We start from the raw sequence: 72,089 nt of genomic DNA on the forward strand, positions 1-72,089 counted from the left end.
GGGGTTTTGGCTGAGCAAACCCAAAGACCAACCAAGATATCTCGAAACCCCAGGAGATGGGGTGAATTATTGTTTATATATAAGCAAAGAGAAGAGTTCACAAGGGAAGTCCAATAAGCCTCTTGCAGAGAAAAGAGACTCCTGCTGAAGTGAAACAGAAGACTCCATATTCTTGCCTTCACTTGGACTCCCCGAGAAAGGTTAATTGTTTCTTTCCGATGGCTGATGAAATGCAGTTCTGGGTGAGAAATTATATGGTCTAGAGGAAGGTCGGGGATCAAGTTTGACAGATTTTAACTCAGTCACTGTACAGCAAGGAAGGCTTTCTGGTTTTTCTCTCCGACCCACTCTTGGGGACCTGCATCACTACTTCTCTGTGATGATGATGCTATTCACAAACTTCATTCCACCTTTTCACCATCACTTAGTATTGTCTGTTTTTATCCACTTATTATTCTTATAACTATGCACTTTTATTTTATTTATTTATTTACACAAGCACTGGGTACAGTCAGAAGCACGGGAGGGTGAGAGAATTTACCAGAGCAGGGAACAGAACAGGCAGACTGACCAAATACACTGCTGAGGGGAGCAGCGGGCGAGACAGAAGTCTCTCGCACCATGTGGGACCCTCGCTGGGGATCGAACTGGTGCTGCAGAGGCTGCGGGTAGCTTCACAGCCCAGCGCTCAACTGCTGCGCCACTGGGGGAGGCCCTAACTATGCACTTTTTAATAACTAAGATACAGAGCTCATAGCGTTTAATTTAAAAAACAACAACAACAACATTGGGACAATTTCTGGTTAAAGAGTAGAAGAGTTCCAGAAAGAAAACCCGCTAAAATTACAGAAAATATTTTTTTAATGTGTAGACCCACAAGGAAAGAGAAAATAGAAATAGTAACATTATTTTTTGAAGCCAGCAAGATGGAAAGTCAACTCTTAACAGACTCCTAAGTGGGCAGTGGGGAAAACAGAATCAACTATTTTATATGGTGAAGAATGCCCAAATGGCTCTGGAAAAGGTGGCCCCATGTACTTCTAAAAGTGGAGGTAAAGGAGACACTTCTAAGGTCAAAATGAGGACTTGTTGAAAGCTGTTGTTATAGACTAAATGTTTGTATTTCCCTTCACCTAATTCATTTGCTGAAACCCTAACCCCCTATGTGGTGGTATCACCAAGTGGGGTTTTGGGGAGATAATTAGGTCGTGAGGGTGGCGAAATCGTGAGTGGGATTAGTGGCCTTGCAAGGGACACAAGGCCGATGTTCTGACATGTGAAGGTATAGCAAGGGATTGGCCCTCTGTAAATCAGGAAAGGAGCCCACTTGAAGAAATCAGTGATACTAGCACAATGACCTTGAACTTTCAGCCAATAGAACTGGGAGCAATAAATGTTGTTTAGGCCACACAGTCTATGCTGTTATGTTATAATAGGCCAAAGACTGAGGCAGAGGTTTAAAATACACAGATCCATCAACCACATTCCTCATCCATACTGTTGGAGAGACAACTGTCCCTCCTTTCAGTCCAATAGAACACTGAAACTGGAAAAATTTAGGGAATATTCAGCACAGGACACTGGGAACCAGTCAGAAAACAGGGTAATTAAACAACTCCGTGCACAATGAGTACAAAAACAGCCCTCAACCCTGGTCTTCTCGCACATGATTCCTCAGAACATGTATAGTTCAAAATTTACCAAACATACAACAGACTGGAGACTTGTCAGGAGAATCGAAGTGGCTTGAGTAGACAGTCTAAAGATGCTGTTGTGGGGTTTACCAAATGGCACAGCCAAACTCACCTTATAACAAGCTCTACCTACACTCTAAGGTCTTCCAGTCAATTATTAAAACCAGCTGATACACTCTGGAGATGATGTTAGTTAACATGAGCTTACTGTGTTCTGAACACTTCATATGTATTAACTCATTTTAACCCTCACAACAACTCTGAGGTACATTTTATTATCAACCCCCTTTATACAGATTGAGGCAGCCTGGTTCCAGAGCACTGACACCATTTTATATACACCCTTGTATAACTCAGATAAATTAATTTTTTCTAGATGTTAATTAGCCTAAAGATATGTTAGTACTGGACCTCCCTGGTGATGCAGGGGTTAAAGGCTCAGTGCTATCAAGCTATCGGCAGCCACTACAACATGAGTTTGATCCCCGTCCAAGGAGCTGACCCACATGGCAGAGCACACCTCTCCTGTCTCTCCTGCTGCTCCCCTCAGCAGAGTATTTCAGTCAATCTGCCTGTTCTGTTCCCCACTCACTTCCCCCTGCCCCCGCACCTCTGGCCCTACAACCCTCAGTTCTTGTATGGATAAATAAGGAAAAAAGAAAAAAAAAAACCATGCTTTAAAAAAAAAAAGATATGTTAGCATTTACTAGCACCTCCTAACAATCCACATTTTGTCCCTCAGTATCAGTGTTATAAAGGTGTTCTACTCTATTATTGCATCAAACTAACAGCTCTGGGTTCAAATACTCATAAATGAGTCATGTACAAGGCAGGTTAACTGCTCAATGCAACCCTATAAACCTAGAGATGGTACATTAAAAAGCTGATTAAAAGTTTGATTAAAATTCTTTGATTAAAAGTTTGGTTAAAATTCTTCAATCTTGCAGATTTTATCTCAACACATAAAAAAGGACAAATTAGCTTGGTAACATGAGTGGATTTATTTAAGATTTGAGTGCAAACTTAAAAATAAGAACAAACAAAGCTTTTCATCAATAAACACAAAAATCTAAGTAACAATTCTGCAATCGTGCATTTCAACAGAAAGTACAAATATTAATACATTCTAATTTGCAACTACATTTGAAAATCAAAATATTTCTATCAAATAGCACACAATCTTTAACCTGTTCTCATTGTGTTATCTTAGAAACATTTATCATGTTATCTGGAAGATACAGCATTATTAATCAACCTCTATGACCAAAGAAACAGTACTTTCAATGTCTGACTTTGAGTAATCTCATATCACCTCTGAAAAGCCATTATTATACCTCCACTCTAGAAAAACAATTGCATAATTATACAATTATACCTCCACTCTAGAAAAAAATGAATGCAAAGATCAAGGAAGCAAGATACTTTCATGTAATCAAAGAAAAAAAATCACAAGTGTCTGACTTAGAAATGTGCATAAATGTAGTAAATTTTAAAAGTACATCTTTGATGGCTGACATCATAATAACAGTGAACAATTTAAACAGGTATAAAAATGTAGGATCAAAATCTTTAGGTTGAAATATTTTAAAAGTTACTATGAATATGGAAAGATCTGTTTACATAAACATGTATATTTTTAGATGAAAAATCAGGGGTAGTGGCATCTCCCTGGTCCCTTAACAATATTTGGATTTTCACGAAGAATTAGCAGCACCCAACCTTAAGTGTTAATGACATGTTTCTAAAGGACCTATACAACAGTTTAGTTGGCAGTGTTCTAGCTTTTGGGAGATGGGGTGAGGGAGGTGGGGGTGCAAATATCTGAGTATGCATGCACTCACACATTTAAAATCATTCCAAAAGGAAAAGAAGTCACATATTGAAAAATGCTAAGGAAACCATCTTTAAGAGATCAAGAGTGGGCCAGACAGTAGAAGTAGTCATAGTAGTAGTCTATTTAATAATGAATTTGCACTCTTCAAAGGCAAGTTGGGAAGAATGAGGATACTTACACACACATCTCTTCAGGGAGAACTTACTTGAATTTTACATTGCAGAACAGTGAACAGGAAACATTACAAAGACCTTCATTCTTGCTTATAATACCAGATGAATTTTTTTCCTTTTTACCACCATATACATAACATTTAAATATTCTCTTTATAAATATTTGAGAGCAAAAAGAATGAATTTTATTGCGGTGGTGGCCCACATCTGTACAAAGCAATGTAAGCAACATATATATATGTAAGCGACATATTTATATATGTATATATAAAATGATTAAGAAAAAAGTGCAAAGAATAACAGTATTAAGAATTTTTGCTTTTTTTTTTTACAGTAACTATGGTTGAAGTGTGACTATCTCTCAGGGATCTGTAATCCCAGATTTTAATTAAAATTTTAAAAAGAAACCCACACTCTCTAGTTACTGCACAGGTTTCAGTTCCTTATTGAGTAACTTCCCTTCTCCCAAATCCAGCATTTCCAGTTTCTAAACTCTTCACACACAGAAACCAAAGTGGCAACAGTGAGTTTTTCCCTGTAGCTTCCCAAAATTCATTCAAGTTAATCACTCTAGATTCAGACAAGATCAATTGTGGAAGTCTTATCATAACCCGCTTTGCTGAAATTAAAGCAAAATGAGAGGCTTTCTGAAACACAAACTACTAACCAGGAATCAAACCAGCAACCACAAACAGGTCTTTAATTGCAAGTGTAATTTGAAACAAGTACATTTTTAAAATCAGTCCCTGTGGTCAATGATAAATACAGCATTTAAATCAGTCCCTCAGGCTCAAGGGTTATGCAAGGAACGTGATTCCGCATGCCTATGATTTCACCATCTTTCCTAACAGAGATGACGCTTGCTGTGCAAATCTGAATGACTTTCCATCACTTTACTCGTGGTGTCAAGTCTTTTACTTTGAACACACGTAGAAAGGCGATTTTCAGCATTTTGAAAAATGTACTTTCCTCGTAAGTCAGATAATTACTTACTGATTTTAGACCTGCAAGTTTGAAGTAGCTCAATTTCCCTTTAAACACATTACTAGGTATTTTTTGGTGTGTATACGTTGCTTCCTTCTTACTCCAGGCACCATAATTATTCACAATAGTACAGCGATTCTCCACCTAACTTAGGCAACATAAGGAATCTTAAAATGGGTTCCAAGGTTATTATTTGAATCTATTATATTGATTGACTTTTCCCTTCAAGAAAAAGGGTTGGAAGAGAAATTTTCAGGCCCTCTAGCACTTCTGCTTTGAGTAGTGTTAATACAGATTTTTTTGTCATGCTTAATATTTAAGCTTCTTCTCAACTAGGAAGACAGTAGACATTGGAAGCTATAAATTTCCTGAAACTACATTCTACTCCAACTTTAGTTTATTTTGTTCAACATTACATATATTTTTAAGAAAACTAGTATATGCTAGACTAATTTTTAAAAACAGAATTTCCACTAAAATTAATAAGACAGCTAAAGGGCAATAAATTTTTCAATTTCAGTTTCACTAGATCTATGCAAGACTCAACAACTATTTAATCACTTTTGGTTTTATTACTGTGTCTTTAGAATGATTTGCCTTACATTCTAGCAGACAGTTCAACAAAGGCTTAAAATCCTAGAACTGAGAAACCACCCGGCCACCTCCTACACAGCTGTATATCAGCCAACTGCATTTCATTTGCCCCCATACATTCGCTCGATGTCTTTGAGGTAATGGTTCTTCAGTTCCTTCCTTTTCAGTTTGAAAGCATCAGTTACCAGACCGGTTTCTGGGGTCCATGGCTCTGGGCTGAGGCGAACCTTGATTGGGATTTCAAACCGCTCCAATTTCACTGAAATGAGGAGGAGGTGGAAGAGAGAGGGGAAAGGAGTGGGTAGAGTGGGGAGGGTTGGGAAAATGCAGGAGAATGGGAGACAAAGAAACAATCAAACATGAATTTTGCAAGATGACTCTGAATGACACAGGTGATGAGCAAACTTCTTTAATATGTTAATACCACTATCATATAATTTCATGTATTTCTCAAAGTATATGTACATTGTTTCATTTGTACAATTTTGGTCTCTGGTTTTTATGCTAATATATATATGGAGACACCCTCCTCTTCAGGGTCCTTGTACTGGTTGTGCTTCTTTCCCTCTGTAGCTGCAAGACTCACTTCCTTACTTCATCCAGGCGACTCTGCTCACGTGCACCTCCTCAGAGGGGAAGTTCCCTGAACACTCAGCAAACATCTCTGTTTCTCTAGATCCTCTTATATTATGTTTTCTTTAAAATATTTATCACCACCCAATATATTATATATTTACCTCGCCTACTAGAATGTAAGCTCAGTTTTTGAAAGAAAGCAGGGTCTTTGTTTCTTTCCTGACCATCCATGGGGCTACATTGAGAGAGCCCTCAATAAATATATATTTATTAATGCACGCTACAAAAAATTAAGCCTCCAGACGACTGCTTTTAATAAACTTTATTATATATTAAAATCAAAATCAAAACTGGGGGCCTCCCTGGTGGCGCAAGGGGTTAAGACACAGCACTATGAAGTTATCTGCAGCCATTGCAGCATGAGTTTGATCCCTGGCCAGGGACATGGCCCACATGGCACAGCAGACCTCTGCTGTCTCGCCCGCTGCTCCCCTCAGCAAGTATATTTCAGTAGATGGGCCTGTTCTGCTCCCCACTCTGTCTCTGGTGAATCCTCTCATGCCCCCGCATCTCTGGCCTACACCCCAGCTCTTGTATGCATAATAAATAAATTCTTTAAAAAAAAGATAAAAATGGGGGCAGCAGCTTCCTGTCTGCTCATGACCTGTACCATGCCGGGACTTCTCTTCACTGGCCTCCCTCAGTGGAGGCAGTTCTCCTCAAGGCAGCCCTCCTGCAACCATGCAAGTCTCTCTTAGCAAACCTGTCCCTTTTGGGGTACAGCTCTTCCTGCCTGCTTGTGTCTATGCAAGTGTCTTTTACTCGTCTGTCCCTTTCCCTAACAAAACTCCCATTTAAATATAAAAAAAATAAATAAATATGGGGATTATGGATTTCATGCTTTAAACTATATAAGGATTGATACAGTGAGTTAGACAATTCAATACATGTTGAAAAATTTAAGAAATATAAGGCAAAATAAGGCCATACAAGCAAGTAATACAGTACCTAATAGCTTTAAATTCAATAAACTACATTCCATATTTATTAGTACAAGGTCACCCTTAAAACTCTGAAGGCCCATTAACAGTTGTGTTAATCTACAGGTGAGCTTTACCTTGTGTGTGTGATTATTTGAAACAGCAGTATCAAAGGAACAAATACTTGCATGTTGTAAAACTACTGCTAAACAACCCAATTCACTTTAGAAACAACTGGGTTTCAGTGACAAACACAAATAACTCAAATTTATGGGAGTTTCTGTTCTAATACTAGTTGAAATTCTATGAATGCTTGGTTGAAAGGGTGAGCTGCTTATTAAAATGAGAGAAAAATATAAAGCTGAGTGTGAAAAGTCACCTTTCGAAACCAACTTCCTAAAAGTATAAAACCTGATGAGGTAGTAAAAAATATATACAATTTGCTCAAATTAACTGTGTCTACTTTGTTGGCAGGTTACAGTTGTAGCTCACACTCACACAGATGTTACCGAAATAATCCCATCAGCAACCAAGCTTGCATTTGGATCTCAAGGAAAACAATTAAGTTTTCAACTATAGCTTTGGCTCATAAACCATTTTTCATGTTACTTTCCCTATTTACATAGGCCTTATTCCAGAAACAATAAGAAAACTGGGACAAGGAAGGCACAACAATTCAGTTGCACACAAGCAAATCGAATATATTTATGAAATTGTCTATATTTAAACTGTATTAACTAAAGTCCTGTTCAAAGCAAAAGACTGCATTAAAGGCTTCACTTTGGGGACTCTTAAAAGTACTAAGCAACCCAAACAATAGGGTGCAATGGGAAATCATACAGTTTCTTGTAAACAGAATTATTAATAGCCAACAAGTGAGAAAAATCAGGTCAGAAAAACAAAAAAGATTTGACACAGCAGCACTTTTTCTGAATTACCTAGAACATTATGAAATGCCACCTGCAGGTGGCAGCAAATGTCAAATTTTCTAGCCATCTGTAATATCAAATCACCCCAAAATAATTACTTGGCATTTTTATGATACTACCTATATCTCACATTTACATTTAAGACAAGAAGAGGCCTGCTATGAAGGATCTATGAATTGAGACAGATTTAGCTGAATACAAGCAAAACTATTTTACACATTTCTGCACACATTTCTGTAATTTGAATCACAAAGTTGGCAAGATATATCTTTTATGGCTCAGAAAAGGTTATGATTGTATGTTTAGTTCATGATCTGTTCAAGTACATGCTTCATTCCAAGCACAGGAAAAGTTACGGGGCCTTAAAGGTCCTAGAGTTTAATTTTCTGCCTGATCCTGAACCAGTCAGACTTCCACAATTACCACTTTTACAAAACATTTTGCAATGAAAAATGACTGAAGTCACATCTTATGCCATTAGTACATTCAGAGAATGACCAAAACTAATAATCTGTTGGCTAAAATACTTTATAAAATACCACATATAAAGAAAAATAAACATGGTTTACATCGAAAAAGCAAGTGGGGGGCCTCCCCGGTGGCGCAGCGGTTGAGCGCTGGGTTGCGAAGCTGCCCGCGGCCTCTGCGGCACCGGTTCGATCCCCGGCTGCTCCCCGGCCACCAGAGGAGGGTCCCACATGGCGTGCAGACCTCTCCTGCCGCCCGCTGCTCCCCTCAGCAGTGTACTTCGGTCCTTCTGCCTGCTCTGCTCCCCGCTCTGGCTCTGGTGAATTCTCTCACCCTCCCGCGCTTCTGACTGTACCCAGTGCTTGTATAAGTAAAACAAACAAACAAACAAACAAATAAATAAACATGCCTCTATTAAAGAAAAAAAAAAGAAAAAGCAAGTGGGCTAGCAAGTGGGAGCCGAGGGTTCAAAGCTAGTTGCCAACAGACAAGGATGCTGAGAAGAAGCAAACTGACCTCCTGAATCTGTGCCTCTGAAGACAGAGATAAGGGGTACACTTAAAACAGGAAAGCTACCCACTCCCCCATAGCATGTTCAGAGGACAGTTTCTTCCTCATCCTGTTCTTGCTGACCAGATTGGAAACAGTTTTACATTTTGGAAAAATGAACTAGAGAAAAAAAGGGAGTCAAGGGCACTAGACACAATATAGGGAGGAGTAGGCTCAACTCAGACTGACTGATTCAGGGAGGGAAAAGACCTCTCCACCCACTCAATCCCCTTTCCTGTTTGGCTACTAGAACACTGGCAGCTAGGATGTTATCCCCCAGGCAATAGATCAGAGAAATCCTCTTTGAAGAAATGAAATGACCCAAGACAGTAACAATGGAATAACTTTTCAGTAAGCTTTCTAAACAGCCGCACTCTCAAATATTAACGCAGACAAGGGTCAGCAGATACATCTGGGGCCATGATCCACAACAGAACAAAGTAGAACTTGGAGGAAACAGAGACAAGAACAGAAGAAAACTTCATGTAAGGACTCCCCCTTTAACATCCTCAGGAGTAAGAGGGCACACTCATAAAAAGGCAACAGAGTGCTACTAATAGGACACTAGAGAGCATAAAAGAACTCTGGGAGGGGAGCTCGTTCCCGCATCGCCATTTTGCAGCAGGGACCTTTCTTGCTGGAGACAGTGTGAACCAGCAGAAGGCTCACCAAGGAGACAGAGGTAAGCTGGGAGGCTGGCCCATGCTGGGCGCCTTCTAGCTTGCAGTTCCAGCCCAGAGGGGAGCAGCACCCACCGCTGGGGCGTGCAGGGGAGCGCGTCGCCGGCACCGGCATTTTGCAGCAGGGACCCTTCTTGCTGGAGACTGTGTGAACCCAGCAGAAGGCTCACCGAGGAGACAAGAGGTTAAGCTGGAAGGCTTGCCCACACCGGGCACCTTCTAGCCTGCAGTTCCAGCCCAGAGGGGAGCAGCACCCACCCCTGGGGCAGACCGGGCGTGCAGGGGAGCTCGTTCCCGCATCGCCATTTTGCAGCAGGGACCTTTCTTGCTGGAGACTGTGTGAACCAGCAGAAGGCTCACCAAGGAGACAGAGGTAAGCTGGGAGGCTTGCCCATGCTGGGCGCCTTCTAGCCTGCAGTTCCAGCCCAGAGGGGAGCAGCACCCACCGCTGGGGCAGACCGGGCGTGCAGGGGAGCGTGTCCCCGGCTCTGGCATTTTGCAGCAGGGACCCTTCTTGCTGGAGACTTGTGAACCCAGCAGAAGTTCCCCAGAGGAGCCAGTGGTGAGCTGGGAAGGTCGCCCAAGATGCCGGCCAGTACCAGCAACACAGTGTCACAAGGAATACGGCAAATTAGAAAACAGGCAGTAGGGAGTAGAAAAACAACATGCAACCCAGCAACTCCTCAGCAAAATAGCACACCACAAAAAGAAAACCATCTACCAGATTGCAACGACAGTAACTTGGAAGAACTTCTGAGCCTTCCAGATAGAGAATTTAAAATTGCTGTGATTAAAAAACTGACAGAAGTCATAAAGGAAAACAATGATAAGGGGAAAATAATTAATGACCAGAAGAATGAAATTGAGTCCCTAAAGAGGGAAGTAAAAGAAATGCAGGAGATCAAAGAATTAATGGAGACACTAAAGAACTCTGGGAAAAGCAGTGAAAGCAGAATAGATGAAATGGAAGAACGAATAAGTACTCTTGAAGACACAGAAATAAAAAGAACTAAAACAGAAAAGGAAGGAGAAGTACGAAGGAAAAAGACCGAAGAAAGACTTCGGGAACTATCTGACTCCATGAGGAAAGGAAATATAAGAGTTATAGGAATCCCAGAAGGAGAGGAGAGAGATTAGGAACAGAGAAAATATTCAAAGAGATAATTGAAGAGAACTTCCCAAACGCTAAGAAGGATCTGAAAATTGATATACAAGAAGCAAGAAGAACACCAAACTTCCATGACGAAAGGAAAAATACAGCAAGACACATAATAGTAAAGCTCCCAAGAATCCAAGACAAAGAAAAAATAATGAAACTAACAAGAGGGAAGAAACAGATAACATTCAAAGGGAAACCAATCAGACTGACATCAGACTTCTCTGAAGAAACACTACGGGCAAGGAGAGAGTGGAGGGACATAGTCAACAGACTCCAAGAAAACAGATGCCAACCAAGAATACTCTATCCCGCAAAGCTCTCCTTCCTCTTTGAATAAAGAATATGGACCTTCCCAGACAAACAGAAACTCCGGAATTTCATTGCGACTAAACCCCCACTCCAAAAAATACTACAAGGAGTCCTAAAGCCAGAACCTCAGAGGGACGAATAACAACAAAAGAAGGCCAAAGAAAGTTATTAAAAGAATAAATAAATAAAATCAAAGGAAAGACAAACACAATGGCAAATACAGATGCTAACATATCAATACTAACTCTAAATGTAAATGGACTAAACTCTCCAATAAAAAGACACAGAGTTGCAGGCTGGATTAAGAAACAAAACCCAACCTTTTGCTGTCTCCAGGAAACACATTTAGCTGCAAAAGATAAAAATAGACTCAAAGTTAAAGGATGGAAAACAATTCTACAAGCAAATGGACCAAAAAAGAAGGCAGGAACAGCTATACTCATATCAGATAAAACAGATTTCAAACTCAAAAAGATAAAAAGAGACCCCAGTGGTCATTACATTATGATCAAGGGGATAATACTTCAAGAAGAAATAACACTCATTAACATATATTCACCAAACGAAGGAGCACCAAAATATATCAGATAACTATTACCATCTTTGAAAACAGACATCAGAGAAAACACATACGTAGTGGGAGACTTCAACACACCACTATCAACAATGGATAGATCAACAAGACAAAAAATAAGTAAAGACACTAAAGCTCTAAATAAGGATCTAGAGTGCTTAGGCTTAACAGACATATATAGAACACTAAACCCAAAAAAATCTGAGTATACATTTTTCTCAAGCGCACACGGATCATTCTCTAGGATCGATCATATACTGGGGCACAAGACAAACATCAACAGATACACCAAGATTAAAATCATACCAACCATCTTTTCTGACCATGAAGGCATCAAACTAGAAATAAACCATAAAGAGAAGGCAAGGTATTCTCCTACCTCGTGGAGATTGAAACCCACACTACTGGAAGTCCACTGGACTAACGAGGAGATAAAAGAAGAAATTAAAAAATTCTTTGAATTGAATGACAAGGAGGACACCAATTTCCTAAATGTATGGGATGCAGCAAAAGCAGTAATAAGAGGAAAATATATAGCAATAGATGCTCACATCAAGAAACAAGAAAGAACTCAAAGAAACAACCTAATCTCGAAACTCAAAGATCTAGAAAAAGAACAACAAAAAAGCCCCAAAACCAGTAGAAGAAAAGAAATAATAAAAACCAAAGCAGAAATAAATGAAATCGAAACTAAAAAAACAATCCAAAAGATCAACGAAACCAAGAGCTGGTTCTTCGAAAAAATAAATAAAATAGCTAAACCCCTTGCCAGGCTCACAAGGGCAAAAAGGGAGAAAGCACAAATAAATAGGATAATAAATGAAAGAGGAGAAATCACAACGGACACAGCAGAAATCAAAAGAATTATTAATAACTACTATGAACAGTTATATGGAAACAAGTTTAACAATCTAGAGGAGATGGACAAATTCCTACAACTCTACAATCACCCAAAGCTAGATAAAGAAGAAATAGAACACCTAAACAGACCAATTACAAGCAGCGAAATTGAAATGGTAATCAAAAACCTCCCCAAAAACAAAAGCCCAGGACCTGATGGATTTACAAATGAATTCTACCAAACATTCAGAGATGAATTGGTACCTATCCTTCACAAACTCTTCCAAAAAATTGAGAAGGAAGGTATAATACCTAACATGTTCTATGAAGCCAACATTACACTAATACCAAAACCGAACAAGGACAACACAAAAAAAGAAAACTATAGGCCAATCTCCCTAATGAACACTGATGCAAAAATCCTCAATAAAATTTTAGCTATCAGAATCCAACAGTGTATCCATAAGGTAATTCACCACGACCAAGTAGGATTCATTCCAGGGACACAAGGATGGTTTAACATCCGAAAATCAATCAACGTTATCCAACACATCAACAAAAAGAAATATAAAAACCATATGATAATATCAATAGATGCTGAGAAAGCTTTCGACAAAGTGCAACACCCATTCATGATAAAAGCCCTTGAAATTCTTGGGATACAAGGAACGTACCTCAACATCATAAAGGCCATATATGACAAGCCAACAGCCAGTATCATTCTCAATGGTGAAAAGCTGAAAGCAATTCCATTAAGATCTGGAACAAGACAAGGATGTCCACTTTCACCACTGCTTTTCAATATAATACTGGAAGTCCTAGCCAGAGCAATAAGACAAGAGAAAGACATCCAAGGAATACAAATAGGAAAAGAAGAAGTCAAAATATCACTCTTTGCAGATGATATGATAATATACATAGAGAACCCCAAAAACTCCACAGAAAAACTAATTCAACTCATCAATCAGTTCAGTAAAGTGGCAGGATACAAAATCAACACGCAAAAGTCAGTAGCCTTCCTATATACAAACAATAAATCTGAAGAAGAAGAAATCAAAAAAACCATCCCTTTTATTATTGAAACAAAAAAAATCAAATATTTGGGAATAAATCTAACAAAAGAGGTAAAGGACCTATACAAAGAAAACTATAAAACACTGTTAAAAGAAATAGAAGAAGACACAAAGAAATGGAAAGACATCCCCTGCTCATGGATTGGGAGAATAAACATTATTAAAATGGCCATCCTACCAAAAGCAATATACAGATTCAATGCTATTCCAATCAAAATTTCAATGTCATTCTTCAAAGAAATAGAACAATTATTGATGAAATTCATATGGAATCACAAAAAACCCCGAATAGCCAAAGCTCTCCTGAAAAAAAAAGAAGGGAATGGAGGCATCACACTCCCAGACTTCAAACTCTACTACAAAGCCATAATCATCAAAACTGCATGGTATTGGAACAAGAACAGACATACAGACCAATGGAATCGAATAGAAAATCCAGAAATAAACCCACAGATTTATGGTCAACTAATCTTTGACAAAGGAGCAAAGACTATGCATTGGAGCAAAGAAAGTTTGTTCAATAAATGGTGCTGGGAAAACTGGGTCGCTACATGCAAAAGAATGAAGCTTGACCACCACCTCACACCATACACAAAAATCAACTCAAAATGGATTAAAGAACTAGACATAAGACCTGAAACCATAAAATACATAGAAGGAAATATAGGCGAAACACTATGTGATTTGCATATCAAAGACATCTTTACAGACACATCACCCAAAGCAGTGATAGTGAAGGCAAAGATCAACAGCTGGGACTACATCAAATTAAAGAGCTTCTGCACAGCAAAAGAGACAATAACAAAAACAAAGAGAAACCCCACCAACTGGGAGAAAATTTTTCCACACAACACTAATGATAAAGGACTGATCACAAAAATCTGCAAAGAGCTGATGAGACTCAACAACAACAAAGAAAATAATCCAGTCAAAAAATGGACAGAGGAACTAAAAAGAAACTTCTCTGAAGAGGAAATGCGAATGGCCAACAGGCATATGAAAAAATGTTCAACATCACTTGCAATCAGGGAAATGCAAATCAAAACTACCATGAGATACCATCTTACACCAGTGAGAATGGCACATATTAAAAAAAATAGCAACAACAAATGTTGGCGAGGTTGTGGAGAAAAAGGAACTCTTCTGCACTGTTGGTGGGAGTGCAAACTGGTCCAACCACTATGGAGAGCTGTGTGGAGATTTCTGGACCTACTAAACATAGAGCTTCCACAGGATCCAGCAATTCCACTCCTAGGTATTTACCCAAAGAACACAGAAACATCAATTCCAAAGAACACCTGCACCCCTATGTTTATAGCAGCACTGTTTACAATAGCTAAGCTTTGGAAACAGCCCAAATGCCCAAAAATAGATGACTGGATCAAGAAGATGTGGTACATATATACCATGGAATATTACTCAGCATTCAAAAAAGATAAACACATGCAATTTGCAGCAACATGGATGACGCTGGAAGGGATCATGCTCAGTGAAATAAGCCAAAAAGAAAAAGAAAAATACCGGATGGTCTCACTCATAGCAGGGATCTAGAAAACTTAAATAAGGGACCAGGAAAATGAATAACTATAAGAAAGTGAAAATCAAAATCAACAAAAACTATGAACCAGAGACACTTTTTGGGGGGTGGGGGGCGGGAGGGGAGGGATTGGGGTCAGAATGGGGGGATTGCAATTGTATGGGGAATATAAAAATAAAATTTATTAATTAAAAAAAAGAACTCTGGGAAATTAAAATTCTGATCATAGAAATTGGAAATTCAGCAGACAGATGAGGCGATAATGTTGAGGGTCTCTGCCACAATTTAGAACAAACAGAACAAGATGGAAAGCGAGGACAAAAAGATAATAAAATTATAGCAGGAGGTCCAACAGTCACATCAAATTAGCCCCACATAGAAATACAAACAAAACTTGGAAGGGAAAAACTATGAAAGAAGAGCAAGCAGGGCCTCCCCAGTGGCGCAGCGGTTGAGCACTGGGTTGCGAAGCTGCCCGCAGCCTCTACAGTGCTGGTTCTATCCCCAGCTGCTCCCCAGCCACCGGAGGAGGGTCCCACATGGTGCGCAGACCTCTCCTTTCTCCCTGCCTCCCGCTGCTCCCCTCAGCAGTGTACTTCGGTCCTTCTGCCTGCTCTGCTCCCCACTCTGGCTCTAGTGAATTCTCTCACCCTCCCACGCTTCTGACTGTACCCAGTGCTTGTATGTATGTATGTATGTATGTATGTATATATGTATGTATGTATGCATGTATAAATAAATAAATAAATCTTTTTAAAAAAAAAAGGGCAAGCAAAGGTAAACAGGTATTTCCTAGAAGCAAAGGGCAGAAATTGTAGGTTGAAAGGGTCCACAAGTGAGTACACACTATGATAAATGATAAGGATCCACACCAGGGCACATCATTATGAGCTGCCAGGACAGCGATGGACCATTCCAAGCAGAGGCTAGATGACGACTTAGCAGACGCTGTAATCAGCAATAAAGCCTTAGATACTACAAGACATTTAATTTAAGGCTAAGGATACTTCCAGCATGGAAATTCATTGTAACTATATGCTTAAGAGCAGATTTTTAAGACCCTATATTTTATGATTAAAGCAATGATATATCTTAAAGACTAATATAAAAGATATTAGATGATTTTTAGGGACTTCAATAAAAAAGCAGCTTATTACTCACTGGTGTTTGCAGCTTCTCTAATTTCTTTCAGTATTTCTGCTTCCATGGCAGGATTATTGCAAATATCGACCCAAGTTCCTTCCACCCCTTTCTGTTGTGCCAAAAGTGTCAGCCTTTTCTGATTAGGAACCACAAAACTGATCACATAGGACTGGTCACTAAAAAATTAGAAAATAAAACAAAATAGAAATTAAAACACTGAGAACAATTATTCACAAAGTATTCAATTAAATAATCCAGATCATTCTAAATATTTACTTTCTTAGTCTCTTACTGTTAAAGTTTCATTAAGAAGTATAAGACCCATAGTACTGGCATAAACACAGTCACATAATCGATGGAAGAGAATAGAGAGCCCAAATACAAACTCTTGCATACACAATCAAATGATCTTCAGCAAAATGTGCCATGACCCCTTTATGGGAAATAAAGGGGTCTCTGCAACAAATATTGTTGAGAAAACTTGATACCCACATGCAGAAGAATGAAACTGCAACCTTTTCTTATGATACATACAAAAATTAACTCAATATGAATAGAGGCCTAAATATGAAAGAGCTGAAATCATAAAACTCATAGAAAAAAATAAAAATACAGTGCAGGATTCATGGCATTGGACCTGACACCACTTTCTTGGATATTATGCCAAAAGAATAGGGAACAAAAGCAAAAATAGATAAATGGGGGCCTCCCTGGTAGCCCAAGGGATTAAGCACCGCGCTATTAAGTGGCTCTGCAGCCTCTGCAGCACAAGTTCAATCCCCAGCCAGCCAGAGAGAAACCCACATGGCGCAGCAGACCTCTCCTGTCTCGTCTGCTGCTCCCCTCAGCAGTGTATTTCAGTCAGTCTGCCTGTTCTGTTCCCCACTCTGTCTCTGTGGAATCCTCTCAACCCCCCCACCTCTGGCCTGTACCCCAGCTCTTATATGCATAAATAAATAAATCTTAAAAAAAAAAAAAACAGATAAATCGGAAAGTGTTAAAAATAAAGAAAAATGTATATCAAAGGATACAATGAAGTGGAAAAAGGCAATCTAGGGCATTGGAGAAAATTTTTGTGAACCATATCTGATAAAGGGTTAATATCTAGAACACATAAATAACTATTAACTCCATAGAAACAACATTTTTAAATGGGCAAAGATCTGAAACCATAAAAATTCTAGAAGAAAATATGTGTGGGTGATGAAGGGGGTGAAGCTCCTTGACATCTGTCTGGGCAGTAATTTTTTTGGGGGGGGGATTTGACAACAAAAACAAAGGGAACAAAGGCAAAAAAAAAAAATGCCGACCACATCAAACTAAAAAAGCACAGAAAAAGAAACCATAAACAAAATGAAAAGGCAAACCATGGAATCAGAAAAAAATATTTGAAAATCATGTATCAGGTAGGAAGTAAATGTACAAAATATATAAAGAACTCAGACAACTCAATAGCAATACAAAACAAAACAAAACAAAAAAACAACCTGACTAAGACCCCGGTAGAGGAATTGAATAGATATTTTTTTTACAAAGAAGACATACAAATAGCCAATGGGCACATGTAAAGGTGCTCAGTATCACTAATCATCTGGGAAATAAAAGCAAATCAAACACATAAGATATCACCTTACACCTGGCAGATTGGCTATTATAAAAAAATAAAAAGATAAGAGATAACAAGTCCTGGCAGGGTATAAAGAAAAGTAAACCCTTGTGCACTGTTAGTGGGAATGTAAAAGAGGTATGTATAGCCCAATTTCCATGACAGCATCAGTCTCAGTAGCCAAGATATGGAAATAACCTAAGTGCCCATCAATGGATGAATGGAAAAAGATGTGGTGTATATACCTAAATGGAGTACTATTCAGTCATGAGAAAGAAGGAAATTCTGCCATGTGCAACAACATGGATGGACCTTGAGGACATGGATGCTCAGTGTAGCGAGTCATATAAAGAAAGACAAATACTGCATGATATCACCTACTATGTGGAAACTTAAAAAAAAAACTCATAGCAACAGAGGGTAGATGAGCATTGGACAGGGACTGTGGGTGGGGGAAATAGGGAGAGGTTCATAAACTGCACAAACCATCTATAAGATCAGTACAGTCTGAGGATGTAATGAAAAACATGGTGACTAGAGTTGATAACACTGTATTGTAGAATTGAAAATAAGAGAAAAATTTAATGGGCAAAGGACAAGACATTTTTCCAGAGGTGATATACAAATGGCCAACAAGCATATGAAAACTTGCTCAACATCACTAATCATCAGAGGTAAAACATCTTCTTCTCAATATGATGACTATCAAAAAAACAGAAACAGGTGTTGGCAAGGATATGGAGAAACTAGAACTCTTGTGCACTGTTGGTGGGAATGTAAAAATATCGGTACTATTATGGAAATATTGGTAAAAATATTGGTAAAAAATATTGGTACTTGCTGCAGGAGGTCTTGTTGCCCCAGCCAGATAGGATACTGACAAGCAGCTAAGAGAAAGGGCCTCACACCGTGGGGCTGAAGATCTGACATCCCTTTGCTTTTTGTTCATGGACATAGAGAAAAATTTATCAGAAAGTATATTAGGCAATAAATTATATGTATCAGCATACTGTAAGTAAATAGCACGAAAAATTGTTTGTTTAGAAATTAGTTGTTGGGCTGTTTGGCTCACTTGACAATGGGAGACAAGTTATTGAACATGCCTGACAAGCATTACAATACAATAATCATAGTAGGTCCTTCTATTTTGTTTTCTCTTAAAGTTTCTTGGGAAAGTTTTTAATATGAAACTATTTGAGTTAAGGAATTTCTAGGTAGAAAAAGTTCTGATAGCTGAACTGCAGCTGGTCTCCGGCTGAAGGTCATGTGAATAGAATAGTCCTTTGATGCTTAGGCTTTAGCTGATAGGGATGCACTGGCGGTTATTCACTGTTTTTAATAATTGTCTAAATGAAAAAATAAGTAGCTTTAATGTTAGGTTTGGTTTATTATCTGTTAACCTTGAGAGCTGCTGTCTAGCTGAGACCTGTAGGGGCCAGTAGTCTATGGGAAACATAATATACTAATTGTTGTTGCTTTACACATAATAATGTATTTCCTTATTATTATTACTAATAATAAATAAAAAAAGACCTGCTGAGTCTCTCGGCAGAAGATACTAGCACCTCACCAAGTGTCAGTGTCTCCTCATTCTACCTCATTCCCCTTCCCCTCAGCCCCAAAGTTTTCAGTTCTTTCGTTTTCGCCTAGGCCGTCTCATCCTTTCAGGAACCCCTGACAAGACGTTTTGCTGGAGGCTGGTCCCCGGCAGGTACTATTATGGAAAACAGTATGGCAGTTTCTCAAAAGATCAAAATAGAGATACCACATGACCTGGCAGTCCCTACATCTGGGTTTATAGACACATGAATTGAAGGCAGAATCGTGAAGAGATATTTGCCTTTATGTGTTCACAGCAGTATTGTGCAACAAAGTCAAGAGGTGGAAGCAGCCCAAGATGTCCGTTGATGGACATATGGATAAACAAAGTCTGGTCTACACACAGAGTGGACTAGTATTCAGCCTCAAAAAAATTCTGACGCTTGGTACAACATGGATGACCCTTGAGGACATTACACTAAGTGAAATTAGCCAGTCACAAAAAGACAAATAGTGTATGATTCTTTTCATATGAGGTATCCATAGTAGTCAAATTCACAGAAACAGAAGCTAGAATGGTAGCCCCTAGAGGCTTGGGAAAGGAGAAAATCAGGAATTGATTGCTCAACAGAGTTTTAGTTTTGCAAGATGATAAAAGCAGTGGAGACTGGTTGAAAGAATATGTGGATATACTTGACGCTAGTGAACTATACATTTAGCTTGGTTAAGAGGGCAATGCTTTATCTTCCTTACAAACAAAAAAACTATTACTTTTTAAAAAGAAGTAATAACGCCCATTAAATAAACCATATTAAGATATAACGGAAATGCTTGAATCTCTGAGGTTTTTGATTTACAAATCTTCTACAAGTCATGTTACCACTGTGGGAAAATTACATATGCTAAGCCTCAATGGAAATGAACTATTAATAGCTTTGGCATAGCTGATTATTTATTTAATGAGACACAGTAGGTGTACAATAAACAGTTAAAATGGCTGGATTATCTCAAATGATCTCCAAGTTGGTGAATTCAAGAACATTCAGAAATGTATAACATTCCTCAACTCTGACAAAAGTTACATGCTACTTATGATTATTCATGACCAAATTCTTTTCCAATGATCCTTTTACTATAAGTATAGGAAATGCAAATGTTACCTTTTGGCAAAAGCACAGATATTATCAATAAGAGGACAATTCTTCAGTGCAGCTTCCACTTTCCCAAGAGAGACATATTCTCCAGCTTGCAACTTCACCAGATCTTTCTTGCGATCTATAAATCATGAATGTTAAATTACCCAGTGTGTTTTATTAAGGTCTGCACAATTCTAAATTTCACTGCCTTAATCTTTATTTACAAACACACCTCTGCTTTTAAAATCTTGTTATCTATAATGCTTGTTCAAACACATTAGTTAAAAGGAAAATGCCTAAAGAAGTACTGGCTAAAATGTTACACCCTATACTGAAGGAACAAGGACTTTGGAGCATTAGATCTGAATGTGAGCTCTGCCTGTTACTAGCTATGTGATCCTGGGCATGTTAAGCTGACTCCCCAACCCTCAGTTTTATCAGGGATATTGAGGCCTATCCCTCATATAGGTATGCAGCACAATGTCTGGCATACAGAACAGACTATTTCCCTCTTTCACATCACCTTGTTAAAATGGCAGTGCTCTAAGAACACGCTGCTACAAGACAGATGGATTGAATAAACATCAGGCTGACTTACAACCTTCACATAAGTGCTGACTTGCCTACTCATAAGCCTGGAGCCCGCTACATGCCCACAGACACAACCTGTGATTCCAGCTAAGTTAAGGATAAAGGAAAAAAAGGGAGGGGTTATATTGGTTCTAGATTTAAGCATGTTTTCTGGGCATTTCCCTTAGCAGATCAAACTTCTAAATGACAAATCCATTTTACCAGGAAGTCTCTATTTTCAGGTCTAAAATGGGTCCAGAGACATATTCAAATGGACCCCTGGAGCCATGACTGAGGAAATTTTATGCCTTGAAAAGGTACTGACTGGGACCCTACACAATGTTCAATATTTTTTAAATTTTAACCTTTGTCTGATTTAAGTGAACAGCATAAGCATATGGCCATTGTCAAGTGACAATCTGGACTTAAAAGTCTGTTTCATGAGGACAACGCCAAAACAATGAACATTCTTGCAATGCCTAAACAGAGTAATGTTCAGGACTGATACTATATTCGAGAGTTCAGAACTGATTAGAGTCATATGAATGACAAACAGAAGGCAAAAATGTATACACACTGTCTCTTAGATGGAGAGATTTTTCTCATATTCTGGATGAGAAATATCTGGAGTAGGGTATGTTGGAGAAGATGGCTGTACAGAACCACATGCAGTTGGCCAAAAATAAAAAATACCTCTTATGAGTAATTTCTGTTTTCTCAATACCAATCTACTATTTTCCTGCCTATTCTCCCCACCCCTAATGTGGTGGCTACTGTTACTACTTAGTAAGGTAAAGGTACTGCTTTGCTCTGAACATTTTATACACATCAATACATTTAATCCTCACAACAATGCTCCCAGTTCAGTATTGTTTCTGTTTTAAAGATGGAGAAGCCCAGGCATAAGTTAAAGAGCTCACCCAAAGAGTTAACTGATGAACTGTCAACCCTATTAGTGACTGAAACAATATCCCTTTCATATTTGTTGAAGCTACAGAAACGTCAAAGCACAGTGAGAATACACTGACCTATAATCTGCAAACACCCATCGGGATGGAATTCTCCAATATCACCAGTACAAAACCACCTCTGTCCATTTTCATCCACAGAATAATCCTCTGCTGTTTTCTCTTCATTTTTAAAATAGCCCATGGAGATATTTTGTCCACCGATTACGATTTCACCTCTGGGGTTTGGCTTGTCGTGAATTGTATAACCGCCTGAAAGTCATAAAAGCAAATTAGCTATTTTCTAAAAATGCACTTGCATTGATTCTTAGAGTTCCCTGTGTAAATATATTTCTACTGATTAAATTTTGTCACTTCATGAGAGAATATTATTTTGTTTTTACTTTATTTACTTAGATTTCAGTAGCAGCAGTGAAGGCTCAATGATAATCCACCACCCATCCCAAAACTTCCCATGACCATAAAATTTTATACATTAGAACATCATAACCCAAGAAGGGTAATACTTAAAGTTGTTATAAATAAATTATCAATTTGTTCATATCAGTGGGTTTTGGTTTTTTCCTAAGGAGATATTAATAAAAAGAACAGCTAGTAAATGCTTATGAAAGGTAACAGCACTGAGAGGGAAAATGAGGCTGTGGGAAACAGGAGGGATTTTGCCTATGGACAGTCACAACATCAACATTAAAATTAAAATACTGAAATAACCGGCAACAACTACTGAAATATTTGATTACTACTCATTACCTATTTATTACTGAATAAAGCATAGCTCTGGCAAGTCAAGGATATAATTAACAGCAGGGAGACTCTTAATCAATAACATGGTACTTCCAATAGGGAAGTTGCTAGGAAAATATAATGAGACCTATTGTGATGATCATTTCTCACTGTATACAAATGTCAAATCATGCATGTCATATACCTGAAACTAAAATGACATTGTATGTCAGATTAATTTTAATAAAATAAACAACATGTTAGGTAGAATGGGTAGTGGGGTTGATTGGACTTGGCGGCAGTCATGGTACTGTATACATGGTGTGTTGCTTAATGACGTTTTCAGTCAATGGACCGCATATATGACAGTGGTCCCAATAGGCTATACCATATTGGTTAGGGGTATGGTAGGTTATACCATCTAGGTTTGAGTAGTTGTACTCTATGATGTTTACACCGTGACAAAACTGGAAAGCAATGCATTTCGTAAAACATACCCTGGTCGATAAGTGATGAGTGACTGTATACAGATGTCAAGGCATGAAGTTGTACACCTGAAACTTACATGGTAAGTTTCATACTTATAAAATCACACTTATAAAAGTCTTACCTTCTTGCCAATCTTTCAGCTTAATTTCACAGCAGATAAGAGGAGCTCCAACTCTGCCAGTAGTATAGTCGGTAACTATGAGGGGAAAAGTAATAAATATATTAGCCTACCAAATTTCAGATTCATACCAGTGTGAGATCAGGAATAATGGGATCTGAACCAAAGTCTAAGATGTGACAAAAGAAGAGTCCGAAGTGAGAGGGAGTGCAAAGTATGATTCTCATTCCATATTTCAACTTCATTCTAACAGTACAAGCAATTATGGTGTTGCTACATCATTTCTGCTTCTTATGGCTGTATTTCTGAAAATCAAGTACAAAAATCTTTCCTAAAGGAGGAGCATTGCCTCCACCATTATGTACCTAGATTTCTGATAGGCCAGATTTTGATTGAGATTCCTTCTCTACCACTCATTCTTTCACTGGCTGTTTAACGTGGTCAATTTACCTAATCTCTCTAGGTCTCCCATTTCTTCAGCTTCTAAGTGGGGATAGTTATCAGAATCTTCCTCACATACGCATGTGCTGTGAGCAGTCCGTGGGCTGACTGATGTGTGGACAGCGCTTAACACTTCTCGGCACAAAGTATTCAATAAACATTAGCTCCTACTGTGAACATGATGGTGGCAATGCTGATCTTCCTTTGTAATCTGTGATTATTTCTAGCAATAATCAAGTATATATTATGTACTAGCATTATATTAAACATTTAAAGGAAACACATAAATGATAAGGAGGCCTGCTCTCCAGAAGCTTACAAGCAAACCACCTGGGAAGAAATGCATGTGAAACGATTCAGAGAATATTTAAATACTAAGTTGCATGGTACTGAGAGTGAGAATAACTGTACCTCAGAGACTAGAAAGACTGGATGCAAAATGAGTTCGGTGAAGGATTGAACATTAGAAGATGGCTGTGGCTGGTGAGCAAAAGGGCATTCCAAAAGAAGGGAACAAAATTATACAGAGCAATGAGAGCAAGGATGTCTGTGGGAGAGTGAGAAGGCGGCTTCTTCAGAGAGAAAGATCAGGAATGTATAAATGTGGGAAATAATGATGGGTCAGTGTGATGGTACCAGAGTAAGATGTCTTGAAAGCTAAGCAGTGTTTAAAGGTAGACATGTCTCACAGAAGTAAATAGGAGAAAATCTGAAGTGTCATGATACAGGCAGACACAGCAACTGCAAAGCTGTTATCTCACAGCAATGTGAAGAAATAAAAGGCTGGATGCCAAGGGAGGCACAAGGGAGGGATAATCCAATGAAGAATGGGAAAGATCTGGTGATTGTCAAAGATACTAAAATAAGCAATCAGAATGACTTCAAACCCAAAATCCTGAATGACTTTAAAGGAAAACCATGGACACAAACAATGTGGTGACAGAGAGATGGCTAATGATGATGACATTCATTTTGGACTCAAAGAACTTAAGTGAAGTGGGATATTAAAAAAAAAAAAAGTACTATATACCCCCAGCCAAATTTTCAAAGCCTGAAGTGATTTTGTCCCCCAACCTCAACCTGGGGGGTATTTGGCAATGTTTGGAGATACATTTCATTGTCCCAAGTGTGGAGAGTGGATTACTAATTCCATCCAGCTGCTAACCAACCTCCAGCATCCATAAAGAGCTCACTGGTTCAAGATTTCAATGATGCTGAAGTTGAGAGACCCTGCTACAGGCTGTTGGCAAAAAGGGAAAACAACAGAAGAGAAAGCAAACAAAAGTCTGGGCAGGAATGCAGAGTCAAGAAGGGGCATGCAAGTGATACTTTATTCCCAGAGTGCAGTTCTCCAAGGAGTAATCATTTAGAGAGAGATGATTAAAGTACTGGGGTGGTAGAAATACTGAGGACTGTGTACCTCGGTCCTTCTGCCTGCTCTGCTCCCCGCTCTGGCTCTGGTGAATTCGCTCACCCTCCCACGCTTCTGACTGTACCCAGTGCATGTATAAACAAAACAAACAAACAAACAAAGAAAGAAAGAAAGAAAAAACATGCCTCTATAAAAAAAAAAAAAAAAAAAAAAGAAAGAAATACTGAGGACTAATAATGTGGCCTATATATTTACAAGGCTTTATGGGGGTGGGAAAAGCACCAGGAATACTCTTTAGTAAAAGTTTCTGAAACCATGTAGGTTTGCAGTGAATTACTAAAAAGGAATACAATAAGCAAGGTCATACAAATGGAGTGTAGTAGTGTAGTAGTGTAGAATTCCTTGCCACATGGAAACTGCTCACCTTCAGTAACTGTCCCTGCACCACAGGATTCTGTCAATCCGTAACCCTGACCAATTGGGCAGCAGAAGCAGACATTCATGAACCGGTGTGTCTGAGGAGAAAGCGGTGCGCCACCAGACAGCATCATACGGACATTCCCTCCAAGCAGGGCCTTCACTTTTTTAAACAGTATCCTTAATAAAAGGGGAGAAAAATGGTTTTAATACGTACAGACATTGTTCTGGGCAATATGTTAATATGTCAGCTTTAGGAAAGCTCTCCTAAAATTTGGTTGAACAACTAAATTTTCAGAACCATGGAGATCATGAGAGGCTAACAAAGCCATAGCTAGGACACCTTGAAAAAAATGCCATAAAAACTTACAAATGCCCAAAAAACCCACAACTGTTCAGTGTCAGAAAACTCCTCTGACACACAGTAAATAAAATAAAATGATGTCAGAGGGAAAACATTAATGTTACCTTTGGTACAATTAGTCATCTATCTTGTTTCTCTTCTAATAAAAAATACAGTCCCATCACCACTGCATTTAAAATAACCTCCATATACCCAGACTTGCTACACTCATCAATACAATAAATCAGGTCTTCATGAAGAATAAATCTTAAGTATGACTTTTTTTCTTTTGGTTTTTTTTTTAAGATTTATTTATTTATGCATACAAGAACTGGGGCATAGGCCAGAGGTGCAGAGGGTGAGTGGACCCACCACAAACAGAGTGAGGAGCAGAAAGGCAGATCTACTGAAATACACTGCTGAGGGGAACAGCGGGTGAGACAGGAGAGGTCTGCTGTGCCATGTGGGTTAGCATCCTGGCTGGGGATCAAACTCATGCTGCAGTGGCAGAGAGTGGTGGGTGATAGCTTGATAGTGCTGAGACTTTAACCCCTGCACCACCAGGGAGCCCTGAGTATGATTTTTTTTAAGGTAGAAATAACAGTTTTTAAAACTTAAATAATTGATTCAAAAGTCTAACATAGTTTCTCTTCATGAGACCAAATTTTATAATTAGACCTTAAATATTTACTCAGATATTGAAATTTGTGAAGTTGCCAAAATTAGAGCTTGGGGTTCTCTGCTTGCTGCTTAGCGAGACTAAGAAATGAATAAAGGAACAATACAACCTCAGGATCATGGCAGTGATATTCCAACTAAACTGACTTGCCATTTACTTATTCATCTTCCAGAGGTAGGAATACACAAAGACTTAAGGTCCCAAACTACAGAAATGTACTTACAGATTGCATAATGGTGCATCATATCCCTTCTTGATCTGTTCCAATTTGTAGTCATACCCTATCTTGAACAGAGTTTTCTGGATATAATTCATCTCTTGGACTTTGCTCATAACATTCTTGTAAATTCTATCCATAATTTCCTAAAATATAAGCAAAATATTCAATACTCTGAAAAAGAATTACACTAACACTAAGACAGTCTTTAAAGATACCTGATTTCCAACATTTTAAAAAAGGGCATTTAGTATAATGAACATATTTAAATTACCACATAATTTCACTGACTTCTTCACTATTTCAAATAATCTAAAGATAGGGCTTTCTTTAGCTCTAGATACTAAGTTGATCTAATTTTTTTTTAAAAAAAATGTTAACTAGACTATAAACAACTCATTATGTTCTTATAGAAAAATAATTTTTTAAAAAATTCTTTCAAGTATGTTGACTTGTTCTCAAACAACACCCTACTAAGTTCAATCTAATCCTGATGCTTTTCTTTTCTATTTATTACAATACTACCTTGCGACTGTTACAGCAAAAATCAAAAAAACCATATGGTGTTTTCTAAAGTGGTATGAACCTAGCCCCTTAAATCATATATAGTATTGTGAACCAATGTTGCTACAATTAAAAAAAAATGCTTAGCAAAATTAACAAGAATTATTGAAAGCACACCTATTTATAAATGGCTAGTTAAAAATACTTAGAAATAACAAGTAGTGCAAATTCAGTTGCACTACAATGAATTAACTACAGATGGTTTTCTCCATATTAGAATAGAGCCATTCACAAGTGAGGATAGTAGGATGATCCCTTGCATTATGTTAAGTGAAATAAGTCAGATCAGACCTAATTGCTCCATGATGTCATTTATATGTGAAATCTAAGGAAGCCAAAAATCATAGAAACCAAGAGGAGATTGGTGGTTGCCAGGGGCCAGACATGAGGGAATTGGGAAGAGATGTTATTGAAAAGGTAAAAACTGGCAGTTCGAAGGTAGGTAAGTTCTTAGAATCTAATGTACAGCATGGTGACTACAGTTAACAAGAGCGTATTGTATGCTCAAGAATTGCTAAAATGAGTAACATACAACCAAGGAGGTATGAACCTATTGCCCTAAATCATACACACGCTCATAAACCAAAGTTACCTGTATTCAAAAAAATAGTATGACCAATTCTCACACTAGGTAATTTGAACTAGGTCATTTTCATCACCTAATTTTCAAGTACCAGCAAGCATGAATAGGTATGCATCTCAGAAGTCTGCTGTTTCATCTTTCTACTTACTATCTAACATTTCAAGGGACACATTTGCCATATATTCAACAAAGTATTAAAATGTAGTATCACCAAATACCGAAGAGTATTACTTTTATAAAAAGTTGAAGTGCACACAACAAATGAGGACATTTATATTCTGTACTCACTGGAACAGCAGCCATGAGGGTGGGCTTCAGGACAGTACAGTCTCCTTTGCTTCCTTTTTTAATTTTGCTGGACTACATTACAGAAAAAGTAAATAGGATCAGGGAAACCAAACGTAATGGAAAAAATGTTGTAATTCAAGTAATGACAATGACAAGAAAGTTTACGCATGGAATTTGACCTTCCACTGCTCTGTGACTTATTTGTTACAACTACTATTACCTATAGGTCTAAAGTATGTGCTCCAGTGCTTTGTTCTGTATATTATTTCTTCTGGAATATGTCAGTCTTTCTTAGAAAAACAATTCTAATTCAAAATAAAGAAGGATGGGCCATTTCGCAAGCCAAACATTCTTTTTTAATATGTTAACATCAAATATAGCACAGAACTTCTATTTAAAGAAACAAGTGTCAACTTAGGTAGTGTGAACGCTAAAATAAAACTGAAGATAATTTTAACTTTCTTTGATTAGGTAAAAGGCAAAGCCATCTCAGAGTGAACACATCAGTTAACATCATATAGAAATACTAATTTGAAGACACTATCAGTGATCAAATGGGGGTACCTAGCAAATGTGAATTTCTTCTCCCTTCCCCTCTCTTCCTTTCTTTCACTCCCATATGTTAGTATTATTTGGCATTTTAAGTTACAAGTCAGTAGGTAGAAAAATTGTCCACTGAGGAAGGAAGATAAAAATGCTATAATGCTGTTCATTAATCATATCAACCATAGCAAACACAGGCCAAGAAGACCAGCTCATAAGGAGTGTGATGATCTACCAGTACAACCAGCTTTGTCATATAGAAGGTTCTGCTCATAGAGCTCAATTGTTTTTATCTTACTTTTCTTTAAGACAAATAAAAGAAATAAAAGAACTGCTTGTGTTTTTGTGGATGTGCAAGTGTGAGCACATTTGGGAGTGGCAATCTACATGTACACAGGCACAGCATACACAAGAGGGCTGCGCTGTAGCCTTCTCTGTAGAGAGAAAGATGGGCTCTTATGTCCTTTGAGTCAGAGCTTTGCGTCATTTTTTGCTGTAGACAGCATTTCTGGGATAACAGTAGCCACAAGCAACCATTCCTTATTTCTTTGTCACTCCTAGCGATATTATCAGTTCTCTTGTCTTCATATGACCATAGAAACCCTACTTGTCAATACATCACTGTCATCTTCTCGCTTCAAATATGGGGCTCTGGTCTGCCACCTTTTTTGGTTTCCTATGTGAACCAGACTCTTGGATTTTAGATTCCTAGTAAGACTGAGACTCTTGATTATAAAGTTCATTTAAAAGGTAGGTGTGAATGTCCCTGACAGTTTTTAGCAGCCTTCTAATGTACTACTTGGACTAAGAGAATGAAATCAGACAAGCAACAGACTCCAACTGTCCTCTTTTCCACAGTGAGGTTATTGTTTTCAGAAAGGCAGTGAAAACAAAGGTTATTAGTTTCTGGTTTCTAGGCTTCCCAGGGGGAACAAAAAATCATACTTTAAAGCTTATTGAAATGCTTTTCACATTTTAAAAACATTTCTGAACATAAAAAAACCCCACTATAATGTATCAAAATGTAATAACTACTGTAGATTTTTCAAAGTTTCTTTTTTACAATTTCAGCCCTAGTCTTATTCACAAACCTATTTTGAGCTTACTGAACTGAGTGCTGCTTACTAGTTTACTTGATAGTTTACTTATTCTCTCCATGAATATTCTATCAGATTTTAAACATGAACGTCAAACAGCATAGTTAAGTACGCAGTTCTCTATCCTAAAAAGTGGCCTTGCTCCTTAAAGTATAAAGTAGGTAGCTGTTTGAAGCACAGAACTATATTTCATGGAAAAATCATTTTACAGGTGTTTGGATTACCCTTGGGGTGAGTGGTAACAACTAGAATAGGAACACAAGGGTCATTCTGGCTTGCTGGAAATGCCCTTTCTTTTTTGATCTAGACACCAGATTTGTGCACGTTAAGTTAGACATCCAAAAACCAATGGTTGGAAACTCAAATCAGGAAAGAAAAATCTATTTAACATTTTTGTCTTAGTCTTTTTTACAAACCATCAAACCTCTTCTCTTGTCAAAATGGTATTTCTACCCCAACAGTATTAAAGTTGCTAACTGTAAGCACCAAGGGTACATCTTACCAGATGCATGCTCCCTTGAAAGTCCCAAACAGAAGGCAGCGTTGCCTGGGGTTCTAAAAATAACCATTGAGCTTGCAATGATGAGAATGGTAGAAGCCACAAAGTCAAGCCATCGCTGCCTACACAGGCATACCTCATTTAATTGCATATCACCTTACTGTGGTTTACAGGTAGTGCCCAGTTTAACAATTGAAGGACTGTGGCAACCTTGCCTCAAGCAAGTGTGTTGGTATCAATTTCCAACAGTATGTCCTCACTTGCATCTATGTCACATTAATTAATGTGTATACACTGTTGTTTTATTTTTTTTAAAGATTTATTTATTTATTTATACAAGCACTGGGTACAGTCAGAAGTGCGGGAGGGTGAGAGAATTCACCAGAGCCAGAGCGGAGAGAACAGGCACACTGATGAAGTACACTGCTGAGGGGAGCAGCGGGCAGCAGGAGAGGTCTGCGCGCCATGTGGGAACCTTCCCCGGAGGCCGGGGATCGAACCAGCGCTGCAGAGGCTGCAGACAGCTTCGCAACCCAGCGCTCAAGCACTGTGCCACCAGTGAGGCCCTATACACTGTTGTTTTAGATAAAATGTTATTACACACTCAGAGTACAGTACAGTGTGAATATACCTTTTATACACACTTGGAAACAAAAAAATGTGCGTGACTCATTGTAATGCAATGTTCACTTTATTGCAATGGTTTCAGGCAGAACCCAAAATATTTGAAATGTACCTGTACTCACTATCCACAGATTCCTTAGAAGTTCCTTTATTCCCACAATGCCTGGTTGTGACATTTTTAATAGCAGATATTTTAAAGAAGACATGAAGAATTGTGGACAGTAGATATTAGGTGTGTGTTTCAAATGGGGTTAAACTACATAAGCTAGGGTCCTCCCTTCTGGCACAAGGGAGGCTTCACAGAGGAGGCTACACCTGTGCTAGTCCCTGGAGGGAAGGTAGAAATAGAGGAAAAAACATTTCAAACTAAAAAGAGTATAAGCAAATGCATGAACAGCAAAATATCTAAGAGAAAGACTTTGTGAACAGATTTGTGGATTGCAATCATGGCTCCACTAGCAAAGTCATCTTGGCCAAATTCAGTGAACTCTGACTTTAGTTTAAAATATTAAAAATAGGGCCTCCCTGGTGGCGCAGCGGTTGAGCGCTGGGTTGCGAAGCTGCCTGCGGCCTCTGTGGCGCCGGTTCGATCCCTGGCTGCTCCCCGGCCACCGGAGGAGGGTCCCACATGGTGGGCAGACCTCTCCTGCAGCCCGCTGCTCCCCTCAGCAGTGTACTTCAGTCCTTCTGCCTGCTCTGCTCCCCGCTCTGGCTCTGGTGAATTCTCTCACCCTCCCGGCTTCTGACTGTACCCAGTGCATGTATAAACAAAAAAAAAAAAAAAAAAAAACCCAAATAAATAAATAAAAATACACGCCTCTTTAAAAATAAATAAATAAAATATTAAAAATAGGGGCCTCCCTGGTGGCGCAAGAGGTTAAGCAACGCACTATGAAGCAATCCGTAGCCTCTGCAGTTCGATCCCTGGCCAGCAAGGGAGCAACCCACATGGCACAGCAGACCTCTCCTGACTTGCCCGCTGCTCCCCTCAGTGGTGTACTTCCGTCAATCTGCCTGTTCTGTTCCCCACTCTGTCTGGTGAATCCTCTCACCCCCTGCATCTCTGGCCTGTACCCCAGCTCTTGTATGCATAAATAAATAAATCTTTAAAAACATAAAATAAAATAAAATACATAAGCTGGCCCTAGCCATTGTTGAACATCCAGCCATGAACAACAGGGAGAAGGAAGAACTGTAACTCAAGAGTATGGCATTGACGACTGCCTTTGGAGAGACTGCAGTGATGTCCAATAAAAGTTTGAGATGATGGAAATGTTCCAATTATAGCTATTAGACTCTGTGGTATCCAATATGGTAGCCACTAGTCACACATGTCCACGAAGAAGGTTCTAAATTTAGTTTCTAAGTTCAACTTAGTTTCTTAAAGTAAAAAAAGAAATGGAATTCTTCTAATCTAATTATAATTAATTTGCATTTCAATGTCACTGGTGGCTAATGTTTATTGTACAGCCAGCTGTAGAGAAAACTCAACAAAATTGGGCCAAATTCTGGCCACCACATTGCCTTATAAAAAGACCCCACAATGGTTTATGGGTAACCTGTCAAAAAGGTTCCATGTATTTATATTCTCTATCCAACTTCTCCAAAGTAAAAACTTAATAAAGACAAGATGAAAGTAATTATTAGTTTCAAATGTGTAGCTAAAGCAATACTAACAATCCAAGGTTATTTATTACAGCTCTGTATTGCTCATGGAAGCTAGTTTTGAAGGCAAGGAGAAAATTTTAACTGAATTAAAACCTCTCATGTTTTAGTAATATATTCTCCATCAAACATTGTAACTTAATATAATTGTGCCAATAAACTGAAAAAACATGTCACCTGATCAGAGAGTGTAAGTGGAGAAGAATATCCAATCCTACAGCCATAGGTAAAGCAAGATATCTCTGCTGTCAATTCTAGTACATGAGCCAAAGGCAAGTAGCCAATATATGTGTCCTTTGGTCTAAAAAAAAAAAAAATAGGAGAAACATTTTAGCCATTCTTAAAAAGTCACTGTATATGGGAAACATCAATAACCTTGTCATATAAATATCGATTTGAATTTAGAGAATGCCAAATATGAGCTCTTATTTCTAAGGAGAAAGCCAAATAATTATCTCTTACCCCAGTCCAGGAATTCTCTCACACTGGCCTGTCATTCCAGCTATCAAATTGCTATGATGCATCATCACGCCCTTTGGTCGTCCAGTAGATCCACTGGTGTACATGACGATAGCCATGTCCGAAGGGGATGGTCTATTTGGAGGAACGCTTGCTGAATGAACAAAAAAAAGCACCGTATTTTCTTTAGCTTAAAAGTTAAGTTGCTAGGGCCTCCCCAGTGGTGCAGCAGTTGAGCGCTGGGTTGCGAAGCTACCCACAGCCTCTGCAGCGCCAGTTCGATCCCTGGCTGTTCCCCGGCCACCGGAGGAGGGTTCCGCATGGCGTGCAGACCTCTCCTGCCGCCCGCTGCTCCCCTCAGCAGTGTACTTCGGTCCTTCTGCCTGCTCTACTCCCCGCTCTGGCTCTGGTGAATTCTCTCACCCTCCCGCGCTTCTGACTGTACCCAGTGCTTGTATAAATAAATAAATAAATCTTTAAAAAAAAAAAAAAGTAAGTTTCTAAAAAAATAATAATAATAATAAAAGTTAAGTTGCTAAACAGAGGTATTTAGATTCTGACATAATAAAAAAAACATTTTTTAAAAAATTGATAAGCACAAAACGAAATTGGTCATCAAATTCTAGTTACCTGATACTGAAATTTCAAGTTCAGTTTAGCCCCTTTTTTGAAATTTAGCCTAATCCCTGTTGGCTCATACCTCTCCAAAGTATAATAAAATAGAGGAGTGCATGGCAAAGACATCTAGGGCTTTGAAGAATCAAGGCAATTGATCATTGTGTGTAAGTGCTTCTGGCCTCAGTTTTCTCATCTCTGAAATGAGATGCTTGGACTCGATTATGGTTAACCACTGGTGAATATTAGAATCGCCTACAGAACTTAAAATACTATCTGTGGACCCTAGTCTGAAAACTCTGATTCTGTATGTCTGGAATAGATTACAGGTAGCACTCATACATACACCTGATTCAAAACTATTCAAACTAATTTTCAAGTTCTTGCAAAAATAATTTTTAAAAAACTGAACCAAGAACATTGCATTAGATTCAACTCAATTAGCCATTATACATTTAAAATTATTTTAAGATTATATCCAGGTCACAAGCAAAATCCAAAGGACAACAAACTAATCATCTTTTCTACTGTTTTAACAGTTGTTTATTGAAATCTATATAGGAAATTTTTAAGTATTGAAACTGCAATTAGATAAAAATTATAGCATGAGATCCTTTTTCTCTTTCCTCTCTCGCTGTCTCACACAAATCACTCATGCCTGCAGTTGGAATACTTGCTGTGTGTCTGAACTGAGGGTTCTTTGGGTCTTACCCTCTCTGGATCAGACCTCTCTGGATCAGTCCTTCATTCTCTATCAAATGTATATTAAAAAATACCTAAACTATATCTAAGTTTTACTTCTTCCAGTCCTCTGACCGAAGGAAGGAAATATTGAAGGGTCCTGAGCTCCATTTCTACCTTTGCTTATTCAGTGATTAAAGGAGAATAATAGCGAGGTTTTCCCAAGAGATTGTATTCAGCCATCCTGAGCAGGGGTCAGTAGACAGTTTTTACAAAGACTATATGGTAAATATTCTAGCATTTGAGAGCCATATGGTTTCTACCATAAACTACTGTTGTAGAAGGAGAAGAACCACAGACAACTGTTAAACAAATTGATGTGATAGTGTTTCAATCAAAATTTATTGAAAGAAACAGTCACCTCTAATTTTCCAAACTACGCTGTGGAGCTGTGTTTCTCCAATAATCTGTTGTGAAGACAACCCCCCCCCATAATCATTTATGGGGATACTTTTGTAAAATACAATAAAAGTGAAATAAAAAAGACAAGGCACATAGCTAAAATTTTATATTAAAGACAAATCACATTTTAATCAATAAAATTAGAATGGTCATATGTAAGGAAGAATTAGAAAACAATAAATGTTATTATTGAAAGGATCTTCTACTCTACTAATAAAGAAAATAGCTATTATAGACACAACATTTTTTGTTATTCTACAAAACTAATTAAACAAAAAAGTTGAGTGAAAATATAACTCCCCACTTATTAAATGTCAATGCACACATGCTTAAAATTACTTAACTACTTGAAATACTTAAAAATTTTTAAGTTTTAATTTGTTTCTTGCTGTTAATTTAGCTCATCTAGGTTGGACTGGAAACAGTGCCACCTTTTAAAGAGAAAGGAAGGGAAAACCTTAATTATGCACGGTTTTGATCATTTTCAAATATTTTTATTTAAAACTTCAAAGAACTTTATAGTTTTCGATCATATCTCTTCTTTACCTAACGTATTGAAATAACAATTCTTGAAGAGATTTATTTTAACTGCTTTACTTACAATTTTCTGGCTTGGATCCCAAGTCTTCTACTGATTGCATGCTGTGAATCTCAAATCCTTCAGGGTATTCTGCTTTATTGATAGTCTTATTGTCCACATAAATGATATGTTTAACACAATTAATATCTGACAATGCAGTCTGTTGAACAGAAAGATAATCAAGCTGTTAAACATGGGCCCACAATAAATTCAATTGCTGAGCATTCTCCTAGTTAGATAGTACTACCACGAATCAAGAGAAAATTTCTTACCTTAAGTTTACTTTCCAGAAGTTCAACACTAGTGATCAGATAGGTAGCCTCAGATTCATTTAATCCATGAACGACAGCTTCTTTGCCAAGTGTGGCATATAAAGTCACAACTACATAGTAAAAAAATATACACAAAAGTTAAGTGATAAACATTTTTAGGTATACTATTTCAGCCAGCCTTTAATGATGGGTACTCACAAACACAAAGATATTTTACAATTTAATTTGATTCCATAGTTTCTGTTATTACCCTTCAACCTTACATCATACTTCCTGGTAGCCTCCCAATTTTCCTTACAACTTCTTAGGATTAGAAAGTTAGTAAGTTTCTAAATTAGAAAGTTAGAAACAGAAATACTTGAAGTGCCACAACTGGTCAAATAGCAGTCAATTAAGACTCTCAAGGCCAGTAGATTCGGGCTGAGAGCTTGCCTAACCAGGGCTCCCCTGTGACACACACTTTCATGGATCATAGTACCAAAGGATAGACAAGTCCTTGAGATTCCTCAAGTTTGGAGGATCCCGGTCAGAAAATCAGTCCTGAATCACGTTCTTACTCCTTCCAAAAGTCATTTTTTTCCGAGGCGCCAATGTCCAAGTTGCTTGGTGACCTCCAGGCTTTAATTGGAGGGGCCAAGAAGATCTATTTTCTTTTTTTTTTTTTAAGTTTTAAAAATTATTTTATTTTATATAATTCTTAACATCATTTTTTCATTTTTGCACAATGTATGCATTTTCATTTGTTATATTCCCCATATAATTCCCACCCCCCTTATTCTGACACTAATCTCTCTTCTCTTTCCCCCGCCCCCGTACTGTATATCTGGTCTATAGTTACTTGTTGATTTTGATTTTTACTTTATTACAATTAGTCTTTTTCCAAGAAGATCTATTCTTTAGGCGCTACCAATGAAAACAAACTGAAAGCAAGATCATTTAGAATTGAAGAATATCTGCTAAACTTATATCAAACTTGGAAATTCAGCTCTCAGCTGGTCACCAAAACAGGAATGTGGTTTAAGAGTAGTCAATTTTTACGAGGTGTTGATTGGTGAACATAGAGGATCTTTCTCTTGTTATCTATTTTCGATTTGTTTGAAATGCAAACTCTCAATTTCTGTAGTGTTCAATTTCATTCAATACATAAGTGAGTACTTAGTATGTGACACTGTACAGCATCATTCATTTTAAAAAATCGTTTTGTGTACAGTGGCAAAACTGAATGCTGAAGAATCAGAAATATGCCCAGTTCTACCATCTGGCTAATACAGCTAATGTCAATTCAGGTTGTCATGTACTTACTTCATGTGTAAAATGGAATCAATTTACTAGGAGGCCTCAAAGTAAAGCAATGAAATAGACTTATCTTAAGCAATGATTTTACTGTTTTAATAATTATTCTGTATCACTTCCTAAAAAATCCCTCTATGCGCCAAATCTTTCCGGTACAATTCACTTCCAGTTGAAAAGCAAGATTCAAATTCTATCCATTAAAGTTGCAAATTCCCATACTAGTTCTCAGAAGTCTGTCACAGGAGTTATCTGATACGCTTTAGCCACACATTACAGTATTACTGTTTTGTGGACATAATTTATGCAGAAAAATGACTGAATACCCCCTGTTTTGAAAACTAGAGGATCTGAGGACAATTTCACATATAAAAAAAAGTGCTCTCCCCCTCCCTCCAAAAACTAAGACACTTACGAGGAAAGTTGTATTTAAAGCAGGTCTGTGCTGCAATCATCCATTCCGCCCTGGTCTCACAGAAAATGGCAATGGTGTTCTTTGGTTTTAGTCCCAAGGCAGTGAGTCCACTGCCAAAGTTACTCACTCTGTGGTTCACTTCAAGATAGTTCATCCATTTATAATTCCCAAGAATTAACTGTTAAAATGAAGCATTCTCTAATATTAGTGTAGTTATACAAACAAACAAGATACAATTCAGTGTAGGCGTCTAAAAGTGCTCTTACGTGCATATTCAGAAGCTCCGAGCACGTGAGAATGAGTTATACAGCACTACGACAGAATGCCAGCACAGATTTAAAATGCACATGACTTATGATGAAGTAAAATTTATTTTCCCCTTAAAAAAATAAGTACAAAGATGCTGTACCTTCTTAAAAACCTTTCCATTTGGCTGCATCTCATTTTCTTCACTTAGTATTTCCCTGGTCCCCAGGCTGTCCTTCTTCCCAAACTTCGACACGGCGTGATCAAATAATTTATCCAGAGTGTCTGCTCCAGGGATGTCTATGACAGCTAGTGAGTCGAAGTGTGTGACAGAACGATATGGACTTCCAGGTTGGTCTGAAGTGGGCTTAGCTTTTATTCTCTTTGCCATAGCGTTTTTCTTCTTGGCATTGGTAAGAAAATACCATGGAATAAATATAAGGGCACTGTATGTTGTTATTAACAAGTGGACAGGCAGCAAAATAATGGTGAGCACATTTAGCTTAAGTTTCATAGTGGCAAGGCTTCTACAATGGTGTTTATTTCTTGTTATTCTTTGGCTTTGGAAAGCCTTATTTTGCTGAAGAAGGCAATAATGGAAGGAGCAGCAAGAGTAGCAGTATAGCCAAGGCAGTTCACACAGATAAAAGTTAGTAATCTTTGGAAGCCGACAATAAAGTACACCTGCAGGTGAAGACAATGAACCAGGCAGAGAGCAGGAAAAAAAAAAAAAAACAAAAGAGCATTAACAAGTTGATAGCACCATTGACTGAAATACTCAGATTTATATTAGTTAATATAATTGATTTGATAAGGAAAGCTGAAATAACTGGTTTGAAAGGCTGACCTTTTTCATTTTAAAAATCATGACTGCAGGCCTCCCCTGGTGACACAGCGGTTTAGCGCTGGGCTGAGAAGCTGCCCGCAGCCTCTGCAGCGCCAGTTCTATCCCTGGCCACCAGCGAGGGTCCCACATGGCGTGGCAGACCTCTCCTGCAGTGCCCACTGCTCCCCTCAGCAGTGTATTTCATCAGTCTGCCTGTTCTGTTTCCCGCTCTGGCTCTAGTGAATTCTCTCACCCTCCCGCACTTCTGACTGTACCCAGTGCTTGTATAAATAAATATTTTTTTTAAAATAAATAAATAATAAAAACCACGATTGCCATAAACTTCCATTTTCCCCCAGCATTTTAGGTATACGCCTGTTCTGCACATCATTCTGTAAGTCTGATGAATAACATCACTTTAATGCTTACACAAATGCATGATTATGATATTTAAGTTTGGCTAAGTTTTGGCAGAGTAGGGAATGCCAATATTTAGAATTTTCATAAAAAGATATGTAAGCCAGGCATCTTTAAATAGGATTAGGGTTTTTTTTAACCAAAAGAAAGAAGTATATAATTTAGGTTTATTTCTCAAAGATTAACCCAGAACTATCATTCTAAGTTCTTCACTAATAGCAATTCTAAGGTAATGTTATTCACTACCTCCTATCTCCACAATTGGAGTGATAAAATCACACAATCATTTCCTAACTATTCACTTTGTACTCAGAATTGCACCAGATGCCTGAGAATAGTAGCACTAGGTGCAAAGTAGTTAGTATACATCCTGGCTCTTGCTCAAGATGAGTTAATACTTATGAAGCAATCAGCACACAAGATAAATCCAGTGTTTTTCAAACAGTGGGGTTGAGGGGTGTGAAGCTGAACTATTTCTTCAAATAAAACATGCAGACTGCCCAGAGATGTAACTAAAGTGCAAATGCTCTGGCTAAAGCAAGGATTGGGGGTGTCCAGCATCCCACCCAGATTTCCTAGAACTCCACCCCCAAAGTTATCACTGAAGTATTCCCAAGCCCTGCAAAAATACTCAAGTAGCACAGTGTTTATAAATAAATGCAATAGATTGCATAAAAAATGTATTATGATCTCAGAAGAAGTACAAAATGACCAAGACTAACTAGGAGAGGGTTTATGGAGATTTGACATCCAGCTGGCCCTTGTGTTGGTGATGTGGACATGATGGAGAGAGAATGGAGGGCATTCTGGGCAGGGGAGCTGCGTGAAGAAAGATAGAGGTAGGTATGGAAGGACTTGGGGAAAGGAAGGAAGGCCAATAATGACACTAGTGTGGCTAGGGCACAGGGTTTTCACACTGGCTAAATAGGCTACAGTAGCACCTGTTCTGACAAATCAAGCAAAAGAAGTTTTGATTTGATACACCAGAAAACTGGGGGAGAGGGCTGCTCAAGGTCACAAAACCATGGCCAATTGGAAAGGAACTGCAGAGACAGCCTCTGGGTTAATAAAGTCTCTCAGAGAGCTTGCCTTCCATTGAGAAAATTGTTCGTAAGTTGCAGTGTATTTCAATTATGAAAAATGTATAATCAGCTCACTTTGAAGAGATGAGTTGAACTCCATCTTTCTACAACTCTTGGGGAAATGGACTGACAGACAATTCAATTGAACCCAAGCCAGCTGTTTGTTTTTATACCAACTACTACAAAATGAGTAGCTTAATCCTGCCTCTGCCTTTGTTCCTATCCTTCAACTGAGTGTGGAAGAATTGGCAAGAAGCTACAAGTGAAAAGATCTTGGGTTAAGTGCCCATGTTTATCAGTAAATAACTGTGTAACCCTGAGCAACGTCATCTGTCTGAGCTTAAGACTGGATAAGATCAGTGATGGACACTTTGAGAATCCAACAAAAACTATGAATCCAATTCCTCTCAAAAGATGTGTAAAAAAAATGTGTAAAACAATATACACAATTTCAAGGGAACATGAATTTCCTAAAATCCATCCATGAGGCCCAAATGGCAACAGCAAACCTGAACTGTGAATTTCTGGCCTGGGGCCCTTCCAACATCAAATGTTATGATGTGCTCTACCTAGAAACTGCTTTCTCAGTCATTCAGGTCATTCATTTCTTCAAGATAAGTTATGTCAAATGTCTTATCCTAGTGCTTAGTCCTCAATACACAAGATCCCCCTCTAATAGTCCTCTCCTCCATCAGACATTTCATGGCTATCCAATTTCACAACAATCGTTCCTTTCTCTATTTTCCAACATCACTTGAAATAGCTGTTTAGATGTTTGGAAATGATGGCAATATAATCAGGGATAAGAAGGAGTGGCAGACAAGTATAGACCAGTAGTCCTCACCCTATGAAACCCAAGGCCTCTTTCTTTTAACAATTTATAACACTCCTTCATAAACCTCAAGGGATAGTCACAAATGATAATCGATTAATTTTAAAAATAGTTCCTTGTTGGTAATATAAAGGAATTCCAGAAGAAAAATAACTCAAAATAAAATAGTATTTATTTCAATATATAAATTCTCAGAAACAGTAAAAGATTTAAAAACTCTTCGTATTGATAAAATGCCCCAGAGGTGTGAGTGCCAACTCACTTTCATTTGATAAATTGTTGGACTTGGGGCTGAAACTATATAAAGAACTAGAGGACAGTTTTGAAGGTTGCAATCTAGTTGGATTTAAACGGTATTGCATGTTTTATAGTCATTCATGTTATGATATACACTTAATTATATATATATATCTGCTTTGATATACACTTAATTTTATTTTTTTATATATATATATATATATATATATCTGCTTTAAGCCTTGGAGGTAGGAAATGATTTCTACACAATCCTTATAGCATAGAGACACAAACAGGGCTGACATGCATGCACAGTAGGCAAGGCTTAAAGAACATTCAGATGGGGTGACATTAAAGAGATCATTTAGTGCAGAGGTTTTCAAATTCTTTCTGGTGGTGGTGAGGGGGCATGGGTCATGCATTTTAATAAAATCTGTTATGTACATGAAAACACAAGTATAGATTTAAAAAAAAAAAAAGCAAATCTGCCTCGTGGGAGAGCTGTGACAGCCCCTGAAAGGACTACTTGGAACCCCCAGTTCAGCTGAATATTTGAACCACAGATACAGTCTGATTCGCCATCTCTCAGAGAAGAGAATGAGTGAGAGTAAATGGTAATCAAGCCCCATCCCCAAGCCCGATGCTCCTGCCGGCATGCCAGCCGGCCTCTGCCCAGTTTTGCCTATCCTCTTAAAATCCATCTCTGTCAGAGGTTTTCCAGGGTTAAACTCCTGTCTATTGATAAATTCATTTCAAGAAAAGATCCGAATACTACTGTGTGTCAGCTCTGACAAGGTAATACAGAAACGTAATACCAAGATGAGGAAAACATGCCCTGTTTTTGACTTTTCCTACAACCTGATATTTGAAAAACAGCAAGTAGTGTATGTAGCAGATGCTTTAATGCTTTCTTCGTATGACGTGCTGTTTTGCTTTTATAACTAAGTCAATGGGGAAAGTGAATTAAAGTAAAATGAAACTATACTATATAACACATGCACATATGATGATTTGGTAAATGAAGACTAAACACCTGCTATTATATTAAGGGTGAATGAAATGCTCTCTAAGAGCCTGATGCCCTGGGCTAAACTGAGGAGATCTGGGTTCCAATATCAGTGTCTGCTGATAAGTGTGATTTTGAACAAGTTATATGACCTTGCATTTAAACGCTCTGTATCAGAAGCCCCATGTGTCAAATAGGAATACAGCTGTGTTAATCTACTTCATGGCACTACTGGAATTTTACCCAGGTTAAATTCCATGGGTAGTTATCAATCCATGGAATAGTCTCAACAATCACATCTCCCACTGTTGAACTTGGCAAAACTACAGCCTAGTTAAATCCACTTCTCCACCTCATCTGCAACTGTACCCCAACTGCTGAACTTGGCACGAGAAAAGCATGCCTGTGCTGAAAATTCTACTTTATAACTATGATGGTGCCCTCAAGTGAGTCCTCAAGGGAAAGCACACTAGTCCGCTCACTGGTGTACTCTTCTGGGGCTCATCCCCTGCTATCTTCAGACCACCAATGCCCTCCTCCTCCCTGTCCTCATTCGCCACTGTTAATCTGGCTTATTATTTGACTGAGATCTGGAACAGTCTAAAAAAAACTTCCACAGACTCCCATCGCTGTATCTACCCCTCTACTGGCATATGCGGCCACACCCTCTTCTCTTCCTTCTCTGTCCACGGGCTAGTGCTGCTCCCAGCTCTGCCGCGGTGCTGCTCTGCTGATTCTTCTCTCTTCTGCCTCATTAATTTTTTCTGTTCTACTGAAATGTTCCCATTAAAACCATATTAACAGGTTATTATTTTTTTTTCATCTTAAAAGCCATCCCCTGGGCCTCCCCAGTGGCACAGTGGTTGAGCGCTGGGCTGCGAAGCTGCCTGCAGCCTCTGCAGTGCCAGTTCGATCCCCAGCCGCAGGGCGAGGGTCCCACATGGCACGCAGACCTCTCCTGCCGTGCCCGCTGCTCCCCTCAGCAGTGTATTTCATCAGTCTGCCTGTTCTGTTCCCTGCTCTTGTCTCTGGTGAATCCTCTCACCCTCCAGTGAATCTAGCCTGTACCCCGGTTCTTGTATAAATAAATAAATAAATCTTTTTTTTTTTAAGCCATCCCCTCTCTTGTTTTTGGGCTACAGTCCCATTCTTCTCCTTCTCTTCCATTTACTCTTCTCCTTAGGACCCCTTGTCTATGCTCTCTGTCTCTCAGTTCTGTCTCCCTATTTTCTCTTAAGCCCACAACACTCAGGCTTTTACCCCCAACCGCTCTACAAAATTGCTCTGATCAAGGTCACTGATGATTTTCATGTTGTTAGACCCCAAGGTCAATTGAAGCTAGGTCCTCATCTCCTTTGACCCACAAGCACAGCTAACACAGTTGACCCCTCTTTTCCCACTTAAAGTGTTTTTTCCTGGTTTTCCAGGAAACCAATTTGTAAGTTAATTAGTGGAACTCTCCTTTCAACTTCTCTGTCCATTCCTTCTCAGTCTGCTGCTGCTGCTCATGTATCTCACTGAAATCTAAAAATGCTCTGGTGCTCAGTCCTTGAGCCTCTTCATCCACTCACTCCCAGGCTGATCTCATTTAGTCTGTTTTCAATAGCTCGTTTATGGTGATGGTACCAAATGCTTCACTTAGCTGGAGGTCTCCCTTGAACATCAAATTTGTATATACAACTATTTCCTCAAAAGATGCATTTACATATAGACAGATGCATTTAGATCAGTTAATATGTTCCAAACTGAGTCACTGATAGTCCTAGAAATCTATCCCACCACCTAGTCTTACCCATTTCTGTAACTTCCAGTTGCTTTGACCAAAATCCTTACATTCACTCTTTCACTCCTCTTTCTCTCTTACACATCCCATAACCAATTCATCAATATCTTACCAGTTCTGCTTCAAAACAGATTATCTAAATTCAACTACTTCTCACCACTTCCACCGCAACCAGCCTGGCTCAAGTCACTATCAGCTCTCAACTGGATAAAAGCAACAGCCAATCAGATCTCCCAGGGCCTACCCGGTGGCGCAGCGGTTGAGCGCTGGGTTGCGAAGCTACCTGCAGCCTCTGCAGCAACGGTTTGCTCCCCGGCCACCGAAGGAGGGTCCCACATGGCGCGCAGACCCTCCCCTCAGCAGTGTACTTCGGTCCTTCTGCCAGTTCTGCTCCCCGCTCTGGCTCTGGTGAATTGTCACCCTCCCGCGCGTCTGACTGTACCCAGTGCTTGTATAAATAAATAAATAAATCTTAAAAAAAAAAAAAACCTCTAAAAAAAAATCAGATCTCCCCACTCCCACCTTTATGGTAAGTCCTAAACAGAATGCTCCTGTTAAAATCTAGGTTAGATCATGTCACCCCTCTGCACAAAACTTTTCAAAGAATCTCCATATAACTCACTCAAAAGCAAAGCTGCTGACTTTTTCTACTACACATTCCTGTCACCCATTCTGCTACTGTCCTGCACATTCTTTGTTGTTTTTGGACTACACATGACCCTGCAGACTCTGGGCCTATGTCTATGCTGTTCTCTCTGCCTGGAATGTTCTTCTGAGAATGCTATTCTGATACCTAGCAAAGCTTATTCCCACACCTGCTTATCTGTACACAAATATCACCTTCTTGGGAAGGCCTTCTTTAGCCACTCTTTGCAACACTTCTAATCCCTTTCTCATTTTTCTCTTCAGAACTTTTTACCAGTACATCATCTGCTTTATTTTTCATGTTTATTGTTGCTATCTCCCTTAGAGCATTCCCTCCATGAGCAGAGTTTATCCTATGCTGCTGAATCCTCAGCATTCACAATACTTCCATGTGCTAGATGTTCAATTCATTTACTGGCTGAAATAATACCATATACGAAATGGCTCTGAAACTCTAAGTGCAGTAATAGCCTCAAGGCAAACCAGCTTAGTCATTTCTTTAAAAAAAAAAAATCACTTGTGCACGCCATCACTCAGAAAATGATATGCTCTTAAAATTCCTGGTAGTTTAAATTTGAACATGTCTTCAGTTGCTTAATAGAAAACATGAAACTGGAAAAACTGCCTACTACACGGAGGGAAGAGATTGTTGCTATAAAAGCATGACGGTTACATCATTGGTTCTATGTGCTTTTCACACTAATGCCTTTCACAAAGGCAGGCCATCCTTCTATGTATGGAGAGTGATCCTGCTCTCCCCACCACTGGTAGGATGTGAATTCCCAACTGCACCTCCCTGAAATCCAGTAAGAGATTTGAACGTCACCCAGACAGGGGGACAGCATCATCTGCAGTCATGGGATAGTTAATAGTTCTTACTGATACATACATTCCATATGGAAATTAGATTAGTAACCACTTATTGAGTATGTATGATGGGCGAGGTATCGTGCTCAGTCTTTTACATGCATTATCTCATTTAATCCTTCAGAATACCCCTTTGAGGTAGTAACCTCATTTTATTGATGATGTAACAATCCCAGAGAGACTGAATAATTTGCCCAAAGTAACAAAGTAGGGGCTTTGACTCAGGCCTATCTGATTTTTTAAGTCCATGCATTTGCCTACATTGTCTGGGACCCTGGTCACACATGTGTCCCTATCCTAGGAAAGTTCATGTTATGTCACCTCACTTTTAGAAAAGATCTACCTTATTAATTGTTTGTGCTAGCAAAAAAAAAAAAAAAAGCCACCCAAAGAGGATCTTCACTTTTCCGAAAAACAGCTTTCATCATTGATTTTGCAATAACCATTCTAGAGGCAGCACACACCCCAAGCGGTGAGAGTGGCACCGCCAAGCTCCTCCCCCAGGAACAACTGAGACAAGTTGTGCAATGATCATATCATTCCTGCTTCAACTATTTGTTAGTATGAGATTAACTTTTATGTATTATTTAGTATGATTTGGTTGGTTATTTTAGGGGGATCTGGGAGTACTACAAAAATTTTCCCTATAAATTAATGGTAATTGCTTCTTTGTTTTATGCCATTTTAGCTGTAAAAGAATTCATAGGAATGCTCTGCTTTTGTATAGTAAGGGAAACCTGTACTGGTATAAGTGGTTGAAAGTAACAAAGTGTGTATGAAGAAATCCTGTAACAATTTTAAGTACTAATTAGTCTGGCATCCTAAGGCATTTTTCTACCAAAAAAAAATACCTTCAGGTATCTTGGTAAGTCCTAGAAGTTTTAGTGAAAAGTCAGCTGCAATTTCATTATTTGCTTTAAAGTCACGTTTAATGATAAGTATTTCATTCCAGTTATTTCAAATGTTCTGCAGTAGTAAGGTTAAGCAAGAAGCATTAGTGATACATTAAGCTCTAGTACACAAAGTAAACAAACACTACATAATGATTAAGATCTGATTTTAAGAAGAAATCATTGCCCCCAAAAGCATGTGACAAAACATCAATTTAATAAGGAAAGGGAAAAACTAATAAACTGAAGTCAGTTAATGACAAGACATTTTTTTCAAAAGTTTTAGAAAACAGACTAAACCAAGCAAGGATCCATCATGCATCTGCCAAGTTGAAACACAGTTAGGGCAGATTCACTACACCTGCCCTTGATATACACATTCATAAAAATGTAAAAGAATATCAATTTGAAAATCAGTGACTATGCAGGTGCTACTTTAAAAACGCACATTTTCAAGTCTCACACACCACTTAAGGGTAATTTAAATATTAAACAGATAATTTGCCTTCTGAAAAGTATTAGTAGTCACTGAACATTCTATCAGAATTCTAAACATTTTAAGAGTAAACAGTTACGAATACTTGTTGCACTTCAAACGATCATATTTCTACATAGATGTTACATCACCAAGATTTTTATGAAAGGGTGGAGTGCTTTTTTAAAAATCCTATTTTGTTTCACACACTTATTAAAAAGTTCTACATGATCTTGACACACAGGAGAAAGCTCAAATACTGTTTTTTTTTAAAAAAAATTGCATTTTGGTTAATTAGATCAAATTTTACACAAGCTATATTAGAATATGATTAATTTTATATTTTAAGGTTAAAACTTTTCAAATATTAATATTTAAAGAAAACAAAACACATAAGAGTAGCTAGCAGGATCATTTTTACTTTCCAACAATTTACCACACTGAGTAATCCTGTGAAATATATATCCCTGAGACCCTTGTCTCATCTGCCTCAAATTGGTAGATCAATCTAACTCAATTTTAAGTAACTTCTACAATAAAGCATTAAACACAGTATACAGTTATTATAATAAATACATTTGAAAGCTGAAAGCAAAACCAAAACCAAAAACCTAGGGCTGAATATATAGATGCCCTGTACCAACACGCTGCACCTGTCTGCACCTTTTTTGACTAGAAGTCATAGTCTCACAATTATGACTGATCTTTTGGGTGCGTCTCAAACAAGATTAACTGAACCTGTCTACTTCATCACCTGGAGAAGTATTAACTCCTGAAGTCGCCATCCTGCCAGTCTCTTTCCAGCTTTTCCCAGCATAGAAAGCATCACAGCCACCATGTTGAAGATGCTCGCATGTTCTAGTGCGAGTTCCCTCCCACAAAGCCTTAAGAGCATCCCCAGCATGCATCAGATAATGTTTTTTTCTAGGTCACGGGATAGGTATAACTGGATCCTATCTATATATGTTGAAATGAGGAGATCTAGAAATGAAAGCTGCTGCCTACACACTTCACATACACTGTATATAATTTATGCATCTATTCCTCATTTTAAATGACCACAAGAAGGTTTTTAAATATATATCTTTCTAAAATCAGGAGTTGATTGTATAAAATGTAATTTCCAAAACTTACATTTAAGGTATTTTGAGACTAAATCATTATATTAGAAGTGACACCTGCTGGTAAAGCATGATGTCACAACCCAATGTTTTTAGACACCATGAAAAAGGGAAAAAAAACTAAGTTGTGAGAGTTGTGCATTTGAAGAGAACTGTAAAGGGTTCAGCAAGCACAGGAATACTCTGAGAATGCTGCAGTGCTGCAGAGGTCACTGCAGCTCCCCGGGAAAAAACCTGCTGCTAAATTAGACAGCCAAGCCCACAAAGCTGTAGACTCTCATTTCGTCTCTAAAGTCTTCCCTTTGCTAGGTGTTTGTTCTCTACTGGGACACAGTGATGGTTTAGAACTTAACTTCACAGAGTAACAATACATGTACTTTGTTCAAGTGAGGAATATACAGACTATACCTGTAAGGTACAGATCTATCTCCTGTCATCCTACCTACTTATTATATATAATAAAGCAATATCAATGCAGGCTGCCAACAAAAAAAATTAAAACCAGCTCTAGTACCTCTATAGGCACATCTTGTGTTACAGGGAGAATTTGGCAGCCATACTTTTTTTTATCACGTGACCTATCCTTCACATGGGCTAAGAGTTAGTTTAATAGGCTAGTTCCATGCTAATACTGCTTTCCAGTGCTTCACGCTATTAAAAATTATGCAACAATGTTGTCTGTAAGCCATTTCTTCCAAAATGCGCAAATAAGTCACTACAATTCAGCTACCCAGTTACCATCATATGAAACTGTATCATGGTTTTAAAAACTGGTAATGATGTGAGGTGAAGGATATATATATATACATATTGTAAATATTTTGCAATATAATACATTTTTCAAATCACACTGTACACCTTAAGCTTACACAATATTATAGGTCAATTATATTTCAATAAAACTACAAAAATGATTATGCGTGGATTACATTATTTTTATTAAAGATATATAAAGTGAATCAAGACAGTTTCCATCGTCAAGGATTATAAGTTTACCTGAAAATAAATCTAAATAGAAGTAGTTAGGAATAGGTTGAAATTCTTACTAAATTAACAGAGTTTAGGGCAATAGTCATATATTCTCAAGCAGTTTAAAGGTCACAAAAATTGCTTGAAAATGCTTAAAAATATCTAATATATGACAAGTTTCAAAGAAATGGAAATTTTGTTAAAACATTTGAAAAGTTCCCTCTGTTCTTCAATATTAAATATACCTTATAGGTGAAACTAATAAAAGAACTCAAAGATGGGTCAATCTGCTAAAGACTGAAATCCTATGGCAGGTAAATCAAATAGCAGCTTAATATTAGCACTAGCAAGGTGCAGAGATGTGCCAAAGACAGAAGGTAATTCAAATTGTATTCTTAATATTTCATTATGTGTCTGACATTTCAGAAATTAAAGAATTCTTTTTTTAAGATTTATTTTATTTACTTATGCATACAAGAACTGGGGTGTAGACCAGAGGTGCAGGGGACAAGAGCACTCACCAGGGACAGAGCAGGGAACAGAACAGGCGGATCAGGCGGATCTACTGAAATACACTGCTGAGGGGAGCAGCAGGCAAGACAGGAGAGGTCTGCTGTGCCATATGGGTTAGCTCCCTGGCAGGGACCGAACTCAGGTCATAGCAGTGATAGCACCGAGACTTAACCCGAAGGCCACCCGGGGCGCCCAGAAATTAAAGAATTCTTAACTAAAAAAGGAAGTAACATGAAATCAAATATAAGAAGCCATGGAGGGTCTCCCCAGTGGCACAGCGGCTGAGCGCTGGGTTGCGAAGTTGCCCGCAGCCTCTGCAGCGCCGGTTCAATCCCAGGCCACAGGGGAGGGTCCCACATGGTGCGCAGACCTCTCCTGCCGCCCACTGCTCCCCTCAGCAGTGTACTTTGATCTTCTGCCTGTTCTGCTCCCTGCTCTGGCTCTGCTGAATTCTCTCACCCTCCCCGTGCTTCTAACTGTACCCAGTGCTTGATGTATAAATAAATAAACAAACAAACAAACAAACAAACAAACAAATAAATAAATAAATCTCTCTCTTTTTTTTTTTTTTAAAGAAGCCATGGAAAAGTACTCCAAGAGCTATTATCTTCATTACCAGAGATGGGGAATATTTTCCATTCTGTTCTCTGTTCCAAGTTCATTTGTTTGGGTGACCCATGCATGTTTCACTAAGGTGAATAGGGCAAAGGAGAAAAGGTAATTAAGTATTTATTAAGTATTTATGTTTTGAAGTATATTTTGGGATAGCCAAGGCAAAGCTATGCCAATTGAAGGAGTCTCTAAAGTGTCACAAACACTCCAAACTGAATGAAATTATTTGGATATTCATATTAGTGCTTCTGGCAACTCCTTACTATTCACTTTGGTAGGTTTCTTTCTTTTCCACATAGAAATGGGCTGCAGACCAATTGCTGTATTTGTGTATCTATGTGCGTATGCATGTGCGCGCGCGTGTGTGTGTGTGTGTGTGTGTGTGAAAGAGAGAGAGAGAGAGAGAGAAGGGGGAAACCAGCTTTCTATTGATAAACTATAGAAACCTGAATACAACTACCCTCACAATGACACCATAATCTATTTCCCAAAAGAAATGCTAACCGTATTGATATACCTCCTTTGTCAATCATGGATGGGCTAGCCTGTTACCAAAACAGCTTAAATCAGACAGCAATTCTGGTCTGTTAATGATAATCTTTGGCCATGTTTAAGAGTTTCTAGTGCAGGCTAATCAGTAGACTTTAGCACTTGGCTATATGTGAACACTAAGTCTTTTGAATTTCAAATTCAAAAGTAGTTATTAGCATATAAGAACTATGAGATCTTCTGTCTCAAGTTCATAACCTATTATAATGAAAGCAATTCTCAAAAGACCAGAAATACTAGAGAGGCAGCTTATATACAGGGTTTTGGTGCTGGTTGAGCAGCTTGCTGAGCTGTAAGACCTGAAACAAATTTAAATAACCTCTTGTCTATAAAATAAGAAAGCTAGGTTCAGATGTGAAGATATACCAGACCAGTAAAAGTTTTAAAAAGAAAGATGAATTCTAGGGGGAATGGCATGGCACATGTTTAATTTCTCAAAATTAGGACTTACTTTATAAAAAGTAGCAATCCTTTAAATTGAAAAAATTCAATTTTAAAAAATGCATGGACCTGTCTGTTATCCTTACTTTCCTCACTTTACCATGGACCAGTAAAAACTTCTTCACTGAGCAGATGGCTCTAAAAATAAATGTTTGGGAACCCTAGATTAGATAATTTTAAAGGTCCAACAACACTATAGTTCTAATTTTAAGTGCTATGTTGCATTTATTCCATATTATGACGTAGAATGGGCACCTCAATGAAGAACAACAGTACTAATACTTAAATTGTGAATATCAGAAATATATTTAAATCTGTTTGAGCAATAGTAGATAGAAAAAGAAACAGTAAATAGAATGAACTTCTATTTATTGGGGGAAAGCATATACTAATACAGATTTAACTCCACCAATAATAATGAACCATTCACTGAATATTATTACACTCATTTTAATAGATGATGTAATTGAGGCAAAAGGAAGTTAGATACTTTGCCAAAGACATAGCCTGTAAGCCTCAGTAGTCAGGATTGGAACCCCAATCCATAGCTCCATTTTGTGTTATTTAAAGAAAAAGATTTTATTAAGCTTTTAAATATCATTTCCCCTACTATAAATGAGTGACAGATGGTTTAGATTTTAGAAGTTGCACAGGGTAAAAAGTTTTCCTATTTCACTTTTTCAAATATTGCCTTTTTAACACAAACATAAAACACTGGCAGGGTTTTTCTACTGAAATAAAAGGTCAACATTCCTAATATTATGGTCACTTGATTTTCTCCAAAAGTTGATAAAATTATAAACTTAGATTTTTAAAGGATAGGTACTTACAGATTTCCTTTTTTTCTCCTATGAACACGTATATCTTCTGGGATTTCAATCTGCAGTGAGAGATAATATTTCTGAGTATAGCAACATAAGAAAAGAAGTTCTTTAACCATTTTCCAGTGCTGTTTCACATTACCTGTGTGCCTTAGCTCATGATGAACCAGGAAAAGTAAGAAATGGCTATAGAGATTTCAAGTAGTGCTACTAGGATCTCAGAAAATTAACTGAGACACACTCTAAGAAACAGAAATCCAAAGTCCATGGGAAAATGGCTTTTAAAATTGGGCAGAGGAAATGGATAGACATTTTTCAAAGAAGACATACAAATGGCCAATAAATGAAAAAATGTTCAACATCATTAGTCATCAGAGAATTGCAAATCAAAACCACAATGTGGTATATCACTTCACACCTGTTAGGATGGTTATCATCAAAAAGGGCTATCACCAAAAATAAGAGATAACCAGTTCTGGCAAGGATGTGGAGAAAAGGGAACACTTTGCATATTGTTATTAGAAATTGATGGGCCTCCCCTGGTGGCGCAGCTGTTGGGCGCTGGGCTGCGAGGGTCCCAACCAAAAAAAAAAAAAAGGAAATTGAATTGGAGCAGTCACTATGGAAAACAACATGGCTGCTACTCAAAAAATTAAAAATACAATTACCATATGATCCAGCAATCCCACTTCTATAATATAAGCAAGGGGATGAAAATGCCATACTGAACAGATATCTATATGGCCATGTTAACTGCAGCATCGTTCACAATAGCCAATATATGAAAACAACCTAAGTCTCCAATAGGGGGATATGGATAAAAAAGATGTGATACACTCTCTCTCTCTCTCTCTCTCTCTCTCTCTCTCTCTCTCTCTCTCTCTCTTGAGGAATGTTACTCAACCATGAGGAAGAAGGAAATTTTGCCATCTGTGACAACATGGATAGACATTGAAGGCATGGTGTTTGGTGAAATAAGTCAGAAAGATACATACTGCATAACATCACTTACATGTGGAGTCTAACAAGGCCAACCTCGTAGAAATTAAATTTCTATTTAGTGGCTACCCCGCTCTGTGGGAATTGTGGAGATGTTAAAGGGGACAAACTTACAACTACAGATAAAACAAATTCTGGACAACTAACACCTAGCATAGTGATTCCCATCAACAGTAACTTCAGAGTTGCTAAGAGACCAGATCCTAAATGTTCTCACCACAAAAAAATAATTATGTAACATTATAGAGGTATTAGCTAAAGTTACAGTGGTAATCATATCGCAATATGTAAATGCTAACACAGTGTATGCCTTAAACTTTTGTAATGCTGTATGTAAATTATATCTCAATGAAAAAGAAAATGACAAGAAGCAGGAGTTATGTTCTTAACTGGGTTTTATTTGTGTCTCTTCTTTCCCCAACATCAGGATAGGAGTCAAATTCAGAGGCAGACACAAACTAGTCAATCTACCCAGACATCCCCGCCTCCAAATGCCTGCAAGCACATAGCTATTTTTTCACTGAACCCCAAAGTGAATAATTTCCTTCAAACAATGCAGGGCTCTTTCTAAACTCACTCAATGAATTACAGACCAGTTTTGTGACATTCTTCAACATACATACACTAAGAAGCTTTAGGGTCAATTTACAGCTGAGGATTAACCTACAATGCAGAAGAAAACCAGTTACCATCTGACTACTCAGAAGAGTAAAATGAGACTCATCAGCAATCTGATGTTGCTTACTTATATTTCAACAGCACTAGGGTGTCCTGGGCATGAGGTTATCATTCTGAAAAAATTGAGTTATTTCCATCTAGTAGTACTCAGTACTACTTGTATACGATTATGAGAATAACCCCTCAAAATTTTAAAATCTAGAAATTCCAATGTAAGTTATAAAACTAACATCCCTATTGCCAATCACCACACTAGCTGGTACTAACTCAAACCGATCATTTTCTCCTTCGGTACCCTTAGAAGGATGAAGGAAGCAATGAGTTATGCCCAGGCTTATCACTAATAGTGTATGCCTTTAATTTTGTTAAATAAAACTAGTTTTTGACTTCAAGTTAATACTATTTTTGGTAGGCGGGGGGGGGGGGGGTACCAGCAACAGTATCAGCACATGTCTAAACACAAACGGTTTAGACTACTTATTTTTTTAAAGATTTATTTATTTATTTATTTGTGTGTGTTTGTTTGTTTATACAAGAACTGGGGTGCAGGCTAGATGTGCGGGAGGGTTAGAGGATTCACCAGAGACAGAGTGGGGAATAGAACAGGCAAATCTACTGGAAATACACTGCTGAGGGGAGCAGCAGGCGAGACAGGAGAGGTCTGTTGCACGATGGGGGCTGCTCCCTGCGCGGCCCGGGATCGCGGCCAGGGATAGAGCTGCAGAGGCTGTGGATTGCTTCATAGTGCGGTGCTTAACCCCTTGCACCACCAGGGAGGCCTAGTTTAGACTACTTATTAACATAAGGCCTGTTATTTAATATTTTCCAATCCTTTCCCCAGAGGGCTAACATTCGATATTAACATGAGGAGAAAACCTTGCACATTCATATTAACAAAGAGAGTGTTGGGGAAAAAAAATCATCATTTTGATCTATAAATGCATATATTTCCCCTACATATTAATTTCAATAACTGATGACAAGATTGACCTATAAAATCATTTAAAGACCTATAGGTTGCAGGGGGGAATACAAAAGTACACACTGGTTTGCTTCATTTGGAAAATAATTTCATCAGTAAATATCTGCAAAGGGTCAGTAACACTTTATCCTTGGGACTATAGCAGTAACACTATATCCTTGGAGGATAATCAAATGGTAAAGAACTCTCTCAGCTCTGTGAGAGCCCAAGCTTCAACCTTTTACTCATTTCTAGTCTCAAAGTCCTCAATCAACTGGGCAGAACAAAGCAATGCTCAAGAGATTAATACAAAAGACAGACATACTTTGTCTCAGTTTCTATAACCTAACGGACATTTCTTTCATTATAAGAAAAGAAAGCATACAATGGCTGCCCAGTAAACCAATGAGAACCAAATCACATTTTCTAACCTAGCTTAATTAAGCTTTTCTACACAACGGAAAAAATGACTTGGCACTCATCTCCTAGCCTCTCCCCTGCACCCTCCGCTTAAATCTTTCTATTAAAATAAAATGAAGTAACAACATAAAAGAACTAAGCAGATTATCATCATGCAGGTTCTATTTACAGATAATCAGAAATATGACAATTTGGCTAAAATTAAAGTCATAATGCAAATTTTAGCCATACTTTTCATTTTCACAGAGATGCAAGTTTTTGTAACATAAGGAAGTAGGCTATCCTCAGCATAGCAAATTTTAAGACACTGGATATACAATATGGCTTAATATATAATATGGCTTCTACTTAACAATTACCTGGTGGCATGAAAAAAAGACAGAATACAACATCTACAATTTATCATCTTACAATCAGGGAATAAGTCAGCACTGGGGAAGCCTGACTCACCAAATACCATGGAGCAAAATAGTGTCCACGCAACTACCGGAGTGATTATGGAAAAGGGCATACAAATACAAAGCAGTGTTGTTCAAGTCAGAGAACCCTCATATTTTGAAAAAGACTCAAAAACAAACCAAGAATATGTTTACTTTCTGCCCTTTCTGTAAATAAGTGGGTCTGTTAACCAATAATTTGAAAACATTCTTCTAGAAGCAAAGTCAATATTAAATCTGTGATAGCATCTGTTGGAAATGTTTCAAGCATGATGAATCTTCCTCCTGTGCTTCATGGCTCAAGGACCAATCCTAATTAGTTTTAAAGAGGCTGTTTCAGAAAAGAGTGGAAAATATTAACAAAGTCCTGAGCACTTAGTGTTTAAATATAAAGGTAGGGGCCTCCCTGAGGGCGCAAGTGGTTAAGACACAACCTACGAAGCAATCCGCAGCCTCTGCAGCATGAGTTCGATCCCCTGGCTGGCCATGGAGCATCCCACATGGTGCAGCAGACCTCTCCTGTCTCACCTGCTGCTCCCCTCAGCAGTGTACTTCAGTCAGTCTGCCTGTTCTGTTCCCCACTCTGTCTCTGGTGAGTCATCTCACCCCCCCCCCACATCTCTGACCTGTACCCCAGCTCTTGTATGCATAAATAAATAAATCTTTAAAAAATAATTTATATATCATTATATTCTTTGTACTGATTTAGAATCTTCTAAAATTCCCATTAGTTAAAAATGTTTATTTAAAACTTAATTTAAAAAAATCATAATGGAACAAGAAAATGACTCACTTAGCAAAGGCTTACATGACTGTCACAAGCCAGTCATACCCTGGAAGGTTCTGCTCAGATAAGTGATAGCAGAATCTTTCCTTTTTCACTTCAGTATATTCGAGTCTATGAGTTGTCCAAGAGCTATAAACGGTCATAAGGTTATGAGTCACTTGGTTTGTAAATACATTAAGGAAATGTTATAACTTGAGTAAAACTATCCAAAATACACTGTGTCTAATGTAAACAGTATGGAGATCATTTCAAAAAGTCAGTGACTTCAATGTTGTTTCATGGAAAAGTTAGGTAACCTAAAAAAAGTGCTTTTAAAAGTGTCTATACTGGGCCTCCCCCCTGGTGGCGCAGCGGTTGAGCACTGGGCTGCAAAGCTGCCCGCAGCCTCTGCAGCGCCGGTTCGGTCCCAGGCCACTGGCGAGGGTCCCACATGGTGCGCAGACCAGACCTCTCCTGCCGCCCCGCTGCTCCCCTCAGCAGTGTATTTCATCAGTCTGCCTGTTCTGTTCCCCACTCTGGGTCTGGTGAATTCTCTCACCCTCCCGCACTTCTGACTGTACCTAGTGCTTGAATAAATAAATTAATTTAAAAAAAAGATAGTCTTGCCTTTAAAAAAAAAAGTCTATACTATCTCAAAAAAGCAGTTTTCTTAAAAATTCAACATTATAAAATATAAATTTCAAAATGAAAGCAAGTCTTCTTATTTGATCCTTATTTATTCCTCTAGGAATAAAACCACAGCTTTTAATAGTGTGGTGGGTTCCCTTGGGGACTTTTTCTAATCATATTCAAATACATACACCCAAAATTTTTAAGCCAAAATTGATGTCATACAATCTATGCAGATTTACAATTTCCTTTTTTAAATAAAATAGACTCTCTTACACGTCTTTCATTGTCAGACTATGAAGATCTACCTAATGCATTTCAATAGTTCTATGAACTATTACATAACCATTGCATGACCATATCAATATTAATTAACTAATTAATCCACTGTATGCCCATATCAAAATTAAGTGTAATCAATCTTCCCTATTGATGGATATTTTGGATTTTTCTAATTTCTCACCAATAGAAAGGACAATGAACATCCTCAGCAATATGTTTATATCAGTGCCTGCAGGATATATTTCAGCAGAATTGCTACATCAAAAGGGTATGTATGACCATTTTAGATTTTAGTCTCTGAACAATTGCCCTCCAGGTCTAGAAGCAGAGATGCTCCAGCAGCAAGGAGCACACCCAGGACCACAGCTTGTTTCCAGTTACCATTCACCAACACAAGGAGCCAGGGGTCTTTGGAGAACAATTGACTCCAGCACTAGGGCAGGAAAAATGTAAGATGAGCCTGGTATCCTCTGGTGTCAGAAAGTAAGGAAGAGCTTTCAAAAAATGGGAACATGGGCACAGCGGTGGCACAGCGGTTGAGCGCTGGGTTGCGAAGCTGCCCGCAGCCTCTGCAGTGCTGGTTCAATTCCCAGCTGCTCCCTGGCCACTGACGGAGGGTCCCACATGGTGCACAGACCTCTCCTGCTGCCCGCTGCTCCCCACAGCAGTGTACTTTGGTTCCTTCTGCCTGCTCTGCTCCCCGCTCTGGCTCTGGTGAATTCTCTCACCCTCCTGCGCTTCTGACTGTACCCAGTGCTTATATAAATAAATAAATAAATCTCAAAAAACAAAGCAAAAAAAAAAAAAAAAAAAAGGGAACATATCAAAAGGACACAAAGGCCAGCCCAAGAATTCTTAATTGTCAAAGCTAGAGCAATTTGAACAACAAAATGATTGTATTACATTCTATCACAAAGAATAAAGTAAATATCTACAAGTCCATAATACTAAGGCAAATTATTGATTAAATAAATGAGGGAACAGAGACAAGACATCTTTACAGAAGAATTATAGTTAATAAACATGGAGGGAATAAAGGAAATATTGATAGAATATCTCCATTAAAACATCATGAAGAGGGCCTCCCCGGTGGCGCGGCGGTTGAGCGCTGGGTTGCGAAGCTGCCCGCGGCCTCTGCGGCGCCGGTTCGATCCCCGGCTGCTCCCCGGCCACCGGAGGAGGGTCCCACATGGCGCGCAGACCTCTCCTGCCGCCCGCTGCTCCCCTCGGCAGTGTCCTTCGGTCCTTCTGCCTGTTCTGCTCCCCGCTCTGGCTCTGGTGAGTTCTCTCACCCTCCCGCGCTTCTGACTGTGCCCAGTGCATGTGTGAACAGAGAAAAGCAAACAGATAAATAGATGAACAAACATGCCTCTATAAAAAAAAAAAAAAAAAAAAAATCATGAAGAGGGAAAAAAAAAAAAAAAAACATCATGAAGAGGGCCTCCCTGGTGGCGCAGCGGTTGAGTGCTGGGTTGCGAAGCTGCCCACAGCCTCTGCAGCACCGGTTCGATCCCCGGTTGCTCCCCGGCCACCGGAGGAGGGTCCCGCATGGTGCGCAGACCTTTCCTGCCGGCTGCTGCTCCCCTCAGCAGTGTACTTCGGTCCTTCTGCCTGCTCTGCTCCCCGCTCTGGCTCTGGTGAATTCTCTCACCCTCCCGCGCTTCTGGCTGTACCCAGTGCTTGTATAAATAAAAATGAAATAAAATAAATCTTTAAAAAAAATAAAAATAAAACATCATGAAGATGGGCCTCCCCGGTGGCGCAGTGGTTGAGTGCTGGGTTGTGAAGCTGCCCACAGCCTCTGCAGCACCGGTTCGATCCCCGGCTGCTCCTCGGCCTCCAGAGGAGGGTCCCACATGGCGCGCAGACCTCTCCTGCCGCCCGCTGCTCCCCTCAGCAGTGTACTTCGGTCCTTCTGCCTGCTCTGCTCCCCGCTCTGGCTCTGGTGAATTCTCTCAACCTCCCGCGCTTCTGACTATACCCAGTGCGTTTATAAATAAATAAATAAATCTTTAAAAAAAAAAAAAAAGGAAGTGAAATGCTGAAAAATACATGCTGTAATATCCCCCCCCCAAAAAAAATCATGAAGATAATTGCTGCAGGCAAAATCTGTTGGTGGATGCTAACACTGGAGAGTGAACGTTTAAAGATGAAACTGGGGCCTCCCTGGTGGCACAAGGGGTTAAGTCTCAGCACTATGAAGCTATCCGCAGCCACTGAAGCACAAGTAGGATCCCTGACCAGGGAGCTGACCCACAAATGGGGCAACAGACCTCTCCTGTCTTGCTGGCTGCTCCCCTCAGCAGTGTATTTCAGTGGATCCACCTATTCTGCTCCCCACTCTGTTTCTGGTGAATGCTCTCCCCCCTCCCACACACATACCCTCTGGCCTACATCCAAGCTCTTGTATGCATAAATAAATAAAATAAATCTAAAAAAAAGATGCAACTGGATATATGTGTGGCCTCAAATTATCTCCCCCAAATATGTATTGATACAACAGAATGTAGAATAAGTATTAATATTTATTTATTGCAAAGACTTTAATGTAGAGAAACATAATTGAAACTACCTTAAAACAGGTGATGAAGGTTATGATCACCAGTAATAGGACACTTTGTCATCACGAGCCCCCTGACATGACACACTGAGGAGACATCACTTTTGTGGTATTCTCACCCCAACTGCATATCTCAATCTAGCCACAAAAAAAAAAAAATAGATAAGCCCAAATTAGGGGCATTCTACAAAGGAAATGACCAGTATTCAAAGTTGTCTTTTCAAAGTTGTCAAGGCCATAGCTTGGGTGGAGACAGGGGCACAGCAGCAGCCTTGCGGCTGAGGCACGGAGGATAGTCCTGCAATGCTGTGGAGTGCCTTCAGCCTGGGCCCACCGCCACTTCCAAACCCAGGCAGGGCCTGTCATCTTCTCTTACGGGGTCAGGCCCAGGTCAGGGCCCAGATATTTTGCCCACCTTGCCAGCCTTTGAGCCCCATTTCCTGCATTTTAGTTTCCTCCTTCCCACACATACCTTCTGAACACTCTTCCCAGTTCTTCAGGACAACTCAGGAGTGAATCTGGGGTGACAGCAGTTTAGAGCTACTTCAGGGTGAGGACACAGGTTGAACATCACAGTGGAGAAGGACTGCCTGTGAGCTGCACTGTTCCCCAAGAGACCTGAACTGAACTCCCTGCTCCAGGCTGAGGGCTGGTTACTTAACAGAGACGACTGCCATTGCTCTCGAGGTCAACCAAAAGTCACTCTGTATGAATCTCAAATAAAAATGATACAGCTTTGAACTTCCCGTGCTATTAGCACAGAGGCCTGATCTCACTGAGATCAGGCTCCATTCCTGACTGCTCTGCTGCCTTCCTCAGCATAGTACTGCAGTAAAGCTCATTGGCAGCATCTGCAGCAGTTTGCTAAGCCCATCTCCAAGACATGTTGCTGCTACCTGCATGCCACTCACTGGCTACCACCACCTTTGCCTCAGAGGCATGCATCCCTGCAGCGCACATCCATAAAGCACAGAAAGTGTTCAAGAGAATCAATGGTGCCTGTGTGGAACCACTTGGTGATAAAGACACAAATGTCAGTGTGCCGAGTCCTCACCAACATCCTGTTGCTCCCATGACTGAACCTCCCAAAGAACGAGTAGCACTGCACTCACCATAGCAACCTCATTTCTGCACTCTCCCAGGACTGAAATCCAAAACCGTCACCACACAGAGGAAAATGCTGCTGGATGATACCAAAGTGATGATCCACCAGACCTGTAGTCTTAGAAGATAGCACAGAGGATATGATATCTCCGGGGAATCTACCAAGTCCTGACAGATCTGCTATCAGCAGCTGCAGGCACTGGCTCAGCTCGCCCTGGCCCATTTTCCATCTTTAATCCATTGCTCAGATATGACTGATGAGCTGTTGAGCTTCTTCCTACTGTCTCAAGGCCTTAAGAGTACAAATGGCTGTGCCTGTCACTAAAGAGATCATACAGGCTGTCCTCAGTATGTTTGACAGAGAATAGCTGGCTGGGAGCATATTCCACAAAGACAGCATTGGCTGCCAGACCTGAAGATCCACAGGTGCTGGTCCAGGAGCCCAGCTAGGTGTTCAAACCCTCACTCACCAGCATCCTTGTCTGAGTGTGGGGCAGGCGATGAATCCCCTCATCGCTGAGCACACCTTCCCTGACATGAAAGATGAGTTGTCTGAACTCCTGTTCCAGACACTGCATTACAATGGGGGCACTTCTTCAAGTCCACTGTCCTCGTCAGTGTCTAGAAAGGGATGGCCGAGGAGCAGATGGAGAATGAGCCACAGTTCAGGTTTTCGACAGTACCTTCTCCGCTATTATCTACAAGGTTTAGCAAAAAATTTCCCTGCTTGGAGACTATCAACCACACAGAAGCTGTAGCACAAGGTCTTCCAGACTACCATGCTCTCTCAGTTTGCGAACATGCAGCTCCAGGTCCTGGTTCACAACCCCCATGACCTACAAGAGCTGACTGGCCTTGCCATTTACAATGTGGACTCTGTGAGCTTTTTTTTTTTTTAAAAAAAAAAAAAGATTTATTTTTATGCACACAAGCACTGAGGTGTAGGCCAGAGGTGCAGGGGGTGAGAGGATTCACCAGAGACAGAGTAGGGAACAGAACAGGCAGATCGATTGAAATACACTGCTGAGAGGAGCAGCAGGCGAGACAGGTCTGCTGAGCCATGTGGGTAGCTCCCTGGCCGTGGATTGAACACATGCTGCAGTGGCTAGCGATAGCTTTATAGCACTGAGACTTTAACCCCTGTGCCAACAGGGAGGCCCCCTCTGTGGACTTCTGATGGCTGCCTTGCAGTCTTCCTTCCAGAGTTCCAGACCAGCTATGCTGACGTGGATGCCAGCCAGAGCAATGTGCTGAGTGGAATTTTAAGATGGATCAGAACCTGCTTTCATTCACCCACAATGAGCACAGGCAAGGTCAACGGCCTACATTACTACAGACTGCAAGGAAAGCCTGCTGTCCATCATTGTGAAGGCCTAGGCACAGCCGGCTTACCAGCTGCCTGGGGACACAAAATTCTGCTATCCCACCGGTACCACCTCACCTTCTGTCATAGATGTTTCCAGATAAGTCTTGGCCCCTCATTGGATTCTCACACCCTGAGCAATATCACCTGCCCCGTGCCTGTCCTCCCCAAGAACTGGCTTCAGGGTGCAGCTCAGCAGCAGATGGCCATCCCCAGGCATATGGAGCAGGTGCAGGGTCCATGTGGTACCAGAGGGACAGGGGAGTCCTGCTTAAGACAGCAACGTCTTCTCACCAATCTATCTCCCATCCTGCCCAAGCAAAGGAGCAAAGGGATGTCTGTCTCGTCCCCCACCCCATCTCCACTGCTTTGAAGTTTCCCACTCTCTGATACTGGGGGTCTTTTTTGGAGGAGGTTTTTTTTATTTTGTTTTCTCATCATCCCATTGTGATACTAAAAAACGAAGACGCTTAAAGGAAAACATGCCTATGTTGCTGTTTTTGTTTTTGTTTTTGTTTTTGTTTTTGTTTTTAAGTTGCCAACGTCATGAAAGACAAAGACTGAAGAGCTGGCAGGGACTGGAGAAGTCTAAGGAGACTGGACAACTAAATGGAATGTATGTTATCATTAGAGGAAGCTAGGTAAAAGCTAGGGAAATAGTGTACTATTTTTGTAAAATTTAAATTTCTCTCCAATGCAAAATGTTAATCCCCTCTGAAAAAAGACACTATTTCACATTCTGATCAGCAATGTATTCATATGTCCATTTCCCACGTCATCTCCAACACTGCGTTGAACTCTGATAAGTACCACACTTGATCTTAGCCATAAGGCCAAGAAGCGATGAACTCTGATAAGTACCAAAAAATACTATTTTAATTTTATATTTTTCATTACTAGTCAATGAACATATGAAAAAATACATATTTTAAATAAATCTTTCTTTTTTATTTTTTTAAAGATTTATTTCTTTATACAAGAACTGGGGTACAGTCAGAGGTGTGGGAGGGTAAGAGGACTCACCAGAGACAGAGCGGGCAGCAGAACAGACAGGCAGAACAGACACTGCTGAGAGGAGCAGCAGGCGAGACAGGAGAGGTCTGCCACGCCATGTGGGTTGCTCCCTGGCCGGCCAGGAATTGAACCACGCTGCAGAGGCTGTAGACAGCTTCACAATGCGGCGCTCAACCCCCTGCACCACCAGGGAGGCCCTGAAAAAATATACTTCACTATATCTAAATACGTTATATAAGTGACTAGTTCAAGTCCTTTGCCCATTTGTTTCACTTGGTTGTTCTTTTTTTTTTTTTCTTATTGATTCATAAATCCTCAAAACCCTTTGACATTTTATAAATATTTCCTCCAGTATAGTTTTTCTCTTTGTTTTGGGTGCCTTGGGCCAAATAATGGCTTCTAAGTTTTCAGCAGTAAAGTACATCAATATTATCCTTTCTGGCTCTGGGTCATTTTCCCATTTGAAGATTATAAAAATCATTCCCTCATATTTCCTAAGAGTGTGATTACCAACTCAAAGATAGATTTTTTTTTTTGGTATATGTGAAAGGTTGGGGATGAGAAAGGAGATTCTTAATATATTCTTAATATATACTACAAAATATTTTCCAGAAAGGCTAACCCTATTTATACCCCAACCAGCAGTATTGAATATTTTACCATAAAATGATTTTATCAATTTTAATAGGAAAATGATCTATTCCAAAATAAACTACTTATCACCTTTAGAAAAATACTATGTCATATTTACATTCTCTGGAGTTCTCTTGCTTCTGACACTTTATTCATGCCCTTTTTCTACCGGACAAAAGTCACTTTTTCTGGGATACCTTCATAAATATCTCATGCTAAAATTCCTAGTCTTCTTTCGAACTTCTATAAGCTGTTCTCTAATAGCTCTAAACTTTTATTATATTATCTTATTTATGATTTTATCTTGATCATTTATTTAAATAAACTCCTTGAGGGCAAGGACTGTGTCTCTCTGTATCCCACTTTGGCTTGGGAATAGCACTAAATATATGGTGCAACAGATAGGAGAAATTAACACTGGTCAAAGAATATAGTTGGTTTAAGTTGGTTTAAGTCATTTTTTTCTTTTGAAATTAATACCACCATTCACTTAACTTTACTTATGACCCCCCAAAAAAAGGCCATTATATTTTACTAAACAGAAAATCCTCATTCTACTCATAACTCAAAAATTACTTTCAGTTAGAAGAAAATATCCATGATAACAATCTGCAGCATTCTGGGGTAATTCCTTTGTTTCACTTTTTCAGTTTTGAAAACTATTTATTTATACTATACCCATTTTATCCAAACTCAAAGACAAAGTCTAGTTTGAAAGCCAAGAGACTCCATCTAGAAATCTGTTAGTAGCCATTTTGTTATATAACTTCTCCCCCTATAATTAGTATTGAAAATTTATATACACATTTAGCTTTATAATTAGTATAAATTATGTATATGCACATACATATCTACACATACAAACATATATATGTGTAAAGTGTATGTGTGCATAAAAATAACAAGTACCTAGGGCCTCCCCTGGTGGCGCAGGCAGTTGAGTGCAGCGCTGTAAAAGCTGTCTGCAGCCTCTGCAGCGTCGGTTCAATCCCGGCAGGCCGGCGAGGGTCCCACATGGTGGGGCAGACCTCTCCTGCAGCGTCCGCTGCTCCCCTCAGCAGTGTATTCATCAGTCTACCTGTTCTGTTCCCTGCTGTCTCCGATGAATCCTCTTACCCTCCCGCGAATCCAACCTGTACCCTGGTTCTTGTATAAATAAATAAATACATCTTTAAAAAAAAAAAAGTACCTAACCTACAGTATAAGTACCAGCCTTCTACCTGGGACAAGAAAATAAACCACACACATATAAACTCCATTCCTTAGAAAGTTGTAGACTTTCAGAGTCAAATAGACTTTGAAGTGAGAATGAATTATTATCTAAAATGAAACTCTTCCACTCTCCTCTACATGACCCTGGGAGTTGAGGAGTTGAAATGGGGTCTACTTTCTATGACATTAGGAAAGTACCTTATCTGCTTCCCTATACAGTAAAATTAAGAATCTTTTTAATGAGTTTTGATTATAGTTTTACTTAAGATTGTCTTGAAATGAGATAAAAATGAAAGTGAAAATATTAGAAAACAACAAAATAAGCACGCTGTTCCTATCCTTTTGGTTATATAAAATTAACAACAGTGGCAGAAGGGGAAAATACATTGCCCTTAAAAGCACTCCAAATATCAACTACATTTAAGTAAGTTTGGTTATTTTGTTGTTGTTTTTAGATTTTAAAAGGACAGGTTGATTAGGAAAAGGAGAAAGAAAAAGAGGGGCACCTGCATAACACAGGTGGGAAGGGTGTTGCCTAAATAAGAATTTTTTTTTAAATCACAAACACCAATAAATCATACTCTTAAATTATGCTGAAGATATAGCTTGTCTGTGATGAAGCAGCCACCGAGGAAAAATGTTTTAATAGATTAAAATTGTTGTCATGTTGGTAATTCTTGACTCAGGACCAACAATCTTTTGATACTGATTTTTAAATATTTCTGGACAAATAGATTGCAAAATGTTGAATTTTTGACTTACCAATTCTATCCCTCCCACATTTATTCAAGAAGTGTGTGGATACATTGAAAAATCTAAATTGACAAGGCTTTCATTAAAATGCCAAAGACCTGTACACTACTTGAAATGAGCGTTTGTTACTTTAAGTGATCTTGACCTGAAAGTACTCCAGCAGTGGTAACAATCAAAACTTTCCAAAACCCTGTGCAACTTTTGCCAAAAGTTGCATTTTGTCTTTAAAGAAAAAATGAGCATTAGTAAATATATGCATAGACAGGACTAATATAATAAATAAGTACTCATAGAACAATAATCTTAGGAGAAAAAATATTAGCTCTTTCCTCTACATTAAAGTTGAGATCAACAAAATACTTGAGAGGAAAAATAGAAGTTTAAAAACACAGATTCTCAGAGCTAAAATATGGTCTGTTTTGATTATTCTCAATCTATCTAGTGCCACCAGTTCCTTGAAATACTACTGATTATAAGATTATATTCCCATTTTCATTTCTGCCAGGAATAATCTTTATTTACTGAAACAAACAGCTATGTACTGAGGCTCCATCAAAAGTAGGACCAATTAAGAAGGCATTTTATATACTGCTGACAGAAGGGTAAATTGGTACAAGCTTTACGGAATACAATTTGGTAATATGCATCAACAGGCCTTAAGTCATATCGCACGATCTAGCTATTTCACTTTCTACCTCTAGGAATATCCTTAGGAAATAATCAGATATGCACACACAAAAGCAATGTGGACAGAAGTTACCACTGTGATACATATAGGTAACAGAAAAAGTAGAAAGAACTTCAGATATCTAATAGGAGATTGATAAAATGATGATGTATTCATATGATCAAATACTACACAGTCATCAAATGGTGCATTCATATAGAATATATAAGAATGTGGGAAAATGCTCAAGAAGAGCTTGATTTAAGATGAAGCTTTAAAAATTTTCCTTTAAAAGATGGAACTTAAAGCAGAATATCACTTTATTCAAATATATGCAAGCCACAAACCAAAATTTTACTCCACATTTTCTAAAACTTCTACAGTGTATATATTCCATTTTTCATTTAATAAGTAAGTATAAAACATAGCCCAGTCTTTCGATTAGTTCTAGAGTGTGCCTGCATGTATGACAGTGAATATGGCTGATGTGGCATTTGGCCCTATAAAGTATCACTTTTAATACCCTTGTTAGTAATTTGACAGTACAGGATTGCCCCCTCAGGTGTGGTCATTGTATTTCCCCCACTCTCAATGCACCCATGGTCCTCCATCATAGTCCACTGCACTCTTCCCCCACTCCTCAACCTTCCCAGTCCCCTCCTAGATGCCTCAGATTTGGCCTCAGATTTGTTTTTAAGTTAAGCAGTGTAAAATGAACTCCTTTAACCCATCTATCATAATCTATGAAGCTAAAAAAAATGAAATTTTGCTTTCCTTACTATAATGTTAAATGTTTCCTAAAGCTAAGTGTTCTTGTGGCCCCCCCAATTCAATATGTGGCTAACAAAACTTGACCACCACTCACAGTGAACAGTGAACACTCAGTATCAAAAAGCCAAACAATCGTGAGAGGTTCTGCACAGGTGCAAACAGAAATAATTTCAAGTCCAGCATTGAGCTCACTCATCCTATTAAAACAAACAGGAACTCTGATGCCAGAGATATCCGCACAAGACTTCATAGGTACATGCACACTCTTCTGTCCCAGAAAGAAAATGTTTTCCAGCTGACCAGAAAAGCAGTGTATGTGGGGAGAGGAAGAAGGGAAGAGGAATTTAGGGCTGTCCCCAGAAAAGGTATCACAAGCCAAAAGGCACCAGATGGGTATCACTTCTTTTCTTTCCACAAGGATGATGGGAGGGATTCTGAAGGCAGATGTCAGAAGTTAGCTTTCCATCAGTAGCCCCCTGTTTACAATCTGAACTCTGGAACCAAGTAGTCAAACGTCACAGGTTATCATCTTACCTAAGATTGTCTTGCATCAGATATTCCAATAAACTGTGATATCACACTACAAATGTGTACTAGCTGACTTCAAGAGGAGGAGGAGGCAGAAAAGGCTGAATCATTTCTTTCCCTTCAAGTTCTCATTTCCAAGTGTTTCGGCAACAGTCAAGTATCATTAAGTAATCTCATTTCCGGTAAGGCCCACACAGCTAAGTGTCCTGTAATAACCTCTACAGGGCCTAGCAGCCCGGAGTTCATAGTACTCGAACTTATTTGAAAAAAAATACATAGCTCCTACACAATTCCACTACAAGATACAATGATACATTTATTCAAAATGAATGTTTTCACTCCCAGGAAAAGGGAAAACTATCTGTGTCTGTGGTTAACTTAACTGGATTGAGCCAGTGCTTCTGAAGCTAAGCTTACAAATTTGATCCTTGGATGAACTGGCTGAAAAAAGGGTGATCACATTTCCTAGTTTGCCAAGATCTGTCCCCTGGTTTACGCTTGCTATCCCAGTGTTATTATTATCAGAGCACCCCATCCCACCCAACCCCCGGGTTTTTTTTTTTTTTTTAAACCCTTGTTGTGATGGTACTCCCAAGAAAAAAACAAGAAGGTATGGCTATATTAGCAGAAGCCAACCTTCACTATTGGAGAGATATTTCCAAGTACCAACTCCTGACAGACTCCACAGTCACAGCAAATGGGAAAGAAAATTAAAACACCAACTTTGTGCCATTAAACATACACATATACACATAACTATTTCAACTGTTTCAATAATATCAAATTACATTAATCTTAAATAGTTTATGTATATCTAAACACTTGCAAGCCAACTTCCAAAATCTAAGTTAAAATCTTAACTGATTAGGGGCTTCCCTGGTGGCGCAAGAAGTTAAGCACCGGACTATGAAGCAATCCACAGCCTCTGCAGCATGAGTTCGATCCCCAGCCGGCCAGGGAGCGACCCACATGGTGAAGCAGACCTCTCCTGTCTCACCCGCTGTTCCCCTCAGCAGTGTGTTTCAGTCAGTCTGCCTGTTCTGTTTCCCACTCTGTCTCTGGTGAATCCTCTAACCCCGCCCCCTGTACCCCAGCTCTTGTATGCATAAATAAATAAATCTTTTTTAAAAAAATCTTAACTGATTAACCTCAACCTTAAGTCAATTCCTAATTTTACAAACACATTTATAATTTAACTTTATGAAGGATGAATCAGATCCACTCTAAGAAAATATCTCCATTTAGATATTCTTAGTTTATATAACTTTCAAAAACTGAAGTCCTTTATTTAAGAAGTTATGTTTACCCTTTAACAGTAAAACTCAGAGAAAAGGATATTGCCAAATTTAGCAAGCAAACAAAAATTCTACTCTTCCAGGGAATACATCTTATATTCATCACATACAATCAATTATTACTTCCCACCTATGATTTTCCTGGAAAATACAAGTTATCAACTGTAGAGTTGCGTAACAAATGGTGTGCTCCCCAACCAATGATAAAAGACTTACGCAAATGGGAAAGTTTCTAGGCTCAACCCAGATGTTGTTAACTTAAGGGATTTTTCACATATTTATTACCATCAGCTCTTGGAATAGTCTGTGCCTAGTACAGTCTAACATTCAGTTGACTAAGAAAGACTTTACTTAAATTGGCCATCAGAAGGAAAGACCACTTATTAGGAGGATAGGGTGCTGTCACTGAAGCCTAAAGAATGACACTTCCTAGAACACAACACCCTGCAGAGAGGCAGCCCGCTTCGGTGGTTGGGTGCCAACATACTAAAAGCCAGCAGGCCTGGGTCCAGTTCCTGGCTGAGCTACTGGCTAGCGTTGGGTGACCTCGGGCAAGTTATTTAACATCTTTGCCCCAATTCCAAAACTTTAAATAAAGGGAATAATAACCTGTCTCCTGGGAACGTTGTGAGACTCAAATGAGCTGATCTCACAGCTCACACCATCATAAATTTTAGTCTCTCAAAAGCACCAAGTTTAATCTCTCACTGCTACGTCTAGCACATGGTTTTTGTTCTGCCAAGAACATTCTCTTCTCCTGTTTCCTGGCTTCCTTTAGATCTTAGTTTAAATGACACTTCTAAAGAAACCTGCCTTGACCTCCCCACTATATGTCAGGTGCCTCTGCTAACTGCTCTCCAAGCACCCTATAGCACAGCACTTAAAACTTGTTCAAGTTTCTGTTCCCGCTCCTGCACTGCAAGCTCCTTAGAAGCAGATTTCACGTCTGTTTTGATAGCCGCTGTAACCCCACTACCTAGCACAGTAAAGGTATAGAACTGGTTTCTAACTAAGTACTTCTTGAATGAACATGGAATGAAATAACCAGTCATATCAAGGACAAAGCAACCCAGAACTATTTCCAAGACTTTCATTCTATGCAGAAGTTTCTCCCCTCTCACATCTGAGATAAATAGGGGTGCTTTCCCTCATATATTCAAATCCCTGAAATTAAACATGAGAAGTGTTATGTTCTGAGAGAGTACACACTATATATCCAATTTGGGTATGAATCATGACTTCAGAAGCAGAACAAACAAAAGTCTGGTCAATGTGTTCAGACTTGTTATTTCATATCTCACAGTCCAAAGCCTTTATTTAAATAAGGATATTACAGCAAAATTATATGGCTAGTGTGTCTCCATGAATATTATCAGCTGGACTAAATGAAACCTGTAAGTGCCATTGGCAGGGGTAGGGAGAGGAAAAGGATGGTGAGATCATGCACATGGAAGAACAGAAAAGAACAAAAAGTTAAAGCATTTGATATTGTGGAGCAAAATTAGTAGCTTGTCTATAAGGTACCACTGGGTGGCACCAGTGGCCCTAGCTAGCCCGTAGAGCCACGGAATCAAGACAGAGCCATCAGGCTAGCTGCAGAGCTTAGGTTGAATGCTTTAAAGAATTTTTCAGCACAGTGATGGGCCGATGCAATTCACTCAAGTTCTCTGCGTTAACACGAGGTTTTAAAGATGTTGTGTTTATCAGAGACAGCTGGAAGTTGAGCTTGTCAACACTTTTGCCAGGCCAAAAGGTTTCAGAAACAGCTAACCATCCTTAATATTGAGATTTTCAGTAGAGTGCAGAGGCCAGGAATTTTCAGTGGAGTTAGGGGATGGGAAGAGAGGAAAGGGATCAGGAAAACCTGAAAAGAAAGTCTTTTCACACTATTAGGTTGAACCACATAAAACTACCAGTAGTCAATTTTTATTTGCAGAAAAAAATATATATATACACACGTCCATTTCAAATGGTTCAACCTAATTTACATTTAGAACCCCTGACTTAATGAACCATTATTACTGAAAAGAGTCTCATTTTTCTCATGTGCTTTAGGGGTAAAATGTCGAGAAGACATGACAGTTGGTCTTAAGTCATAAAGAATTAGCTGGGCAAAGAAACAGAAAAACAACAAAATATCTAAAGATACAGAACAGATTAACTATATTAAAAAGGGGACTCCCCAGTGGTGCAAGGGGTTAGGACACAACCTACGAAGCTATCTGCAGCCTCTGCAACATGAGTTCGATCCCCGGCCTGGGAGCCACCCACATGGTGCAGCAGACCTCTCCTGACTTGCCCACTGTTCCCTTCAGCAGTGTACCTCAGTCGATCCGCCTGTTCTGTTCCCCAATCTGTCTCACCCCCCACACCTCTGGCCTGTACCCCAGAGTTCTTGTATGCATAAATAAATCTTTAAAAAATAACTATATTAAAAACAGTAGATATGGGAAGATGTTCACAATTGTAAATGGTATATTAAATATAAAATACAAATTGCAAAATGTTGGATAAACATATTTTGTAATCTTTTAGGGAAATCCAAAGTTGTGTGGAAAATGGATTTATATTCACAAATATGGAAGGATATATACTAAAAATATCAGTAGTTGTCTCTTGATAGGGGGATTACCAGTGCTTTGTTTTGTCTTTTTGCCTATACACATTTTCTAGAAATCAACATGCATTAACAATTTTGAACCCTGGAAAAGAAAAAAAAGACTGGGCAAAAAAATTGGGAACTCCAAATAAATTCTGAGTTTGGCTAACATTATAATATATGAACTGTTAACATTAGGGGGAACTGGATAAAGGTTATGCATACCTCTGAACTATCTTTACAAATTTTCTGTAAATCCAAAATTATTCCAAAATGAAACTGTTATTTGCAAAATTAAACCATGTATTAGGATCACATTTTAAAAATCTAAAAGAATCCACTTGTTAATCTCTTGCTACATATTAACAGGAATATGTTGGAATAAAACTTCTTTAGCAGTAAGTCACCATGCCTTCCAGTATGGTCACAGGAAGTTGTGAACACAATTACATAATATGGCCTCTCCTAGATGTGAAAGTGATGTCTTCCTAGTGGGTGTAGACCTATTAAAGCAAGAAACAATTGGTTAAATCTATTTTCTTTGGTTTTGCAAACATCTTTGCTACAGATTAACCACATCATACTGTTTTTTTTTTGAGGAGGAAAGGAATGAAAACTAAGCAAACAAGTAACAAATTCATTGCTTCAAGTACTTTTCTAAATCTAGTTCTATGGAAAATAAGGTCATTGCCGGTGCAGGCATATGCAGCTGTTCAAGAACTACTCAGTGAGCA

General features: G+C 38.9%; 1 protein-coding gene across 1 annotated transcript; it reads right to left on the reverse strand.

Moving 5' to 3' along the window:
• Nucleotides 1–5,380: 5,380 nt before the first annotated feature.
• On the reverse strand, nt 5,381–47,565 carry ACSL4 (acyl-CoA synthetase long chain family member 4; the record flags this gene model as incomplete). Its single annotated transcript, XM_084258248.1, has 15 exons — nt 47,412–47,565; nt 37,761–38,000; nt 37,352–37,529; nt 35,647–35,756; nt 35,396–35,534; nt 33,040–33,190; nt 32,755–32,878; nt 28,150–28,221; nt 26,721–26,860; nt 25,483–25,655; nt 23,249–23,323; nt 21,976–22,167; nt 20,402–20,516; nt 16,115–16,272; nt 5,381–5,538 (listed from the first exon to the last, which is right to left on the reverse strand). Exons 1-15 carry the CDS (start codon nt 47,559–47,561, stop codon nt 5,381–5,383), a joined length of 2,175 nt encoding a protein of 724 aa, XP_084114374.1. The 5' UTR covers nt 47,562–47,565.
• Between the last annotated feature and the right edge of the window lie 24,524 nt (nt 47,566–72,089).

Source organism: Talpa europaea (assembly GCF_964194135.1).
Source record: "Talpa europaea genome assembly, chromosome: X".
NCBI classification, from domain to species: domain Eukaryota; kingdom Metazoa; phylum Chordata; class Mammalia; order Eulipotyphla; family Talpidae; genus Talpa; species Talpa europaea.